The following is a 72,089-nucleotide window of genomic DNA, read 5'->3' as shown; positions in this document are numbered from 1 at the left end:
TCCTCTTCGTTGCCTTCCCTCAATATATTTGTGGACGAGAGTTATCATTTCTAACTCTGCAGGTTTGTGAATTGCAGTGCCCCTGAGCTCCATTTTTCAACTCGCTTTCTTCGGAGCTGGCCGCAAAAGCGCAGGATTGCTTCAGGCCCTATTCTGGTTCCGGGCGGCAGGCTGAGCCTGTGGTTAATTCTTCTTCCTGATGGGAAAATAGAGTGACCTGTGCCTGTCCCAACACCTAGAGCTAGTCTCTCATTGGTTCCCCCTCTTCCCGTTCATCCTCAGGACAAATTGCAACCTGTACGGAACAGGAGGTTAAAGGTGTTGATTCTCCACGGAGGGAGATTGCTACTAACGTGGCTGGAATGGCGAACCCAAGCACAAGGAGATGAGAAATGAGGTGCGTTTTAGAAACCTTTCCCGATCACACGGTGTACCATCTTCTGGGTTTCTCATGCATGTTTTCGATGTAGGAAGATGCCCTTGAACCTGGAGATTTGGGACCCATGGGATGGGTACCATGCAGTATTACTTTAAAGGGTCTGTGTTTGCTCACCCAACCTCACCAAACCTCTCAGCCCCAAGAGTGTCCACCCTTATGTCTCAATCAGCTGTGGGTCTAGAGATGGTCAATCCAGGTGGCATCACAGCCCCTGAACGAATTTTGTAAGAATTTCTCTCTCTTTCACTGTCTTTGTTTCACGGGATTTTAAAAGTAATTGATTTTTATAATGGGGTTTAGCTGCTTTTCACTGCTCTGTTTATGCTGCTTTACACCCACTTGACTCATTTACAGAGAGATATCAATACATAGCTTTGAAGATTCTTCCTAGTCAGGTATATTCTTGGGCGGTGAATAGGGGGTGTCGAGTCCAGTTCACTGAGCAAGGAGTAGGTCTTGTCTATTACATATTGGGTTTATTGAACGGTATCTGAGCTAATTTGAATCCCTTGTTTTCTGCCTCACCCGACCTCACCTTTCCCGTTAAGCAGCCATAGTGTGTTTTGTAAACGTGTGTCTCTGTTCTGTTTTGTAATTCAGTTCAAGTGTAGCGGTTTTTACATTCCCTCTATAAGTGATATCTTATGATAAGTGTCGTTTTCTGGTTGACTTATTTCACTTAGAATCGTCGTACCTAAATCCACTCATCATGCTGCTACTAGCCTTATGACGTTGATTTCCTGGCTGAGTGATATTCCATTGTACATAAGGACCACAACTTCTTTATCCATTTTTTTCTTTCCTGGGATATTTAAGGTGTAACGAAGTGGAGGTTCTTGTCAACAGAGCAGCCCTAAACTTTGGGGTGCCTGTGTCTTGCTGATTTTTACTTTTCCCAATTTATACACCCATGAGTGGAAGTGCCCTATGCTCTCTAAGCTGAGTTTTTTAGAGGTTTCAGGACACACCGTACACTTCTCCAGAGTGGCTGTTGGCAATTTACATCACGCCCATCAGCGTAGCAAGGCTCCCGTTTCTCCATGGCCTGTCCTGCATTTCTGGTTTTGACACTTTATTCAGCATGGCCCTTTTGACCGATGGGAAGCGAGACTTCTTTGTAGCGCTGATTTGCCTTTCCAGGTTGCTTGGTTGGCCAAAAAGGGCGTATGCGTTTTTTCCTGAATATATTCAGGAAAAAACGCATACGCCCTTTTTGGCCAAGGGCATCATGGTCGAGGTTTTGCCGCCTTTCCTGTGCTTTAAAGGCGATTCGAATCTACCTCCTGAAATCTGTTTCCTGCAATTCTGCCTTGCTTTCAAATCCTCTTCGTTGCCTTCCCTCAATATATTTGTGGACGAGAGTTATCATTTCTAACTCTGCAGGTTTGTGAATTGCAGTGCCCCTGAGCTCCATTTTTCAACTCGCTTTCTTCGGAGCTGGCCGCAAAAGCGCAGGATTGCTTCAGGCCCTATTCTGGTTCCGGGCGGCAGGCTGAGCCTGTGGTTAATTCTTCTTCCTGATGGGAAAATAGAGTGACCTGTGCCTGTCCCAACACCTAGAGCTAGTCTCTCATTGGTTCCCCCTCTTCCCGTTCATCCTCAGGACAAATTGCAACCTGTACGGAACAGGAGGTTAAAGGTGCTGATTCTCCACGGAGGGAGATTGCTACTAACGCGGCTGGAATGGCGAACCCGAGCACAAGGAGATGAGAAATGAGGTGCGTTTTAGAAACCTTTCCCGATCACACGGTGTACCATCTTCTGGGTTTCTCATGCATGTTTTTGTTATAGGAAGATGCCCTTGAACTTGGAGATTTGGGACCCATGGGATGGGTACCACGCAGTATTACTTTAAAGGGCCTGCGTTTCCTCAACCAACCTGACCAAACCTCTCAGCCACAAGAGTGTCCACCCTTATGTCTCAATCAGCTGTGGGTCTAGAGATGGTCAATCCAGGTGGCATCACAGCCCCTGAACGAATATTGTAAGAATTTCTCTCTCTTTCACTGTCTTTGTTTCACGGGTTTTTAAAAGTAATTGATTTTTATAATGGGATTTAGCTGCTTTTCACTGCTGTTTTTATGCTGCTTTACACCCACTTGACTCACTTACAGAGAGATATCAATACATAGCTTTGAAGATTCTTCCTAGTCAGATATATTCTTGGGCGGTGAATAGGGGGTTTTTGCGTCCAGTTCACTGAGCAAGGAGTAGGACTTGTCTATTACATATTGCGTTTATTGAACGGTATCTGAGCTAATTTGAAACCCTTGTTTTCTGCCTCACCCGACCTCACCTTTCCCGTTAAGCAGCCATAGTGTGTTTTGTAAACGTGTGTCTCTGTTCTGTTTTGTAATTCAGTTCAAGTGTAGCGGTTTTTACATTCCCTCTATAAGTGATATCTTATGATAAGTGTCGTTTTCTGGTTGACTTATTTCACTTAGAATCGTCGTACCTAAATCCACTCATCATGCTGCTACTAGCCTTATGACGTTGATTTCCTGGCTGAGTGATATTCCATTGTACATAAGGACCACAACTTCTTTATCCATTTTTTTCTTTCCTGGGATATTTAAGGTGTAACGAAGTGGAGGTTCTTGTCAACAGAGCAGCCCTAAACTTTGGGGTGCCTGTGTCTTGCTGATTTTTACTTTTCCCAATTTATACACCCATGAGTGGAAGTGCCCTATGCTCTCTAAGCTGAGTTTTTTAGAGGTTTCAGGACACACCGTACACTTCTCCAGAGTGGCTGTTGGCAATTTACATCACGCCCATCAGCGTAGCAAGGCTCCCGTTTCTCCATGGCCTGTCCTGCATTTCTGGTTTTGACACTTTATTCAGCATGGCCCTTTTGACCGATGGGAAGCGAGACTTCTTTCTAGCGCTGATTTGCCTTTCCAGGTTGCTTGGTTGGCCAAAAAGGGCGTATGCGTTTTTTCCTGAATATATTCAGGAAAAAACGCATACGCCCTTTTTGGCCAAGGGCATCATGGTCGAGGTTTTGCCGCCTTTCCTGTGCTTTAAAGGCGATTCGAATCTACCTCCTGAAATCTGTTTCCTGCAATTCTGCCTTGCTTTCAAATCCTCTTCGTTGCCTTCCCTCAATATATTTGTGGACGAGAGTTATCATTTCTAACTCTGCAGGTTTGTGAATTGCAGTGCCCCTGAGCTCCATTTTTCAACTCGCTTTCTTCGGAGCTGGCCGCAAAAGCGCAGGATTGCTTCAGGCCCTATTCTGGTTCCGGGCGGCAGGCTGAGCCTGTGGTTAATTCTTCTTCCTGATGGGAAAATAGAGTGACCTGTGCCTGTCCCAACACCTAGAGCTAGTCTCTCATTGGTTCCCCCTCTTCCCGTTCATCCTCAGGACAAATTGCAACCTGTACGGAACAGGAGGTTAAAGGTGCTGATTCTCCACGGAGGGAGATTGCTACTAACGCGGCTGGAATGGCGAACCCGAGCACAAGGAGATGAGAAATGAGGTGCGTTTTAGAAACCTTTCCCGATCACACGGTGTACCGTCTTCTGGGTTTCTCATGCATGTTTTTGTTATAGGAAGATGCCCTTGAACTTGGAGATTTGGGACCCATGGGATGGGTACCACGCAGTATTACTTTAAAGGGCCTGCGTTTCCTCAACCAACCTGACCAAACCTCTCAGCCACAAGAGTGTCCACCCTTATGTCTCAATCAGCTGTGGGTCTAGAGATGGTCAATCCAGGTGGCATCACAGCCCCTGAACGAATATTGTAAGAATTTCTCTCTCTTTCACTGTCTTTGTTTCACGGGATTTTAAAAGTAATTGATTTTTATAATGGGGTTTAGCTGCTTTTCACTGCTCTGTTTATGCTGCTTTACACCCACTTGACTCATTTACAGAGAGATATCAATACATAGCTTTGAAGATTCTTCCTAGTCAGGTATATTCTTGGGCGGTGAATAGGGGGTTTCGAGTCCAGTTCACTGAGCAAGGAGTAGGTCTTGTCTATTACATATTGGGTTTATTGAACGGTATCTGAGCTAATTTGAAACCCTTGTTTTCTGCCTCACCCGACCTCACCTTTCCCGTTAAGCAGCCATAGTGTGTTTTGTAAACGTGTGTCTCTGTTCTGTTTTGTAATTCAGTTCAAGTGTAGCGGTTTTTACATTCCCTCTATAAGTGATATCTTATGATAAGTGTCGTTTTCTGGTTGACTTATTTCACTTAGAATCGTCGTACCTAAATCCACTCATCATGCTGCTACTAGCCTTATGACGTTGATTTCCTGGCTAAGTGATATTCCATTGTACATAAGGACCACAACTTCTTTATCCATTTTTTTCTTTCCTGGGATATTTAAGGTGTAACGAAGTGGAGGTTCTTGTCAACAGAGCAGCCCTAAACTTTGGGGTGCCTGTGTCTTGCTGATTTTTACTTTTCCCAATTTATACACCCATGAGTGGAAGTGCCCTATGCTCTCTAAGCTGAGTTTTTTAGAGGTTTCAGGACACACCGTACACTTCTCCAGAGTGGCTGTTGGCAATTTACATCACGCCCATCAGCGTAGCAAGGCTCCCATTTCTCCATGGCCTGTCCTGCATTTCTGGTTTTGACACTTTATTCAGCATGGCCCTTTTGACCGATGGGAAGCGAGACTTCTTTGTAGCGCTGATTTGCCTTTCCAGGTTGCTTGGTTGGCCAAAAAGGGCGTATGCGTTTTTTCCTGAATATATTCAGGAAAAAACGCATACGCCCTTTTTGGCCAAGGGCATCATGGTCGAGGTTTTGCCGCCTTTCCTGTGCTTTAAAGGCGATTCGAATCTACCTCCTGAAATCTGTTTCCTGCAATTCTGCCTTGCTTTCAAATCCTCTTCGTTGCCTTCCCTCAATATATTTGTGGACGAGAGTTATCATTTCTAACTCTGCAGGTTTGTGAATTGCAGTGCCCCTGAGCTCCATTTTTCAACTCGCTTTCTTCGGAGCTGGCCGCAAAAGCGCAGGATTGCTTCAGGCCCTATTCTGGTTCCGGGCGGCAGGCTGAGCCTGTGGTTAATTCTTCTTCCTGATGGGAAAATAGAGTGACCTGTGCCTGTCCCAACACCTAGAGCTAGTCTCTCATTGGTTCCCCCTCTTCCCGTTCATCCTCAGGACAAATTGCAACCTGTACGGAACAGGAGGTTAAAGGTGCTGATTCTCCACGGAGGGAGATTGCTACTAACGTGGCTGGAATGGCGAACCCGAGCACAAGGAGATGAGAAATGAGGTGCGTTTTAGAAACCTTTCCCGATCACACGGTGTACCATCTTCTGGGTTTCTCATGCATGTTTTCGATGTAGGAAGATGCCCTTGAACCTGGAGATTTGGGACCCATGGGATGGGTACCATGCAGTATTACTTTAAAGGGTCTGTGTTTGCTCACCCAACCTCACCAAACCTCTCAGCCCCAAGAGTGTCCCCCCTTATGTCTCAATCAGCTGTGGGTCTAGAGATGGTCAATCCAGGTGGCATCACAGCCCCTGAACGAATTTTGTAAGAATTTCTCTCTCTTTCACTGTCTTTGTTTCACGGGATTTTAAAAGTAATTGATTTTTATAATGGGGTTTAGCTGCTTTTCACTGCTCTGTTTATGCTGCTTTACACCCACTTGACTCATTTACAGAGAGATATCAATACATAGCTTTGAAGATTCTTCCTAGTCAGGTATATTCTTGGGCGGTGAATAGGGGGTGTCGAGTCCAGTTCACTGAGCAAGGAGTAGGTCTTGTCTATTACATACTGGGTTTATTGAACGGTATCTGAGCTAATTTGAAACCCTTGTTTTCTGCCTCACCCGACCTCACCTTTCCCGTTAAGCAGCCATAGTGTGTTTTGTAAACGTGTGTCTCTGTTCTGTTTTGTAATTCAGTTCAAGTGTAGCGGTTTTTACATTCCCTCTATAAGTGATATCTTATGATAAGTGTCGTTTTCTGGTTGACTTATTTCACTTAGAATCGTCGTACCTAAATCCACTCATCATGCTGCTACTAGCCTTATGACGTTGATTTCCTGGCTGAGTGATATTCCATTGTACATAAGGACCACAACTTCTTTATCCATTTTTTTCTTTCCTGGGATATTTAAGGTGTAACGAAGTGGAGGTTCTTGTCAACAGAGCAGCCCTAAACTTTGGGGTGCCTGTGTCTTGCTGATTTTTACTTTTCCCAATTTATACACCCATGAGTGGAAGTGCCCTATGCTCTCTAAGCTGAGTTTTTTAGAGGTTTCAGGACACACCGTACACTTCTCCAGAGTGGCTGTTGGCAATTTACATCACGCCCATCAGCGTAGCAAGGCTCCCGTTTCTCCATGGCCTGTCCTGCATTTCTGGTTTTGACACTTTATTCAGCATGGCCCTTTTGACCGATGGGAAGCGAGACTTCTTTGTAGCGCTGATTTGCCTTTCCAGGTTGCTTGGTTGGCCAAAAAGGGCGTATGCGTTTTTTCCTGAATATATTCAGGAAAAAACGCATACGCCCTTTTTGGCCAAGGGCATCATGGTCGAGGTTTTGCCGCCTTTCCTGTGCTTTAAAGGCGATTCGAATCTACCTCCTGAAATCTGTTTCCTGCAATTCTGCCTTGCTTTCAAGTCCTCTTCGTTGCCTTCCCTCAATATATTTGTGGACGAGAGTTATCATTTCTAACTCTGCAGGTTTGTGAATTGCAGTGCCCCTGAGCTCCATTTTTCAACTCGCTTTCTTCGGAGCTGGCCGCAAAAGCGCAGGATTGCTTCAGGCCCTATTCTGGTTCCGGGCGGCAGGCTGAGCCTGTGGTTAATTCTTCTTCCTGATGGGAAAATAGAGTGACCTGTGCCTGTCCCAACACCTAGAGCTAGTCTCTCATTGGTTCCCCCTCTTCCCGTTCATCCTCAGGACAAATTGCAACCTGTACGGAACAGGAGGTTAAAGGTGCTGATTCTCCACGGAGGGAGATTGCTACTAACGTGGCTGGAATGGCGAACCCAAGCACAAGGAGATGAGAAATGAGGTGCGTTTTAGAAACCTTTCCCGATCACACGGTGTACCATCTTCTGGGTTTCTCATGCATGTTTTCGATGTAGGAAGATGCCCTTGAACCTGGAGATTTGGGACCCATGGGATGGGTACCATGCAGTATTACTTTAAAGGGTCTGTGTTTGCTCACCCAACCTCACCAAACCTCTCAGCCCCAAGAGTGTCCACCCTTATGTCTCAATCAGCTGTGGGTCTAGAGATGGTCAATCCAGGTGGCATCACAGCCCCTGAACGAATTTTGTAAGAATTTCTCTCTCTTTCACTGTCTTTGTTTCACGGGATTTTAAAAGTAATTGATTTTTATAATGGGGTTTAGCTGCTTTTCACTGCTCTGTTTATGCTGCTTTACACCCACTTGACTCATTTACAGAGAGATATCAATACATAGCTTTGAAGATTCTTCCTAGTCAGGTATATTCTTGGGCGGTGAATAGGGGGTGTCGAGTCCAGTTCACTGAGCAAGGAGTAGGTCTTGTCTATTACATATTGGGTTTATTGAACGGTATCTGAGCTAATTTGAATCCCTTGTTTTCTGCCTCACCCGACCTCACCTTTCCCGTTAAGCAGCCATAGTGTGTTTTGTAAACGTGTGTCTCTGTTCTGTTTTGTAATTCAGTTCAAGTGTAGCGGTTTTTACATTCCCTCTATAAGTGATATCTTATGATAAGTGTCGTTTTCTGGTTGACTTATTTCACTTAGAATCGTCGTACCTAAATCCACTCATCATGCTGCTACTAGCCTTATGACGTTGATTTCCTGGCTGAGTGATATTCCATTGTACATAAGGACCACAACTTCTTTATCCATTTTTTTCTTTCCTGGGATATTTAAGGTGTAACGAAGTGGAGGTTCTTGTCAACAGAGCAGCCCTAAACTTTGGGGTGCCTGTGTCTTGCTGATTTTTACTTTTCCCAATTTATACACCCATGAGTGGAAGTGCCCTATGCTCTCTAAGCTGAGTTTTTTAGAGGTTTCAGGACACACCGTACACTTCTCCAGAGTGGCTGTTGGCAATTTACATCCCGCCCATCAGCGTAGCAAGGCTCCCGTTTCTCCATGGCCTGTCCTGCATTTCTGGTTTTGACACTTTATTCAGCATGGCCCTTTTGACCGATGGGAAGCGAGACTTCTTTGTAGCGCTGATTTGCCTTTCCAGGTTGCTTGGTTGGCCAAAAAGGGCGTATGCGTTTTTTCCTGAATATATTCAGGAAAAAACGCATACGCCCTTTTTGGCCAAGGGCATCATGGTCGAGGTTTTGCCGCCTTTCCTGTGCTTTAAAGGCGATTCGAATCTACCTCCTGAAATCTGTTTCCTGCAATTCTGCCTTGCTTTCAAATCCTCTTCGTTGCCTTCCCTCAATATATTTGTGGACGAGAGTTATCATTTCTAACTCTGCAGGTTTGTGAATTGCAGTGCCCCTGAGCTCCATTTTTCAACTCGCTTTCTTCGGAGCTGGCCGCAAAAGCGCAGGATTGCTTCAGGCCCTATTCTGGTTCCGGGCGGCAGGCTGAGCCTGTGGTTAATTCTTCTTCCTGATGGGAAAATAGAGTGACCTGTGCCTGTCCCAACACCTAGAGCTAGTCTCTCATTGGTTCCCCCTCTTCCCGTTCATCCTCAGGACAAATTGCAACCTGTACGGAACAGGAGGTTAAAGGTGCTGATTCTCCACGGAGGGAGATTGCTACTAACGCGGCTGGAATGGCGAACCCGAGCACAAGGAGATGAGAAATGAGGTGCGTTTTAGAAACCTTTCCCGATCACACGGTGTACCGTCTTCTGGGTTTCTCATGCATGTTTTCGATGTAGGAAGATGCCCTTGAACTTGGAGATTTGGGACCCATGGGATGGGTACCACGCAGTATTACTTTAAAGGGCCTGCGTTTCCTCAACCAACCTGACCAAACCTCTCAGCCACAAGAGTGTCCACCCTTATGTCTCAATCAGCTGTGGGTCTAGAGATGGTCAATCCAGGTGGCATCACAGCCCCTGAACGAATATTGTAAGAATTTCTCTCTCTTTCACTGTCTTTGTTTCACGGGTTTTTAAAAGTAATTGATTTTTATAATGGGGTTTAGCTGCTTTTCACTGCTGTTTTTATGCTGCTTTACACCCACTTGACTCACTTACAGAGAGATATCAATACATAGCTTTGAAGATTCTTCCTAGTCAGATATATTCTTGGGCGGTGAATAGGGGGTTTTTGCGTCCAGTTCACTGAGCAAGGAGTAGGTCTTGTCTATTACATATTGGGTTTATTGAACGGTATCTGAGCTAATTTGAAACCCTTGTTTTCTGCCTCACCCGACCTCACCTTTCCCGTTAAGCAGCCATAGTGTGTTTTGTAAACGTGTGTCTCTGTTCTGTTTTGTAATTCAGTTCAAGTGTAGCGGTTTTTACATTCCCTCTATAAGTGATATCTTATGATAAGTGTCGTTTTCTGGTTGACTTATTTCACTTAGAATCGTCGTACCTAAATCCACTCATCATGCTGCTACTAGCCTTATGACGTTGATTTCCTGGCTGAGTGATATTCCATTGTACATAAGGACCACAACTTCTTTATCCATTTTTTTCTTTCCTGGGATATTTAAGGTGTAACGAAGTGGAGGTTCTTGTCAACAGAGCAGCCCTAAACTTTGGGGTGCCTGTGTCTTGCTGATTTTTACTTTTCCCAATTTATACACCCATGAGTGGAAGTGCCCTATGCTCTCTAAGCTGAGTTTTTTAGAGGTTTCAGGACACACCGTACACTTCTCCAGAGTGGCTGTTGGCAATTTACATCACGCCCATCAGCGTAGCAAGGCTCCCGTTTCTCCATGGCCTGTCCTGCATTTCTGGTTTTGACACTTTATTCAGCATGGCCCTTTTGACCGATGGGAAGCGAGACTTCTTTGTAGCGCTGATTTGCCTTTCCAGGTTGCTTGGTTGGCCAAAAAGGGCGTATGCGTTTTTTCCTGAATATATTCAGGAAAAAACGCATACGCCCTTTTTGGCCAAGGGCATCATGGTCGAGGTTTTGCCGCCTTTCCTGTGCTTTAAAGGCGATTCGAATCTACCTCCTGAAATCTGTTTCCTGCAATTCTGCCTTGCTTTCAAATCCTCTTCGTTGCCTTCCCTCAATATATTTGTGGACGAGAGTTATCATTTCTAACTCTGCAGGTTTGTGAATTGCAGTGCCCCTGAGCTCCATTTTTCAACTCGCTTTCTTCGGAGCTGGCCGCAAAAGCGCAGGATTGCTTCAGGCCCTATTCTGGTTCCGGGCGGCAGGCTGAGCCTGTGGTTAATTCTTCTTCCTGATGGGAAAATAGAGTGACCTGTGCCTGTCCCAACACCTAGAGCTAGTCTCTCACTGGTTCCCCCTCTTCCCGTTCATCCTCAGGACAATTTGCAACCTGTACGGAACAGGAGGTTGAAGGTGCTGATTCTCGAAGGAGGGAGATTGCTAGTAAAGCGGCTGTAATGGCCAACCCGAGCACAAGGAGATGAGAAATGAGGTGCGTTTTCGAAACCTTTCCCGATCACACGGTGTACCATCTTCTGGGTTTCTCATGCATGTTTTTGTTATAGGAAGATGCCCTTGAACTTGGAGATTTGGGACCCATGGGATGGGTACCACGCAGTATTACTTTAAAGGGCCTGCGTTTCCTCAACCAACCTGACCAAACCTCTCAGCCACAAGAGTGTCCACCCTTATGTCTCAATCAGCTGTGGGTCTAGAGATGGTCAATCCAGGTGGCATCACAGCCCCTGAACGAATATTGTAAGAATTTCTCTCTCTTTCACTGTCTTTGTTTCACGGGTTTTTAAAAGTAATTGATTTTTATAATGGGGTTTAGCTGCTTTTCACTGCTGTTTTTATGCTGCTTTACACCCACTTGACTCACTTACAGAGAGATATCAATACATAGCTTTGAAGATTCTTCCTAGTCAGATATATTCTTGGGCGGTGAATAGGGGGTTTTTGCGTCCAGTTCACTGAGCAAGGAGTAGGTCTTGTCTATTACATATTGGGTTTATTGAACGGTATCTGAGCTAATTTGAAACCCTTGTTTTCTGCCTCACCCGACCTCACCTTTCCCGTTAAGCAGCCATAGTGTGTTTTGTAAACGTGTGTCTCTGTTCTGTTTTGTAATTCAGTTCAAGTGTAGCGGTTTTTACATTCCCTCTATAAGTGATATCTTATGATAAGTGTCGTTTTCTGGTTGACTTATTTCACTTAGAATCGTCGTACCTAAATCCACTCATCATGCTGCTACTAGCCTTATGACGTTGATTTCCTGGCTGAGTGATATTCCATTGTACATAAGGACCACAACTTCTTTATCCATTTTTTTCTTTCCTGGGATATTTAAGGTGTAACGAAGTGGAGGTTCTTGTCAACAGAGCAGCCCTAAACTTTGGGGTGCCTGTGTCTTGCTGATTTTTACTTGTCCCAATTTATACACCCATGAGTGGAAGTGCCCTATGCTCTCTAAGCTGAGTTTTTTAGAGGTTTCAGGACACACCGTACACTTCTCCAGAGTGGCTGTTGGCAATTTACATCGCGCCCATCAGCGTAGCAAGGCTCCCGTTTCTCCATGGCCTGTCCTGCATTTCTGGTTTTGACACTTTATTCAGCATGGCCCTTTTGACCGATGGGAAGCGAGACTTCTTTGTAGCGCTGATTTGCCTTTCCAGGTTGCTTGGTTGGCCAAAAAGGGCGTATGCGTTTTTTCCTGAATATATTCAGGAAAAAACGCATACGCCCTTTTTGGCCAAGGGCATCATGGTCGAGGTTTTGCCGCCTTTCCTGTGCTTTAAAGGCGATTCGAATCTACCTCCTGAAATCTGTTTCCTGCAATTCTGCCTTGCTTTCAAATCCTCTTCGTTGCCTTCCCTCAATATATTTGTGGACGAGAGTTATCATTTCTAACTCTGCAGGTTTGTGAATTGCAGTGCCCCTGAGCTCCATTTTTCAACTCGCTTTCTTCGGAGCTGGCCGCAAAAGCGCAGGATTGCTTCAGGCCCTATTCTGGTTCCGGGCGGCAGGCTGAGCCTGTGGTTAATTCTTCTTCCTGATGGGAAAATAGAGTGACCTGTGCCTGTCCCAACACCTAGAGCTAGTCTCTCATTGGTTCCCCCTCTTCCCGTTCATCCTCAGGACAAATTGCAACCTGTACGGAACAGGAGGTTAAAGGTGCTGATTCTCCACGGAGGGAGATTGCTACTAACGCGGCTGGAATGGCGAACCCGAGCACAAGGAGATGAGAAATGAGGTGCGTTTTAGAAACCTTTCCCGATCACACGGTGTACCATCTTCTGGGTTTCTCATGCATGTTTTCGATGTAGGAAGATGCCCTTGAACTTGGAGATTTGGGACCCATGGGATGGGTACCACGCAGTATTACTTTAAAGGGCCTGCGTTTCCTCAACCAACCTGACCAAACCTCTCAGCCACAAGAGTGTCCACCCTTATGTCTCAATCAGCTGTGGGTCTAGAGATGGTCAATCCAGGTGGCATCACAGCCCCTGAACGAATATTGTAAGAATTTCTCTCTCTTTCACTGTCTTTGTTTCACGGGTTTTTAAAAGTAATTGATTTTTATAATGGGGTTTAGCTGCTTTTCACTGCTGTTTTTATGCTGCTTTACACCCACTTGACTCACTTACAGAGAGATATCAATACATAGCTTTGAAGATTCTTCCTAGTCAGATATATTCTTGGGCGGTGAATAGGGGGTTTTTGCGTCCAGTTCACTGAGCAAGGAGTAGGTCTTGTCTATTACATATTGGGTTTATTGAACGGTATCTGAGCTAATTTGAAACCCTTGTTTTCTGCCTCACCCGACCTCACCTTTCCCGTTAAGCAGCCATAGTGTGTTTTGTAAACGTGTGTCTCTGTTCTGTTTTGTAATTCAGTTCAAGTGTAGCGGTTTTTACATTCCCTCTATAAGTGATATCTTATGATAAGTGTCGTTTTCTGGTTGACTTATTTCACTTAGAATCGTCGTACCTAAATCCACTCATCATGCTGCTACTAGCCTTATGACGTTGATTTCCTGGCTGAGTGATATTCCATTGTACATAAGGACCACAACTTCTTTATCCATTTTTTTCTTTCCTGGGATATTTAAGGTGTAACGAAGTGGAGGTTCTTGTCAACAGAGCAGCCCTAAACTTTGGGGTGCCTGTGTCTTGCTGATTTTTACTTTTCCCAATTTATACACCCATGAGTGGAAGTGCCCTATGCTCTCTAAGCTGAGTTTTTTAGAGGTTTCAGGACACACCGTACACTTCTCCAGAGTGGCTGTTGGCAATTTACATCACGCCCATCAGCGTAGCAAGGCTCCCGTTTCTCCATGGCCTGTCCTGCATTTCTGGTTTTGACACTTTATTCAGCATGGCCCTTTTGACCGATGGGAAGCGAGACTTCTTTGTAGCGCTGATTTGCCTTTCCAGGTTGCTTGGTTGGCCAAAAAGGGCGTATGCGTTTTTTCCTGAATATATTCAGGAAAAAACGCATACGCCCTTTTTGGCCAAGGGCATCATGGTCGAGGTTTTGCCGCCTTTCCTGTGCTTTAAAGGCGATTCGAATCTACCTCCTGAAATCTGTTTCCTGCAATTCTGCCTTGCTTTCAAATCCTCTTCGTTGCCTTCCCTCAATATATTTGTGGACGAGAGTTATCATTTCTAACTCTGCAGGTTTGTGAATTGCAGTGCCCCTGAGCTCCATTTTTCAACTCGCTTTCTTCGGAGCTGGCCGCAAAAGCGCAGGATTGCTTCAGGCCCTATTCTGGTTCCGGGCGGCAGGCTGAGCCTGTGGTTAATTCTTCTTCCTGATGGGAAAATAGAGTGACCTGTGCCTGTCCCAACACCTAGAGCTAGTCTCTCATTGGTTCCCCCTCTTCCCGTTCATCCTCAGGACAAATTGCAACCTGTACGGAACAGGAGGTTAAAGGTGCTGATTCTCCACGGAGGGAGATTGCTACTAACGTGGCTGGAATGGCGAACCCGAGCACAAGGAGATGAGAAATGAGGTGCGTTTTAGAAACCTTTCCCGATCACACGGTGTACCATCTTCTGGGTTTCTCATGCATGTTTTTGTTATAGGAAGATGCCCTTGAACTTGGAGATTTGGGACCCATGGGATGGGTACCACGCAGTATTACTTTAAAGGGCCTGCGTTTCCTCAACCAACCTGACCAAACCTCTCAGCCACAAGAGTGTCCACCCTTATGTCTCAATCAGCTGTGGGTCTAGAGATGGTCAATCCAGGTGGCATCACAGCCCCTGAACGAATATTGTAAGAATTTCTCTCTCTTTCACTGTCTTTGTTTCACGGGTTTTTAAAAGTAATTGATTTTTATAATGGGGTTTAGCTGCTTTTCACTGCTGTTTTTATGCTGCTTTACACCCACTTGACTCACTTACAGAGAGATATCAATACATAGCTTTGAAGATTCTTCCTAGTCAGATATATTCTTGGGCGGTGAATAGGGGGTTTTTGCGTCCAGTTCACTGAGCAAGGAGTAGGACTTGTCTATTACATATTGGGTTTATTGAACGGTATCTGAGCTAATTTGAAACCCTTGTTTTCTGCCTCACCCGACCTCACCTTTCCCGTTAAGCAGCCATAGTGTGTTTTGTAAACGTGTGTCTCTGTTCTGTTTTGTAATTCAGTTCAAGTGTAGCGGTTTTTACATTCCCTCTATAAGTGATATCTTATGATAAGTGTCGTTTTCTGGTTGACTTATTTCACTTAGAATCGTCGTACCTAAATCCACTCATCATGCTGCTACTAGCCTTATGACGTTGATTTCCTGGCTGAGTGATATTCCATTGTACATAAGGACCACAACTTCTTTATCCATTTTTTTCTTTCCTGGGATATTTAAGGTGTAACGAAGTGGAGGTTCTTGTCAACAGAGCAGCCCTAAACTTTGGGGTGCCTGTGTCTTGCTGATTTTTACTTTTCCCAATTTATACACCCATGAGTGGAAGTGCCCTATGCTCTCTAAGCTGAGTTTTTTAGAGGTTTCAGGACACACCGTACACTTCTCCAGAGTGGCTGTTGGCAATTTACATCCCGCCCATCAGCGTAGCAAGGCTCCCGTTTCTCCATGGCCTGTCCTGCATTTCTGGTTTTGACACTTTATTCAGCATGGCCCTTTTGACCGATGGGAAGCGAGACTTCTTTGTAGCGCTGATTTGCCTTTCCAGGTTGCTTGGTTGGCCAAAAAGGGCGTATGCGTTTTTTCCTGAATATATTCAGGAAAAAACGCATACGCCCTTTTTGGCCAAGGGCATCATGGTCGAGGTTTTGCCGCCTTTCCTGTGCTTTAAAGGCGATTCGAATCTACCTCCTGAAATCTGTTTCCTGCAATTCTGCCTTGCTTTCAAATCCTCTTCGTTGCCTTCCCTCAATATATTTGTGGACGAGAGTTATCATTTCTAACTCTGCAGGTTTGTGAATTGCAGTGCCCCTGAGCTCCATTTTTCAACTCGCTTTCTTCGGAGCTGGCCGCAAAAGCGCAGGATTGCTTCAGGCCCTATTCTGGTTCCGGGCGGCAGGCTGAACCTGTGGTTAATTCTTCTTCCTGATGGGAAAATAGAGTGACCTGTGCCTGTCCCAACACCTAGAGCTAGTCTCTCATTGGTTCCCCCTCTTCCCGTTCATCCTCAGGACAAATTGCAACCTGTACGGAACAGGAGGTTAAAGGTGCTGATTCTCCACGGAGGGAGATTGCTACTAACGCGGCTGGAATGGCGAACCCGAGCACAAGGAGATGAGAAATGAGGTGCGTTTTAGAAACCTTTCCCGATCACACGGTGTACCATCTTCTGGGTTTCTCATGCATGTTTTTGTTATAGGAAGATGCCCTTGAACTTGGAGATTTGGGACCCATGGGATGGGTACCACGCAGTATTACTTTAAAGGGCCTGCGTTTCCTCAACCAACCTGACCAAACCTCTCAGCCACAAGAGTGTCCACCCTTATGTCTCAATCAGCTGTGGGTCTAGAGATGGTCAATCCAGGTGGCATCACAGCCCCTGAACGAATATTGTAAGAATTTCTCTCTCTTTCACTGTCTTTGTTTCACGGGTTTTTAAAAGTAATTGATTTTTATAATGGGGTTTAGCTGCTTTTCACTGCTGTTTTTATGCTGCTTTACACCCACTTGACTCACTTACAGAGAGATATCAATACATAGCTTTGAAGATTCTTCCTAGTCAGATATATTCTTGGGCGGTGAATAGGGGGTTTTTGCGTCCAGTTCACTGAGCAAGGAGTAGGACTTGTCTATTACATATTGGGTTTATTGAACGGTATCTGAGCTAATTTGAAACCCTTGTTTTCTGCCTCACCCGACCTCACCTTTCCCGTTAAGCAGCCATAGTGTGTTTTGTAAACGTGTGTCTCTGTTCTGTTTTGTAATTCAGTTCAAGTGTAGCGGTTTTTACATTCCCTCTATAAGTGATATCTTATGATAAGTGTCGTTTTCTGGTTGACTTATTTCACTTAGAATCGTCGTACCTAAATCCACTCATCATGCTGCTACTAGCCTTATGACGTTGATTTCCTGGCTGAGTGATATTCCATTGTACATAAGGACCACAACTTCTTTATCCATTTTTTTCTTTCCTGGGATATTTAAGGTGTAACGAAGTGGAGGTTCTTGTCAACAGAGCAGCCCTAAACTTTGGGGTGCCTGTGTCTTGCTGATTTTTACTTTTCCCAATTTATACACCCATGAGTGGAAGTGCCCTATGCTCTCTAAGCTGAGTTTTTTAGAGGTTTCAGGACACACCGTACACTTCTCCAGAGTGGCTGTTGGCAATTTACATCCCGCCCATCAGCGTAGCAAGGCTCCCGTTTCTCCATGGCCTGTCCTGCATTTCTGGTTTTGACACTTTATTCAGCATGGCCCTTTTGACCGATGGGAAGCGAGACTTCTTTGTAGCGCTGATTTGCCTTTCCAGGTTGCTTGGTTGGCCAAAAAGGGCGTATGCGTTTTTTCCTGAATATATTCAGGAAAAAACGCATACGCCCTTTTTGGCCAAGGGCATCATGGTCGAGGTTTTGCCGCCTTTCCTGTGCTTTAAAGGCGATTCGAATCTACCTCCTGAAATCTGTTTCCTGCAATTCTGCCTTGCTTTCAAATCCTCTTCGTTGCCTTCCCTCAATATATTTGTGGACGAGAGTTATCATTTCTAACTCTGCAGGTTTGTGAATTGCAGTGCCCCTGAGCTCCATTTTTCAACTCGCTTTTTTGGGAGCTGGCTGCAAAAGCGCAGGCCCTATTCTGGTTCCGGGCGGCAGGCTGAGCCTGTGGTTAATTCTTCTTCCTGATGGGAAAATAGAGTGACCTGTGCCTGTCCCAACACCTAGAGCTAGTCTCTCATTGGTTCCCCCTCTTCCCGTTCATCCTCAGGACAAATTGCAACCTGTACGGAACAGGAGGTTAAAGGTGCTGATTCTCCACGGAGGGAGATTGCTACTAACGCGGCTGGAATGGCGAACCCGAGCACAAGGAGATGAGAAATGAGGTGCGTTTTAGAAACCTTTCCCGATCACACGGTGTACCATCTTCTGGGTTTCTCATGCATGTTTTCGATGTAGGAAGATGCCCTTGAACCTGGAGATTTGGGACCCATGGGATGGGTACCACGCAGTGTTACTTTAAAGGGTCTGCGTTTGCTCACCCAACCTCACCAAAACTCTCAGCCCCAAGAGTGTCCACCCTTATGTCTCAATCAGCTGTGGGTCTAGAGATGGTCAATCCAGGTGGCATCACAGCCCCTGAACGAATTTTGTAAGAATTTCTCTCTCTTTCACTGTCTTTGTTTCACGGGATTTTAAAAGTAATTGATTTTTATAATGGGGTTTAGCTGCTTTTCACTGCTCTGTTTATGCTGCTTTACACCCACTTGACTCATTTACAGAGAGATATCAATACATAGCTTTGAAGATTCTTCCTAGTCAGGTATATTCTTGGGCGGTGAATAGGGGGTGTCGAGTCCAGTTCACTGAGCAAGGAGTAGGTCTTGTCTATTACATATTGGGTTTATGGAACGGTATCTGAGCTAATTTGAAACCCTTGTTTTCTCCCTCACCCGACCTCACCTTTCCCGTTAAGCAGCCATAGTGTGTTTTGTAAACGTGTGACGCTGTTCTGTTTTGTAATTCAGTTCAAGTGTAGCGGTTTTTACATTCCCTCTCTAAGTGATATCTTATGATAAGTGTCTTTTTCTGTGTGACTTATTTCACTTAGAATCGTCGTACCTAAATCCTCTCATCATGCTGCTACTAGCCTTATGACGTTAATTTCATGGCTGAGTGATATGCCATTGTACATAAGGACCACAACTTCCTTATCCATTTTTCTCTTTCCTGGGATATTTAAGGTGTAACGAAGTGGAGGTTCTTGTCAACAGAGCAGCCCTAAACTTTGGGGTGCCTGTGTCTTGCTGATTTTTAGTTTTCCCAATTTATACGCCCATGAGTGGAAGTGCCTTATGCTCTCTATGCTGAGTTCTTTAGATGTTTCAGAAAACACCGTACACTTCTCCAGAGTGGCTGTTGGCAATTTACATCCCGCCCATCAGCGTAGTAAGGCTCCCGTTTCTCCATGGCCTGTCCTGCATTTCTGGTTTTGACACTTTATTCAGCATGGCCCTTTTGACCGATGGGAAGCGAGACTTCTTTGTAGCGCTGATTTGCCTTTCCAGGTTGCTTGGTTGGCCAAAAAGGGCGTATGCGTTTTTTCCTGAATATATTCAGGAAAAAACGCATACGCCCTTTTTGGCCAAGGGCATCATGGTCGAGGTTTTGCCGCTTTTCCTGTGCTTTAAAGGCGATTCGACTCTACCTCCTGAAATCTGTTTCCTGCAATTCTGCCTTGCTTTCAAATCCTCCTCGTTGCCTTCCCTCAATATATTTGTGGACGAGAGTTATCATTTATAACTCTGCAGGTTTGTGAATTGCAGTGCCCCTGAGCTCGATTTTTCAACTCGTTTTTTTGGGAGCTGGCCGCAAAAGCACAGGATTGCTTCAGGCCCTGTTCTGCTTCCGGGCGGCAGGCTGAGCCTGTGGTTAATTCTTCTTCCTGATGGGAAAATAGAGTGACCTGTGCCTGTCCCAACACCTAGAGCTAGTCTCTCACTGGTTCCCCCTCTTCCCGTTCATCCTCAGGACAATTTGCAACCTGTACGGAACAGGAGGTTGAAGGTGCTGATTCTCGAAGGAGGGAGATTGCTAGTAAAGCGGCTGTAATGGCCAACCCGAGCACAAGGAGATGAGAAATGAGGTGCGTTTTCGAAACCTTTCCCGATCACACGGTGTACCATCTTCTGGGTTTCTCATGCATGTTTTTGTTATAGGAAGATGCCCTTGAACTTGGAGATTTGGGACCCATGGGATGGGTACCACGCAGTATTACTTTAAAGGGCCTGCGTTTCCTCAACCAACCTGACCAAACCTCTCAGCCACAAGAGTGTCCACCCTTATGTCTCAATCAGCTGTGGGTCTAGAGATGGTCAATCCAGGTGGCATCACAGCCCCTGAACGAATATTGTAAGAATTTCTCTCTCTTTCACTGTCTTTGTTTCACGGGTTTTTAAAAGTAATTGATTTTTATAATGGGGTTTAGCTGCTTTTCACTGCTGTTTTTATGCTGCTTTACACCCACTTGACTCACTTACAGAGAGATATCAATACATAGCTTTGAAGATTCTTCCTAGTCAGATATATTCTTGGGCGGTGAATAGGGGGTTTTTGCGTCCAGTTCACTGAGCAAGGAGTAGGTCTTGTCTATTACATATTGGGTTTATTGAACGGTATCTGAGCTAATTTGAAACCCTTGTTTTCTGCCTCACCCGACCTCACCTTTCCCGTTAAGCAGTCATAGTGTGTTTTGTAAACGTGTGTCTCTGTTCTGTTTTGTAATTCAGTTCAAGTGTAGCGGTTTTTACATTCCCTCTATAAGTGATATCTTATGATAAGTGTCGTTTTCTGGTTGACTTATTTCACTTAGAATCGTCGTACCTAAATCCACTCATCATGCTGCTACTAGCCTTATGACGTTGATTTCCTGGCTGAGTGATATTCCATTGTACATAAGGACCACAACTTCTTTATCCATTTTTTTCTTTCCTGGGATATTTAAGGTGTAACGAAGTGGAGGTTCTTGTCAACAGAGCAGCCCTAAACTTTGGGGTGCCTGTGTCTTGCTGATTTTTACTTTTCCCAATTTATACACCCATGAGTGGAAGTGCCCTATGCTCTCTAAGCTGAGTTTTTTAGAGGTTTCAGGACACACCGTACACTTCTCCAGAGTGGCTGTTGGCAATTTACATCACGCCCATCAGCGTAGCAAGGCTCCCGTTTCTCCATGGCCTGTCCTGCATTTCTGGTTTTGACACTTTATTCAGCATGGCCCTTTTGACCGATGGGAAGCGAGACTTCTTTGTAGCGCTGATTTGCCTTTCCAGGTTGCTTGGTTGGCCAAAAAGGGCGTATGCGTTTTTTCCTGAATATATTCAGGAAAAAACGCATACGCCCTTTTTGGCCAAGGGCATCATGGTCGAGGTTTTGCCGCCTTTCCTGTGCTTTAAAGGCGATTCGAATCTACCTCCTGAAATCTGTTTCCTGCAATTCTGCCTTGCTTTCAAATCCTCTTCGTTGCCTTCCCTCAATATATTTGTGGACGAGAGTTATCATTTCTAACTCTGCAGGTTTGTGAATTGCAGTGCCCCTGAGCTCCATTTTTCAACTCGCTTTCTTCGGAGCTGGCCGCAAAAGCGCAGGATTGCTTCAGGCCCTATTCTGGTTCCGGGCGGCAGGCTGAGCCTGTGGTTAATTCTTCTTCCTGATGGGAAAATAGAGTGACCTGTGCCTGTCCCAACACCTAGAGCTAGTCTCTCACTGGTTCCCCCTCTTCCCGTTCATCCTCAGGACAATTTGCAACCTGTACGGAACAGGAGGTTGAAGGTGCTGATTCTCCACGGAGGGAGATTGCTACTAACGCGGCTGGAATGGCGAACCCGAGCACAAGGAGATGAGAAATGAGGTGCGTTTTAGAAACCTTTCCCGATCACACGGTGTACCATCTTCTGGGTTTCTCATGCATGTTTTTGTTATAGGAAGATGCCCTTGAACTTGGAGATTTGGGACCCATGGGATGGGTACCACGCAGTATTACTTTAAAGGGCCTGCGTTTCCTCAACCAACCTGACCAAACCTCTCAGCCACAAGAGTGTCCACCCTTATGTCTCAATCAGCTGTGGGTCTAGAGATGGTCAATCCAGGTGGCATCACAGCCCCTGAACGAATATTGTAAGAATTTCTCTCTCTTTCACTGTCTTTGTTTCACGGGTTTTTAAAAGTAATTGATTTTTATAATGGGGTTTAGCTGCTTTTCACTGCTGTTTTTATGCTGCTTTACACCCACTTGACTCACTTACAGAGAGATATCAATACATAGCTTTGAAGATTCTTCCTAGTCAGATATATTCTTGGGCGGTGAATAGGGGGTTTTTGCGTCCAGTTCACTGAGCAAGGAGTAGGACTTGTCTATTACATATTGGGTTTATTGAACGGTATCTGAGCTAATTTGAAACCCTTGTTTTCTGCCTCACCCGACCTCACCTTTCCCGTTAAGCAGCCATAGTGTGTTTTGTAAACGTGTGTCTCTGTTCTGTTTTGTAATTCAGTTCAAGTGTAGCGGTTTTTACATTCCCTCTATAAGTGATATCTTATGATAAGTGTCGTTTTCTGTGTGACTTATTTCACTTAGAATCGTCGTACCTAAATCCACTCATCATGCTGCTACTAGCCTTATGACGTTGATTTCCTGGCTGAGTGATATTCCATTGTACATAAGGACCACAACTTCTTTATCCATTTTTTTCTTTCCTGGGATATTTAAGGTGTAACGAAGTGGAGGTTCTTGTCAACAGAGCAGCCCTAAACTTTGGGGTGCCTGTGTCTTGCTGATTTTTACTTGTCCCAATTTATACACCCATGAGTGGAAGTGCCCTATGCTCTCTAAGCTGAGTTTTTTAGAGGTTTCAGGACACACCGTACACTTCTCCAGAGTGGCTGTTGGCAATTTACATCACGCCCATCAGCGTAGCAAGGCTCCCGTTTCTCCATGGCCTGTCCTGCATTTCTGGTTTTGACACTTTATTCAGCATGGCCCTTTTGACCGATGGGAAGCGAGACTTCTTTGTAGCGCTGATTTGCCTTTCCAGGTTGCTTGGTTGGCCAAAAAGGGCGTATGCGTTTTTTCCTGAATATATTCAGGAAAAAACGCATACGCCCTTTTTGGCCAAGGGCATCATGGTCGAGGTTTTGCCGCCTTTCCTGTGCTTTAAAGGCGATTCGAATCTACCTCCTGAAATCTGTTTCCTGCAATTCTGCCTTGCTTTCAAATCCTCTTCGTTGCCTTCCCTCAATATATTTGTGGACGAGAGTTATCATTTCTAACTCTGCAGGTTTGTGAATTGCAGTGCCCCTGAGCTCCATTTTTCAACTCGCTTTCTTCGGAGCTGGCCGCAAAAGCGCAGGATTGCTTCAGGCCCTATTCTGGTTCCGGGCGGCAGGCTGAGCCTGTGGTTAATTCTTCTTCCTGATGGGAAAATAGAGTGACCTGTGCCTGTCCCAACACCTAGAGCTAGTCTCTCACTGGTTCCCCCTCTTCCCGTTCATCCTCAGGACAATTTGCAACCTGTACGGAACAGGAGGTTGAAGGTGCTGATTCTCGAAGGAGGGAGATTGCTAGTAAAGCGGCTGTAATGGCCAACCCGAGCACAAGGAGATGAGAAATGAGGTGCGTTTTCGAAACCTTTCCCGATCACACGGTGTACCATCTTCTGGGTTTCTCATGCATGTTTTTGTTATAGGAAGATGCCCTTGAACTTGGAGATTTGGGACCCATGGGATGGGTACCACGCAGTATTACTTTAAAGGGCCTGCGTTTCCTCAACCAACCTGACCAAACCTCTCAGCCACAAGAGTGTCCACCCTTATGTCTCAATCAGCTGTGGGTCTAGAGATGGTCAATCCAGGTGGCATCACAGCCCCTGAACGAATATTGTAAGAATTTCTCTCTCTTTCACTGTCTTTGTTTCACGGGTTTTTAAAAGTAATTGATTTTTATAATGGGGTTTAGCTGCTTTTCACTGCTGTTTTTATGCTGCTTTACACCCACTTGACTCACTTACAGAGAGATATCAATACATAGCTTTGAAGATTCTTCCTAGTCAGATATATTCTTGGGCGGTGAATAGGGGGTTTTTGCGTCCAGTTCACTGAGCAAGGAGTAGGTCTTGTCTATTACATATTGGGTTTATTGAACGGTATCTGAGCTAATTTGAAACCCTTGTTTTCTGCCTCACCCGACCTCACCTTTCCCGTTAAGCAGTCATAGTGTGTTTTGTAAACGTGTGTCTCTGTTCTGTTTTGTAATTCAGTTCAAGTGTAGCGGTTTTTACATTCCCTCTATAAGTGATATCTTATGATAAGTGTCGTTTTCTGTGTGACTTATTTCACTTAGAATCGTCGTACCTAAATCCACTCATCATGCTGCTACTAGCCTTATGACGTTGATTTCCTGGCTGAGTGATATTCCATTGTACATAAGGACCACAACTTCTTTATCCATTTTTTTCTTTCCTGGGATATTTAAGGTGTAACGAAGTGGAGGTTCTTGTCAACAGAGCAGCCCTAAACTTTGGGGTGCCTGTGTCTTGCTGATTTTTACTTTTCCCAATTTATACACCCATGAGTGGAAGTGCCCTATGCTCTCTAAGCTGAGTTTTTTAGAGGTTTCAGGACACACCGTACACTTCTCCAGAGTGGCTGTTGGCAATTTACATCACGCCCATCAGCGTAGCAAGGCTCCCGTTTCTCCATGGCCTGTCCTGCATTTCTGGTTTTGACACTTTATTCAGCATGGCCCTTTTGACCGATGGGAAGCGAGACTTCTTTGTAGCGCTGATTTGCCTTTCCAGGTTGCTTGGTTGGCCAAAAAGGGCGTATGCATTTTTTCCTGAATATATTCAGGAAAAAACGCATACGCCCTTTTTGGCCAAGGGCATCATGGTCGAGGTTTTGCCGCCTTTCCTGTGCTTTAAAGGCGATTCGAATCTACCTCCTGAAATCTGTTTCCTGCAATTCTGCCTTGCTTTCAAATCCTCTTCGTTGCCTTCCCTCAATATATTTGTGGACGAGAGTTATCATTTCTAACTCTGCAGGTTTGTGAATTGCAGTGCCCCTGAGCTCCATTTTTCAACTCGCTTTCTTCGGAGCTGGCCGCAAAAGCGCAGGATTGCTTCAGGCCCTATTCTGGTTCCGGGCGGCAGGCTGAGCCTGTGGTTAATTCTTCTTCCTGATGGGAAAATAGAGTGACCTGTGCCTGTCCCAACACCTAGAGCTAGTCTCTCACTGGTTCCCCCTCTTCCCGTTCATCCTCAGGACAATTTGCAACCTGTACGGAACAGGAGGTTGAAGGTGCTGATTCTCGAAGGAGGGAGATTGCTAGTAAAGCGGCTGTAATGGCCAACCCGAGCACAAGGAGATGAGAAATGAGGTGCGTTTTCGAAACCTTTCCCGATCACACGGTGTACCATCTTCTGGGTTTCTCATGCATGTTTTTGTTATAGGAAGATGCCCTTGAACTTGGAGATTTGGGACCCATGGGATGGGTACCACGCAGTATTACTTTAAAGGGCCTGCGTTTCCTCAACCAACCTGACCAAACCTCTCAGCCACAAGAGTGTCCACCCTTATGTCTCAATCAGCTGTGGGTCTAGAGATGGTCAATCCAGGTGGCATCACAGCCCCTGAACGAATATTGTAAGAATTTCTCTCTCTTTCACTGTCTTTGTTTCACGGGTTTTTAAAAGTAATTGATTTTTATAATGGGGTTTAGCTGCTTTTCACTGCTGTTTTTATGCTGCTTTACACCCACTTGACTCACTTACAGAGAGATATCAATACATAGCTTTGAAGATTCTTCCTAGTCAGATATATTCTTGGGCGGTGAATAGGGGGTTTTTGCGTCCAGTTCACTGAGCAAGGAGTAGGTCTTGTCTATTACATATTGGGTTTATTGAACGGTATCTGAGCTAATTTGAAACCCTTGTTTTCTGCCTCACCCGACCTCACCTTTCCCGTTAAGCAGTCATAGTGTGTTTTGTAAACGTGTGTCTCTGTTCTGTTTTGTAATTCAGTTCAAGTGTAGCGGTTTTTACATTCCCTCTATAAGTGATATCTTATGATAAGTGTCGTTTTCTGGTTGACTTATTTCACTTAGAATCGTCGTACCTAAATCCACTCATCATGCTGCTACTAGCCTTATGACGTTGATTTCCTGGCTGAGTGATATTCCATTGTACATAAGGACCACAACTTCTTTATCCATTTTTTTCTTTCCTGGGATATTTAAGGTGTAACGAAGTGGAGGTTCTTGTCAACAGAGCAGCCCTAAACTTTGGGGTGCCTGTGTCTTGCTGATTTTTACTTTTCCCAATTTATACACCCATGAGTGGAAGTGCCCTATGCTCTCTAAGCTGAGTTTTTTAGAGGTTTCAGGACACACCGTACACTTCTCCAGAGTGGCTGTTGGCAATTTACATCACGCCCATCAGCGTAGCAAGGCTCCCGTTTCTCCATGGCCTGTCCTGCATTTCTGGTTTTGACACTTTATTCAGCATGGCCCTTTTGACCGATGGGAAGCGAGACTTCTTTGTAGCGCTGATTTGCCTTTCCAGGTTGCTTGGTTGGCCAAAAAGGGCGTATGCATTTTTTCCTGAATATATTCAGGAAAAAACGCATACGCCCTTTTTGGCCAAGGGCATCATGGTCGAGGTTTTGCCGCCTTTCCTGTGCTTTAAAGGCGATTCGAATCTACCTCCTGAAATCTGTTTCCTGCAATTCTGCCTTGCTTTCAAATCCTCTTTGTTGCCTTCCCTCAATATATTTGTGGACGAGAGTTATCATTTCTAACTCTGCAGGTTTGTGAATTGCAGTGCCCCTGAGCTCCATTTTTCAACTCGCTTTCTTCGGAGCTGGCCGCAAAAGCGCAGGATTGCTTCAGGCCCTATTCTGGTTCCGGGCGGCAGGCTGAGCCTGTGGTTAATTCTTCTTCCTGATGGGAAAATAGAGTGACCTGTGCCTGTCCCAACACCTAGAGCTAGTCTCTCACTGGTTCCCCCTCTTCCCGTTCATCCTCAGGACAATTTGCAACCTGTACGGAACAGGAGGTTGAAGGTGCTGATTCTCGAAGGAGGGAGATTGCTAGTAAAGCGGCTGTAATGGCCAACCCGAGCACAAGGAGATGAGAAATGAGGTGCGTTTTCGAAACCTTTCCCGATCACACGGTGTACCATCTTCTGGGTTTCTCATGCATGTTTTTGTTATAGGAAGATGCCCTTGAACTTGGAGATTTGGGACCCATGGGATGGGTACCACGCAGTATTACTTTAAAGGGCCTGCGTTTCCTCAACCAACCTGACCAAACCTCTCAGCCACAAGAGTGTCCACCCTTATGTCTCAATCAGCTGTGGGTCTAGAGATGGTCAATCCAGGTGGCATCACAGCCCCTGAACGAATATTGTAAGAATTTCTCTCTCTTTCACTGTCTTTGTTTCACGGGTTTTTAAAAGTAATTGATTTTTATAATGGGGTTTAGCTGCTTTTCACTGCTGTTTTTATGCTGCTTTACACCCACTTGACTCACTTACAGAGAGATATCAATACATAGCTTTGAAGATTCTTCCTAGTCAGATATATTCTTGGGCGGTGAATAGGGGGTTTTTGCGTCCAGTTCACTGAGCAAGGAGTAGGTCTTGTCTATTACATATTGGGCTTATTGAACGGTATCTGAGCTAATTTGAAACCCTTGTTTTCTGCCTCACCCGACCTCACCTTTCCCGTTAAGCAGTCATAGTGTGTTTTGTAAACGTGTGTCTCTGTTCTGTTTTGTAATTCAGTTCAAGTGTAGCGGTTTTTACATTCCCTCTATAAGTGATATCTTATGATAAGTGTCGTTTTCTGGTTGACTTATTTCACTTAGAATCGTCGTACCTAAATCCACTCATCATGCTGCTACTAGCCTTATGACGTTGATTTCCTGGCTGAGTGATATTCCATTGTACATAAGGACCACAACTTCTTTATCCATTTTTTTCTTTCCTGGGATATTTAAGGTGTAACGAAGTGGAGGTTCTTGTCAACAGAGCAGCCCTAAACTTTGGGGTGCCTGTGTCTTGCTGATTTTTACTTGTCCCAATTTATACACCCATGAGTGGAAGTGCCCTATGCTCTCTAAGCTGAGTTTTTTAGAGGTTTCAGGACACACCGTACACTTCTCCAGAGTGGCTGTTGGCAATTTACATCACGCCCATCAGCGTAGCAAGGCTCCCGTTTCTCCACGGCCTGTCCTGCATTTCTGGTTTTGACACTTTATTCAGCATGGCCCTTTTGACCGATGGGAAGCGAGACTTCTTTGTAGCGCTGATTTGCCTTTCCAGGTTGCTTGGTTGGCCAAAAAGGGCGTATGCGTTTTTTCCTGAATATATTCAGGAAAAAACGCATACGCCCTTTTTGGCCAAGGGCATCATGGTCGAGGTTTTGCCGCCTTTCCTGTGCTTTAAAGGCGATTCGAATCTACCTCCTGAAATCTGTTTCCTGCAATTCTGCCTTGCTTTCAAATCCTCTTTGTTGCCTTCCCTCAATATATTTGTGGACGAGAGTTATCATTTCTAACTCTGCAGGTTTGTGAATTGCAGTGCCCCTGAGCTCCATTTTTCAACTCGCTTTCTTCGGAGCTGGCCGCAAAAGCGCAGGATTGCTTCAGGCCCTATTCTGGTTCCGGGCGGCAGGCTGAGCCTGTGGTTAATTCTTCTTCCTGATGGGAAAATAGAGTGACCTGTGCCTGTCCCAACACCTAGAGCTAGTCTCTCACTGGTTCCCCCTCTTCCCGTTCATCCTCAGGACAATTTGCAACCTGTACGGAACAGGAGGTTGAAGGTGCTGATTCTCGAAGGAGGGAGATTGCTAGTAAAGCGGCTGTAATGGCCAACCCGAGCACAAGGAGATGAGAAATGAGGTGCGTTTTCGAAACCTTTCCCGATCACACGGTGTACCATCTTCTGGGTTTCTCATGCATGTTTTTGTTATAGGAAGATGCCCTTGAACTTGGAGATTTGGGACCCATGGGATGGGTACCACGCAGTATTACTTTAAAGGGCCTGCGTTTCCTCAACCAACCTGACCAAACCTCTCAGCCACAAGAGTGTCCACCCTTATGTCTCAATCAGCTGTGGGTCTAGAGATGGTCAATCCAGGTGGCATCACAGCCCCTGAACGAATATTGTAAGAATTTCTCTCTCTTTCACTGTCTTTGTTTCACGGGTTTTTAAAAGTAATTGATTTTTATAATGGGGTTTAGCTGCTTTTCACTGCTGTTTTTATGCTGCTTTACACCCACTTGACTCACTTACAGAGAGATATCAATACATAGCTTTGAAGATTCTTCCTAGTCAGATATATTCTTGGGCGGTGAATAGGGGGTTTTTGCGTCCAGTTCACTGAGCAAGGAGTAGGTCTTGTCTATTACATATTGGGCTTATTGAACGGTATCTGAGCTAATTTGAAACCCTTGTTTTCTGCCTCACCCGACCTCACCTTTCCCGTTAAGCAGTCATAGTGTGTTTTGTAAACGTGTGTCTCTGTTCTGTTTTGTAATTCAGTTCAAGTGTAGCGGTTTTTACATTCCCTCTATAAGTGATATCTTATGATAAGTGTCGTTTTCTGGTTGACTTATTTCACTTAGAATCGTCGTACCTAAATCCACTCATCATGCTGCTACTAGCCTTATGACGTTGATTTCCTGGCTGAGTGATATTCCATTGTACATAAGGACCACAACTTCTTTATCCATTTTTTTCTTTCCTGGGATATTTAAGGTGTAACGAAGTGGAGGTTCTTGTCAACAGAGCAGCCCTAAACTTTGGGGTGCCTGTGTCTTGCTGATTTTTACTTGTCCCAATTTATACACCCATGAGTGGAAGTGCCCTATGCTCTCTAAGCTGAGTTTTTTAGAGGTTTCAGGACACACCGTACACTTCTCCAGAGTGGCTGTTGGCAATTTACATCACGCCCATCAGCGTAGCAAGGCTCCCGTTTCTCCACGGCCTGTCCTGCATTTCTGGTTTTGACACTTTATTCAGCATGGCCCTTTTGACCGATGGGAAGCGAGACTTCTTTGTAGCGCTGATTTGCCTTTCCAGGTTGCTTGGTTGGCCAAAAAGGGCGTATGCGTTTTTTCCTGAATATATTCAGGAAAAAACGCATACGCCCTTTTTGGCCAAGGGCATCATGGTCGAGGTTTTGCCGCCTTTCCTGTGCTTTAAAGGCGATTCGAATCTACCTCCTGAAATCTGTTTCCTGCAATTCTGCCTTGCTTTCAAATCCTCTTCGTTGCCTTCCCTCAATATATTTGTGGACGAGAGTTATCATTTCTAACTCTGCAGGTTTGTGAATTGCAGTGCCCCTGAGCTCCATTTTTCAACTCGCTTTCTTCGGAGCTGGCCGCAAAAGCGCAGGATTGCTTCAGGCCCTATTCTGGTTCCGGGCGGCAGGCTGAGCCTGTGGTTAATTCTTCTTCCTGATGGGAAAATAGAGTGACCTGTGCCTGTCCCAACACCTAGAGCTAGTCTCTCATTGGTTCCCCCTCTTCCCGTTCATCCTCAGGACAAATTGCAACCTGTACGGAACAGGAGGTTAAAGGTGCTGATTCTCCACGGAGGGAGATTGCTACTAACGCGGCTGGAATGGCGAACCCGAGCACAAGGAGATGAGAAATGAGGTGCGTTTTAGAAACCTTTCCCGATCACACGGTGTACCATCTTCTGGGTTTCTCATGCATGTTTTTGTTATAGGAAGATGCCCTTGAACTTGGAGATTTGGGACCCATGGGATGGGTACCACGCAGTATTACTTTAAAGGGCCTGCGTTTCCTCAACCAACCTGACCAAACCTCTCAGCCACAAGAGTGTCCACCCTTATGTCTCAATCAGCTGTGGGTCTAGAGATGGTCAATCCAGGTGGCATCACAGCCCCTGAACGAATATTGTAAGAATTTCTCTCTCTTTCACTGTCTTTGTTTCACGGGTTTTTAAAAGTAATTGATTTTTATAATGGGGTTTAGCTGCTTTTCACTGCTGTTTTTATGCTGCTTTACACCCACTTGACTCACTTACAGAGAGATATCAATACATAGCTTTGAAGATTCTTCCTAGTCAGATATATTCTTGGGCGGTGAATAGGGGGTTTTTGCGTCCAGTTCACTGAGCAAGGAGTAGGACTTGTCTATTACATATTGGGTTTATTGAACGGTATCTGAGCTAATTTGAAACCCTTGTTTTCTGCCTCACCCGACCTCACCTTTCCCGTTAAGCAGCCATAGTGTGTTTTGTAAACGTGTGTCTCTGTTCTGTTTTGTAATTCAGTTCAAGTGTAGCGGTTTTTACATTCCCTCTCTAAGTGATATCTTATGATAAGTGTCGTTTTCTGGTTGACTTATTTCACTTAGAATCGTCGTACCTAAATCCACTCATCATGCTGCTACTAGCCTTATGACGTTGATTTCCTGGCTGAGTGATATTCCATTGTACATAAGGACCACAACTTCTTTATCCATTTTTTTCTTTCCTGGGATATTTAAGGTGTAACGAAGTGGAGGTTCTTGTCAACAGAGCAGCCCTAAACTTTGGGGTGCCTGTGTCTTGCTGATTTTTACTTTTCCCAATTTATACACCCATGAGTGGAAGTGCCCTATGCTCTCTAAGCTGAGTTTTTTAGAGGTTTCAGGACACACCGTACACTTCTCCAGAGTGGCTGTTGGCAATTTACATCACGCCCATCAGCGTAGCAAGGCTCCCGTTTCTCCATGGCCTGTCCTGCATTTCTGGTTTTGACACTTTATTCAGCATGGCCCTTTTGACCGATGGGAAGCGAGACTTCTTTGTAGCGCTGATTTGCCTTTCCAGGTTGCTTGGTTGGCCAAAAAGGGCGTATGCGTTTTTTCCTGAATATATTCAGGAAAAAACGCATACGCCCTTTTTGGCCAAGGGCATCATGGTCGAGGTTTTGCCGCCTTTCCTGTGCTTTAAAGGCGATTCGAATCTACCTCCTGAAATCTGTTTCCTGCAATTCTGCCTTGCTTTCAAATCCTCTTCGTTGCCTTCCCTCAATATATTTGTGGACGAGAGTTATCATTTCTAACTCTGCAGGTTTGTGAATTGCAGTGCCCCTGAGCTCCATTTTTCAACTCGCTTTCTTCGGAGCTGGCCGCAAAAGCGCAGGATTGCTTCAGGCCCTATTCTGGTTCCGGGCGGCAGGCTGAGCCTGTGGTTAATTCTTCTTCCTGATGGGAAAATAGAGTGACCTGTGCCTGTCCCAACACCTAGAGCTAGTCTCTCATTGGTTCCCCCTCTTCCCGTTCATCCTCAGGACAAATTGCAACCTGTACGGAACAGGAAGTTAAAGGTGCTGATTCTCCACGGAGGGAGATTGCTACTAACGCGGCTGGAATGGCGAACCCGAGCACAAGGAGATGAGAAATGAGGTGCGTTTTAGAAACCTTTCCCGATCACACGGTGTACCATCTTCTGGGTTTCTCATGCATGTTTTCGATGTAGGAAGATGCCCTTGAACCTGGAGATTTGGGACCCATGGGATGGGTACCATGCAGTATTACTTTAAAGGGTCTGCGTTTGCTCACCCAACCTCACCAAACCTCTCAGCCCCAAGAGTGTCCACCCTTATGTCTCAATCAGCTGTGGGTCTAGAGATGGTCAATAAAGGTGGCATCACAGCCCCTGAACGAATATTGTAAGAATTTCTCTCTCTTTCACTGTCTTTGTTTCACGGGTTTTTAAAAGTAATTGATTTTTATAATGGGGTTTAGCTGCTTTTCACTGCTGTTTTTATGCTGCTTTACACCCACTTGACTCACTTACAGAGAGATATCAATACATAGCTTTGAAGATTCTTCCTAGTCAGATATATTCTTGGGCGGTGAATAGGGGGTTTTTGCGTCCAGTTCACTGAGCAAGGAGTAGGACTTGTCTATTACATATTGGGTTTATTGAACGGTATCTGAGCTAATTTGAAACCCTTGTTTTCTGCCTCACCCGACCTCACCTTTCCCGTTAAGCAGCCATAGTGTGTTTTGTAAACGTGTGTCTCTGTTCTGTTTTGTAATTCAGTTCAAGTGTAGCGGTTTTTACATTCCCTCTATAAGTGATATCTTATGATAAGTGTCGTTTTCTGGTTGACTTATTTCACTTAGAATCGTCGTACCTAAATCCACTCATCATGCTGCTACTAGCCTTATGACGTTGATTTCCTGGCTGAGTGATATTCCATTGTACATAAGGACCACAACTTCTTTATCCATTTTTTTCTTTCCTGGGATATTTAAGGTGTAACGAAGTGGAGGTTCTTGTCAACAGAGCAGCCCTAAACTTTGGGGTGCCTGTGTCTTGCTGATTTTTACTTTTCCCAATTTATACACCCATGAGTGGAAGTGCCCTATGCTCTCTAAGCTGAGTTTTTTAGAGGTTTCAGGACACACCGTACACTTCTCCAGAGTGGCTGTTGGCAATTTACATCACGCCCATCAGCGTAGCAAGGCTCCCGTTTCTCCATGGCCTGTCCTGCATTTCTGGTTTTGACACTTTATTCAGCATGGCCCTTTTGACCGATGGGAAGCGAGACTTCTTTGTAGCGCTGATTTGCCTTTCCAGGTTGCTTGGTTGGCCAAAAAGGGCGTATGCGTTTTTTCCTGAATATATTCAGGAAAAAACGCATACGCCCTTTTTGGCCAAGGGCATCATGGTCGAGGTTTTGCCGCCTTTCCTGTGCTTTAAAGGCGATTCGAATCTACCTCCTGAAATCTGTTTCCTGCAATTCTGCCTTGCTTTCAAATCCTCTTCGTTGCCTTCCCTCAATATATTTGTGGACGAGAGTTATCATTTCTAACTCTGCAGGTTTGTGAATTGCAGTGCCCCTGAGCTCCATTTTTCAACTCGCTTTCTTCGGAGCTGGCCGCAAAAGCGCAGGATTGCTTCAGGCCCTATTCTGGTTCCGGGCGGCAGGCTGAACCTGTGGTTAATTCTTCTTCCTGATGGGAAAATAGAGTGACCTGTGCCTGTCCCAACACCTAGAGCTAGTCTCTCATTGGTTCCCCCTCTTCCCGTTCATCCTCAGGACAAATTGCAACCTGTACGGAACAGGAGGTTAAAGGTGCTGATTCTCCACGGAGGGAGATTGCTACTAACGCGGCTGGAATGGCGAACCCGAGCACAAGGAGATGAGAAATGAGGTGCGTTTTAGAAACCTTTCCCGATCACACGGTGTACCATCTTCTGGGTTTCTCATGCATGTTTTTGTTATAGGAAGATGCCCTTGAACTTGGAGATTTGGGACCCATGGGATGGGTACCACGCAGTATTACTTTAAAGGGCCTGCGTTTCCTCAACCAACCTGACCAAACCTCTCAGCCACAAGAGTGTCCACCCTTATGTCTCAATCAGCTGTGGGTCTAGAGATGGTCAATCCAGGTGGCATCACAGCCCCTGAACGAATATTGTAAGAATTTCTCTCTCTTTCACTGTCTTTGTTTCACGGGTTTTTAAAAGTAATTGATTTTTATAATGGGGTTTAGCTGCTTTTCACTGCTGTTTTTATGCTGCTTTACACCCACTTGACTCACTTACAGAGAGATATCAATACATAGCTTTGAAGATTCTTCCTAGTCAGATATATTCTTGGGCGGTGAATAGGGGGTTTTTGCGTCCAGTTCACTGAGCAAGGAGTAGGACTTGTCTATTACATATTGGGTTTATTGAACGGTATCTGAGCTAATTTGAAACCCTTGTTTTCTGCCTCACCCGACCTCACCTTTCCCGTTAAGCAGCCATAGTGTGTTTTGTAAACGTGTGTCTCTGTTCTGTTTTGTAATTCAGTTCAAGTGTAGCGGTTTTTACATTCCCTCTATAAGTGATATCTTATGATAAGTGTCATTTTCTGGTTGACTTATTTCACTTAGAATCGTCGTACCTAAATCCACTCATCATGCTGCTACTAGCCTTATGACGTTGATTTCCTGGCTGAGTGATATTCCATTGTACATAAGGACCACAACTTCTTTATCCATTTTTCTCTTTCCTGGGATATTTAAGGTGTAACGAAGTGGAGGTTCTTGTCAACAGAGCAGCCCTAAACTTTGGGGTGCCTGTGTCTTGCTGATTTTTACTTTTCCCAATTTATACACCCATGAGTGGAAGTGCCCTATGCTCTCTAAGCTGAGTTTTTTAGAGGTTTCAGGACACACCGTACACTTCTCCAGAGTGGCTGTTGGCAATTTACATCACGCCCATCAGCGTAGCAAGGCTCCCGTTTCTCCATGGCCTGTCCTGCATTTCTGGTTTTGACACTTTATTCAGCATGGCCCTTTTGACCGATGGGAAGCGAGACTTCTTTGTAGCGCTGATTTGCCTTTCCAGGTTGCTTGGTTGGCCAAAAAGGGCGTATGCGTTTTTTCCTGAATATATTCAGGAAAAAACGCATACGCCCTTTTTGGCCAAGGGCATCATGGTCGAGGTTTTGCCGCCTTTCCTGTGCTTTAAAGGCGATTCGAATCTACCTCCTGAAATCTGTTTCCTGCAATTCTGCCTTGCTTTCAAATCCTCTTCGTTGCCTTCCCTCAATATATTTGTGGACGAGAGTTATCATTTCTAACTCTGCAGGTTTGTGAATTGCAGTGCCCCTGAGCTCCATTTTTCAACTCGCTTTCTTCGGAGCTGGCCGCAAAAGCGCAGGATTGCTTCAGGCCCTATTCTGGTTCCGGGCGGCAGGCTGAGCCTGTGGTTAATTCTTCTTCCTGATGGGAAAATAGAGTGACCTGTGCCTGTCCCAACACCTAGAGCTAGTCTCTCATTGGTTCCCCCTCTTCCCGTTCATCCTCAGGACAAATTGCAACCTGTACGGAACAGGAGGTTAAAGGTGCTGATTCTCCACGGAGGGAGATTGCTACTAACGCGGCTGGAATGGCGAACCCGAGCACAAGGAGATGAGAAATGAGGTGCGTTTTAGAAACCTTTCCCGATCACACGGTGTACCATCTTCTGGGTTTCTCATGCATGTTTTTGTTATAGGAAGATGCCCTTGAACTTGGAGATTTGGGACCCATGGGATGGGTACCACGCAGTATTACTTTAAAGGGCCTGCGTTTCCTCAACCAACCTGACCAAACCTCTCAGCCACAAGAGTGTCCACCCTTATGTCTCAATCAGCTGTGGGTCTAGAGATGGTCAATCCAGGTGGCATCACAGCCCCTGAACGAATATTGTAAGAATTTCTCTCTCTTTCACTGTCTTTGTTTCACGGGTTTTTAAAAGTAATTGATTTTTATAATGGGGTTTAGCTGCTTTTCACTGCTGTTTTTATGCTGCTTTACACCCACTTGACTCACTTACAGAGAGATATCAATACATAGCTTTGAAGATTCTTCCTAGTCAGATATATTCTTGGGCGGTGAATAGGGGGTTTTTGCGTCCAGTTCACTGAGCAAGGAGTAGGACTTGTCTATTACATATTGGGTTTATTGAACGGTATCTGAGCTAATTTGAAACCCTTGTTTTCTGCCTCACCCGACCTCACCTTTCCCGTTAAGCAGCCATAGTGTGTTTTGTAAACGTGTGTCTCTGTTCTGTTTTGTAATTCAGTTCAAGTGTAGCGGTTTTTCCATTCCCTCTATAAGTGATATCTTATGATAAGTGTCGTTTTCTGGTTGACTTATTTCACTTAGAATCGTCGTACCTAAATCCACTCATCATGCTGCTACTAGCCTTATGACGTTGATTTCCTGGCTGAGTGATATTCCATTGTACATAAGGACCACAACTTCTTTATCCATTTTTTTCTTTCCTGGGATATTTAAGGTGTAACGAAGTGGAGGTTCTTGTCAACAGAGCAGCCCTAAACTTTGGGGTGCCTGTGTCTTGCTGATTTTTACTTTTCCCAATTTATACACCCATGAGTGGAAGTGCCCTATGCTCTCTAAGCTGAGTTTTTTAGAGGTTTCAGGACACACCGTACACTTCTCCAGAGTGGCTGTTGGCAATTTACATCACGCCCATCAGCGTAGCAAGGCTCCCGTTTCTCCATGGCCTGTCCTGCATTTCTGGTTTTGACACTTTATTCAGCATGGCCCTTTTGACCGATGGGAAGCGAGACTTCTTTGTAGCGCTGATTTGCCTTTCCAGGTTGCTTGGTTGGCCAAAAAGGGCGTATGCGTTTTTTCCTGAATATATTCAGGAAAAAACGCATACGCCCTTTTTGGCCAAGGGCATCATGGTCGAGGTTTTGCCGCCTTTCCTGTGCTTTAAAGGCGATTCGAATCTACCTCCTGAAATCTGTTTCCTGCAATTCTGCCTTGCTTTCAAATCCTCTTCGTTGCCTTCCCTCAATATATTTGTGGACGAGAGTTATAATTTCTAACTCTGCAGGTTTGTGAATTGCAGTGCCCCTGAGCTCCATTTTTCAACTCGCTTTCTTCGGAGCTGGCCGCAAAAGCGCAGGATTGCTTCAGGCCCTATTCTGGTTCCGGGCGGCAGGCTGAGCCTGTGGTTAATTCTTCTTCCTGATGGGAAAATAGAGTGACCTGTGCCTGTCCCAACACCTAGAGCTAGTCTCTCATTGGTTCCCCCTCTTCCCGTTCATCCTCAGGACAAATTGCAACCTGTACGGAACAGGAGGTTAAAGGTGCTGATTCTCCACGGAGGGAGATTGCTACTAACGCGGCTGGAATGGCAAACCCGAGCACAAGGAGATGAGAAATGAGGTGCGTTTTAGAAACCTTTCCCGATCACACGGTGTACCATCTTCTGGGTTTCTCATGCATGTTTTCGATGTAGGAAGATGCCCTTGAACCTGGAGATTTGGGACCCATGGGATGGGTACCATGCAGTATTACTTTAAAGGGTCTGCGTTTGCTCACCCAACCTCACCAAACCTCTCAGCCCCAAGAGTGTCCACCCTTATGTCTCAATCAGCTGTGGGTCTAGAGATGGTCAATCCAGGTGGCATCACAGCCCCTGAACGAATTTTGTAAGAATTTCTCTCTCTTTCACTGTCTTTGTTTCACGGGATTTTAAAAGTAATTGATTTTTATAATGGGGTTTAGCTGCTTTTCACTGCTCTGTTTATGCTGCTTTACACCCACTTGACTCATTTACAGAGAGATATCAATACATAGCTTTGAAGATTCTTCCTAGTCAGGTATATTCTTGGGCGGTGAATAGGGGGTGTCGAGTCCAGTTCACTGAGCAAGGAGTAGGTCTTGTCTATTACATATTGGGTTTATTGAACGGTATCTGAGCTAATTTGAAACCCTTGTTTTCTGCCTCACCTGACCTCACCTTTCCCGTTAAGCAGCCATAGTGTGTTTTGTAAACGTGTGTCTCTGTTCTGTTTTGTAATTCAGTTCAAGTGTAGCGGTTTTTACATTCCCTCTCTAAGTGATATCTTATGATAAGTGTCGTTTTCTGGTTGACTTATTTCACTTAGAATCGTCGTACCTAAATCCACTCATCATGCTGCTACTAGCCTTATGACGTTGATTTCCTGGCTGAGTGATATTCCATTGTACATAAGGACCACAACTTCTTTATCCATTTTTTTCTTTCCTGGGATATTTAAGGTGTAACGAAGTGGAGGTTCTTGTCAACAGAGCAGCCCTAAACTTTGGGGTGCCTGTGTCTTGCTGATTTTTACTTGTCCCAATTTATACACCCATGAGTGGAAGTGCCCTATGCTCTCTAAGCTGAGTTTTTTAGAGGTTTCAGGACACACCGTACACTTCTCCAGAGTGGCTGTTGGCAATTTACATCACGCCCATCAGCGTAGCAAGGCTCCCGTTTCTCCATGGCCTGTCCTGCATTTCTGGTTTTGACACTTTATTCAGCATGGCCCTTTTGACCGATGGGAAGCGAGACTTCTTTGTAGCGCTGATTTGCCTTTCCAGGTTGCTTGGTTGGCCAAAAAGGGCGTATGCGTTTTTTCCTGAATATATTCAGGAAAAAACGCATACGCCCTTTTTGGCCAAGGGCATCATGGTCGAGGTTTTGCCGCCTTTCCTGTGCTTTAAAGGCGATTCGAATCTACCTCCTGAAATCTGTTTCCTGCAATTCTGCCTTGCTTTCAAATCCTCTTCGTTGCCTTCCCTCAATATATTTGTGGACGAGAGTTATCATTTCTAACTCTGCAGGTTTGTGAATTGCAGTGCCCCTGAGCTCCATTTTTCAACTCGCTTTCTTCGGAGCTGGCCGCAAAAGCGCAGGATTGCTTCAGGCCCTATTCTGGTTCCGGGCGGCAGGCTGAGCCTGTGGTTAATTCTTCTTCCTGATGGGAAAATAGAGTGACCTGTGCCTGTCCCAACACCTAGAGCTAGTCTCTCATTGGTTCCCCCTCTTCCCGTTCATCCTCAGGACAAATTGCAACCTGTACGGAACAGGAGGTTAAAGGTGCTGATTCTCCACGGAGGGAGATTGCTACTAACGCGGCTGGAATGGCGAACCCGAGCACAAGGAGATGAGAAATGAGGTGCGTTTTCGAAACCTTTCCCGATCACACGGTGTACCATCTTCTGGGTTTCTCATGCATGTTTTCGATGTAGGAAGATGCCCTTGAACCTGGAGATTTGGGACCCATGGGATGGGTACCACGCAGTGTTACTTTAAAGGGTCTGCGTTTGCTCACCCAACCTCACCAAAACTCTCAGCCCCAAGAGTGTCCACCCTTATGTCTCAATCAGCTGTGGGTCTAGAGATGGTCAATCCAGGTGGCATCACAGCCCCTGAACGAATTTTGTAAGAATTTCTCTCTCTTTCACTGTCTTTGTTTCACGGGATTTTAAAAGTAATTGATTTTTATAATGGGGTTTAGCTGCTTTTCACTGCTCTGTTTATGCTGCTTTACACCCACTTGACTCATTTACAGAGAGATATCAATACATAGCTTTGAAGATTCTTCCTAGTCAGGTATATTCTTGGGCGGTGAATAGGGGGTGTCGAGTCCAGTTCACTGAGCAAGGAGTAGGTCTTGTCTATTACATATTGGGTTTATGGAACGGTATCTGAGCTAATTTGAAACCCTTGTTTTCTCCCTCACCCGACCTCACCTTTCCCGTTAAGCAGCCATAGTGTGTTTTGTAAACGTGTGACGCTGTTCTGTTTTGTAATTCAGTTCAAGTGTAGCGGTTTTTACATTCCCTCTCTAAGTGATATCTTATGATAAGTGTCTTTTTCTGTGTGACTTATTTCACTTAGAATCGTCGTACCTAAATCCTCTCATCATGCTGCTACTAGCCTTATGACGTTAATTTCATGGCTGAGTGATATGCCATTGTACATAAGGACCACAACTTCCTTATCCATTTTTCTCTTTCCTGGGATATTTAAGGTGTAACGAAGTGGAGGTTCTTGTCAACAGAGCAGCCCTAAACTTTGGGGTGCCTGTGTCTTGCTGATTTTTAGTTTTCCCAATTTATACGCCCATGAGTGGAAGTGCCTTATGCTCTCTATGCTGAGTTCTTTAGATGTTTCAGGAAACACCGTACACTTCTCCAGAGTGGCTGTTGGCAATTTACATCCCGCCCATCAGCGTAGTAAGGCTCCCGTTTCTCCATGGCCTGTCCTGCATTTCTGGTTTTGACACTTTATTCAGCATGGCCCTTTTGACCGATGGGAAGCGAGACTTCTTTGTAGCGCTGATTTGCCTTTCCAGGTTGCTTGGTTGGCCAAAAAGGGCGTATGCGTTTTTTCCTGAATATATTCAGGAAAAAACGCATACGCCCTTTTTGGCCAAGGGCATCATGGTCGAGGTTTTGCCGCTTTTCCTGTGCTTTAAAGGCGATTCGACTCTACCTCCTGAAATCTGTTTCCTGCAATTCTGCCTTGCTTTCAAATCCTCCTCGTTGCCTTCCCTCAATATATTTGTGGACGAGAGTTATCATTTATAACTCTGCAGGTTTGTGAATTGCAGTGCCCCTGAGCTCGATTTTTCAACTCGTTTTTTTGGGAGCTGGCCGCAAAAGCACAGGATTGCTTCAGGCCCTGTTCTGCTTCCGGGCGGCAGGCTGAGCCTGTGGTTAATTCTTCTTCCTGATGGGAAAATAGAGTGACCTGTGCCTGTCCCAACACCTAGAGCTAGTCTCTCACTGGTTCCCCCTCTTCCCGTTCATCCTCAGGACAATTTGCAACCTGTACGGAACAGGAGGTTGAAGGTGCTGATTCTCGAAGGAGGGAGATTGCTAGTAAAGCGGCTGTAATGGCCAACCCGAGCACAAGGAGATGAGAAATGAGGTGCGTTTTCGAAACCTTTCCCGATCACACGGTGTACCATCTTCTGGGTTTCTCATGCATGTTTTTGTTATAGGAAGATGCCCTTGAACTTGGAGATTTGGGACCCATGGGATGGGTACCACGCAGTATTACTTTAAAGGGCCTGCGTTTCCTCAACCAACCTGACCAAACCTCTCAGCCACAAGAGTGTCCACCCTTATGTCTCAATCAGCTGTGGGTCTAGAGATGGTCAATCCAGGTGGCATCACAGCCCCTGAACGAATATTGTAAGAATTTCTCTCTCTTTCACTGTCTTTGTTTCACGGGTTTTTAAAAGTAATTGATTTTTATAATGGGGTTTAGCTGCTTTTCACTGCTGTTTTTATGCTGCTTTACACCCACTTGACTCACTTACAGAGAGATATCAATACATAGCTTTGAAGATTCTTCCTAGTCAGATATATTCTTGGGCGGTGAATAGGGGGTTTTTGCGTCCAGTTCACTGAGCAAGGAGTAGGTCTTGTCTATTACATATTGGGTTTATTGAACGGTATCTGAGCTAATTTGAAACCCTTGTTTTCTGCCTCACCCGACCTCACCTTTCCCGTTAAGCAGCCATAGTGTGTTTTGTAAACGTGTGTCTCTGTTCTGTTTTGTAATTCAGTTCAAGTGTAGCGGTTTTTACATTCCCTCTATAAGTGATATCTTATGATAAGTGTCGTTTTCTGGTTGACTTATTTCACTTAGAATCGTCGTACCTAAATCCACTCATCATGCTGCTACTAGCCTTATGACGTTGATTTCCTGGCTGAGTGATATTCCATTGTACATAAGGACCACAACTTCTTTATCCATTTTTTTCTTTCCTGGGATATTTAAGGTGTAACGAAGTGGAGGTTCTTGTCAACAGAGCAGCCCTAAACTTTGGGGTGCCTGTGTCTTGCTGATTTTTACTTTTCCCAATTTATACACCCATGAGTGGAAGTGCCCTATGCTCTCTAAGCTGAGTTTTTTAGAGGTTTCAGGACACACCGTACACTTCTCCAGAGTGGCTGTTGGCAATTTACATCACGCCCATCAGCGTAGCAAGGCTCCCGTTTCTCCATGGCCTGTCCTGCATTTCTGGTTTTGACACTTTATTCAGCATGGCCCTTTTGACCGATGGGAAGCAAGACTTCTTTGTAGCGCTGATTTGCCTTTCCAGGTTGCTTGGTTGGCCAAAAAGGGCGTATGCGTTTTTTCCTGAATATATTCAGGAAAAAACGCATACGCCCTTTTTGGCCAAGGGCATCATGGTCGAGGTTTTGCCGCCTTTCCTGTGCTTTAAAGGCGATTCGAATCTACCTCCTGAAATCTGTTTCCTGCAATTCTGCCTTGCTTTCAAATCCTCTTCGTTGCCTTCCCTCAATATATTTGTGGACGAGAGTTATCATTTCTAACTCTGCAGGTTTGTGAATTGCAGTGCCCCTGAGCTCCATTTTTCAACTCGCTTTCTTCGGAGCTGGCCGCAAAAGCGCAGGATTGCTTCAGGCCCTATTCTGGTTCCGGGCGGCAGGCTGAGCCTGTGGTTAATTCTTCTTCCTGATGGGAAAATAGAGTGACCTGTGCCTGTCCCAACACCTAGAGCTAGTCTCTCATTGGTTCCCCCTCTTCCCGTTCATCCTCAGGACAAATTGCAACCTGTACGGAACAGGAGGTTAAAGGTGCTGATTCTCCACGGAGGGAGATTGCTACTAACGTGGCTGGAATGGCGAACCCGAGCACAAGGAGATGAGAAATGAGGTGTGTTTTGGAAACCTTTCCCGATCACACGGTGTACCATCTTCTGGGTTTCTCATGCATGTTTTCGATGTAGGAAGATGCCCTTGAACCTGGAGATTTGGGACCCATGGGATGGATACCATGCAGTATTACTTTAAAGGGTCTGCGTTTGCTCACCCAACCTCACCAAACCTCTCAGCCCCAAGAGTGTCCACCCTTATGTCTCAATCAGCTGTGGGTCTAGAGATGGTCAATCCAGGTGGCATCACAGCCCCTGAACGAATTTTGTAAGAATTTCTCTCTCTTTCACTGTCTTTGTTTCACGGGATTTTAAAAGTAATTGATTTTTATAATGGGGTTTAGCTGCTTTTCACTGCTCTGTTTATGCTGCTTTACACCCACTTGACTCATTTACAGAGAGATATCAATACATAGCTTTGAAGATTCTTCCTAGTCAGGTATATTCTTGGGCGGTGAATAGGGGGTGTCGAGTCCAGTTCACTGAGCAAGGAGTAGGTCTTGTCTATTACATATTGGGTTTATTGAACGGTATCTGAGCTAATTTGAAACCCTTGTTTTCTGCCTCACCCGACCTCACCTTTCCCGTTAAGCAGCCATAGTGTGTTTTGTAAACGTGTGTCTCTGTTCTGTTTTGTAATTCAGTTCAAGTGTAGCGGTTTTTACATTCCCTCTATAAGTGATATCTTATGATAAGTGTCGTTTTCTGGTTGACTTATTTCACTTAGAATCGTCGTACCTAAATCCACTCATCATGCTGCTACTAGCCTTATGACGTTGATTTCCTGGCTGAGTGATATTCCATTGTACATAAGGACCACAACTTCTTTATCCATTTTTTTCTTTCCTGGGATATTTAAGGTGTAACGAAGTGGAGGTTCTTGTCAACAGAGCAGCCCTAAACTTTGGGGTGCCTGTGTCTTGCTGATTTTTACTTTTCCCAATTTATACACCCATGAGTGGAAGTGCCCTATGCTCTCTAAGCTGAGTTTTTTAGAGGTTTCAGGACACACCGTACACTTCTCCAGAGTGGCTGTTGGCAATTTACATCACGCCCATCAGCGTAGCAAGGCTCCCGTTTCTCCATGGCCTGTCCTGCATTTCTGGTTTTGACACTTTATTCAGCATGGCCCTTTTGACCGATGGGAAGCGAGACTTCTTTGTAGCGCTGATTTGCCTTTCCAGGTTGCTTGGTTGGCCAAAAAGGGCGTATGCGTTTTTTCCTGAATATATTCAGGAAAAAACGCATACGCCCTTTTTGGCCAAGGGCATCATGGTCGAGGTTTTGCCGCCTTTCCTGTGCTTTAAAGGCGATTCGAATCTACCTCCTGAAATCTGTTTCCTGCAATTCTGCCTTGCTTTCAAATCCTCTTCGTTGCCTTCCCTCAATATATTTGTGGACGAGAGTTATCATTTCTAACTCTGCAGGTTTGTGAATTGCAGTGCCCCTGAGCTCCATTTTTCAACTCGCTTTCTTCGGAGCTGGCCGCAAAAGCGCAGGATTGCTTCAGGCCCTATTCTGGTTCCGGGCGGCAGGCTGAGCCTGTGGTTAATTCTTCTTCCTGATGGGAAAATAGAGTGACCTGTGCCTGTCCCAACACCTAGAGCTAGTCTCTCATTGGTTCCCCCTCTTCCCGTTCATCCTCAGGACAAATTGCAACCTGTACGGAACAGGAAGTTAAAGGTGCTGATTCTCCACGGAGGGAGATTGCTACTAACGCGGCTGGAATGGCGAACCCGAGCACAAGGAGATGAGAAATGAGGTGCGTTTTAGAAACCTTTCCCGATCACACGGTGTACCATCTTCTGGGTTTCTCATGCATGTTTTCGATGTAGGAAGATGCCCTTGAACCTGGAGATTTGGGACCCATGGGATGGGTACCATGCAGTATTACTTTAAAGGGTCTGCGTTTGCTCACCCAACCTCACCAAACCTCTCAGCCCCAAGAGTGTCCACCCTTATGTCTCAATCAGCTGTGGGTCTAGAGATGGTCAATAAAGGTGGCATCACAGCCCCTGAACGAATATTGTAAGAATTTCTCTCTCTTTCACTGTCTTTGTTTCACGGGTTTTTAAAAGTAATTGATTTTTATAATGGGGTTTAGCTGCTTTTCACTGCTGTTTTTATGCTGCTTTACACCCACTTGACTCACTTACAGAGAGATATCAATACATAGCTTTGAAGATTCTTCCTAGTCAGATATATTCTTGGGCGGTGAATAGGGGGTTTTTGCGTCCAGTTCACTGAGCAAGGAGTAGGACTTGTCTATTACATATTGGGTTTATTGAACGGTATCTGAGCTAATTTGAAACCCTTGTTTTCTGCCTCACCCGACCTCACCTTTCCCGTTAAGCAGCCATAGTGTGTTTTGTAAACGTGTGTCTCTGTTCTGTTTTGTAATTCAGTTCAAGTGTAGCGGTTTTTACATTCCCTCTATAAGTGATATCTTATGATAAGTGTCGTTTTCTGGTTGACTTATTTCACTTAGAATCGTCGTACCTAAATCCACTCATCATGCTGCTACTAGCCTTATGACGTTGATTTCCTGGCTGAGTGATATTCCATTGTACATAAGGACCACAACTTCTTTATCCATTTTTTTCTTTCCTGGGATATTTAAGGTGTAACGAAGTGGAGGTTCTTGTCAACAGAGCAGCCCTAAACTTTGGGGTGCCTGTGTCTTGCTGATTTTTACTTTTCCCAATTTATACACCCATGAGTGGAAGTGCCCTATGCTCTCTAAGCTGAGTTTTTTAGAGGTTTCAGGACACACCGTACACTTCTCCAGAGTGGCTGTTGGCAATTTACATCACGCCCATCAGCGTAGCAAGGCTCCCGTTTCTCCATGGCCTGTCCTGCATTTCTGGTTTTGACACTTTATTCAGCATGGCCCTTTTGACCGATGGGAAGCGAGACTTCTTTGTAGCGCTGATTTGCCTTTCCAGGTTGCTTGGTTGGCCAAAAAGGGCGTATGCGTTTTTTCCTGAATATATTCAGGAAAAAACGCATACGCCCTTTTTGGCCAAGGGCATCATGGTCGAGGTTTTGCCGCCTTTCCTGTGCTTTAAAGGCGATTCGAATCTACCTCCTGAAATCTGTTTCCTGCAATTCTGCCTTGCTTTCAAATCCTCTTCGTTGCCTTCCCTCAATATATTTGTGGACGAGAGTTATCATTTCTAACTCTGCAGGTTTGTGAATTGCAGTGCCCCTGAGCTCCATTTTTCAACTCGCTTTCTTCGGAGCTGGCCGCAAAAGCGCAGGATTGCTTCAGGCCCTATTCTGGTTCCGGGCGGCAGGCTGAACCTGTGGTTAATTCTTCTTCCTGATGGGAAAATAGAGTGACCTGTGCCTGTCCCAACACCTAGAGCTAGTCTCTCATTGGTTCCCCCTCTTCCCGTTCATCCTCAGGACAAATTGCAACCTGTACGGAACAGGAGGTTAAAGGTGCTGATTCTCCACGGAGGGAGATTGCTACTAACGCGGCTGGAATGGCGAACCCGAGCACAAGGAGATGAGAAATGAGGTGCGTTTTAGAAACCTTTCCCGATCACACGGTGTACCATCTTCTGGGTTTCTCATGCATGTTTTTGTTATAGGAAGATGCCCTTGAACTTGGAGATTTGGGACCCATGGGATGGGTACCACGCAGTATTACTTTAAAGGGCCTGCGTTTCCTCAACCAACCTGACCAAACCTCTCAGCCACAAGAGTGTCCACCCTTATGTCTCAATCAGCTGTGGGTCTAGAGATGGTCAATCCAGGTGGCATCACAGCCCCTGAACGAATATTGTAAGAATTTCTCTCTCTTTCACTGTCTTTGTTTCACGGGTTTTTAAAAGTAATTGATTTTTATAATGGGGTTTAGCTGCTTTTCACTGCTGTTTTTATGCTGCTTTACACCCACTTGACTCACTTACAGAGAGATATCAATACATAGCTTTGAAGATTCTTCCTAGTCAGATATATTCTTGGGCGGTGAATAGGGGGTTTTTGCGTCCAGTTCACTGAGCAAGGAGTAGGACTTGTCTATTACATATTGGGTTTATTGAACGGTATCTGAGCTAATTTGAAACCCTTGTTTTCTGCCTCACCCGACCTCACCTTTCCCGTTAAGCAGCCATAGTGTGTTTTGTAAACGTGTGTCTCTGTTCTGTTTTGTAATTCAGTTCAAGTGTAGCGGTTTTTACATTCCCTCTATAAGTGATATCTTATGATAAGTGTCATTTTCTGGTTGACTTATTTCACTTAGAATCGTCGTACCTAAATCCACTCATCATGCTGCTACTAGCCTTATGACGTTGATTTCCTGGCTGAGTGATATTCCATTGTACATAAGGACCACAACTTCTTTATCCATTTTTCTCTTTCCTGGGATATTTAAGGTGTAACGAAGTGGAGGTTCTTGTCAACAGAGCAGCCCTAAACTTTGGGGTGCCTGTGTCTTGCTGATTTTTACTTTTCCCAATTTATACACCCATGAGTGGAAGTGCCCTATGCTCTCTAAGCTGAGTTTTTTAGAGGTTTCAGGACACACCGTACACTTCTCCAGAGTGGCTGTTGGCAATTTACATCACGCCCATCAGCGTAGCAAGGCTCCCGTTTCTCCATGGCCTGTCCTGCATTTCTGGTTTTGACACTTTATTCAGCATGGCCCTTTTGACCGATGGGAAGCGAGACTTCTTTGTAGCGCTGATTTGCCTTTCCAGGTTGCTTGGTTGGCCAAAAAGGGCGTATGCGTTTTTTCCTGAATATATTCAGGAAAAAACGCATACGCCCTTTTTGGCCAAGGGCATCATGGTCGAGGTTTTGCCGCCTTTCCTGTGCTTTAAAGGCGATTCGAATCTACCTCCTGAAATCTGTTTCCTGCAATTCTGCCTTGCTTTCAAATCCTCTTCGTTGCCTTCCCTCAATATATTTGTGGACGAGAGTTATCATTTCTAACTCTGCAGGTTTGTGAATTGCAGTGCCCCTGAGCTCCATTTTTCAACTCGCTTTCTTCGGAGCTGGCCGCAAAAGCGCAGGATTGCTTCAGGCCCTATTCTGGTTCCGGGCGGCAGGCTGAGCCTGTGGTTAATTCTTCTTCCTGATGGGAAAATAGAGTGACCTGTGCCTGTCCCAACACCTAGAGCTAGTCTCTCATTGGTTCCCCCTCTTCCCGTTCATCCTCAGGACAAATTGCAACCTGTACGGAACAGGAGGTTAAAGGTGCTGATTCTCCACGGAGGGAGATTGCTACTAACGCGGCTGGAATGGCGAACCCGAGCACAAGGAGATGAGAAATGAGGTGCGTTTTAGAAACCTTTCCCGATCACACGGTGTACCATCTTCTGGGTTTCTCATGCATGTTTTTGTTATAGGAAGATGCCCTTGAACTTGGAGATTTGGGACCCATGGGATGGGTACCACGCAGTATTACTTTAAAGGGCCTGCGTTTCCTCAACCAACCTGACCAAACCTCTCAGCCACAAGAGTGTCCACCCTTATGTCTCAATCAGCTGTGGGTCTAGAGATGGTCAATCCAGGTGGCATCACAGCCCCTGAACGAATATTGTAAGAATTTCTCTCTCTTTCACTGTCTTTGTTTCACGGGTTTTTAAAAGTAATTGATTTTTATAATGGGGTTTAGCTGCTTTTCACTGCTGTTTTTATGCTGCTTTACACCCACTTGACTCACTTACAGAGAGATATCAATACATAGCTTTGAAGATTCTTCCTAGTCAGATATATTCTTGGGCGGTGAATAGGGGGTTTTTGCGTCCAGTTCACTGAGCAAGGAGTAGGACTTGTCTATTACATATTGGGTTTATTGAACGGTATCTGAGCTAATTTGAAACCCTTGTTTTCTGCCTCACCCGACCTCACCTTTCCCGTTAAGCAGCCATAGTGTGTTTTGTAAACGTGTGTCTCTGTTCTGTTTTGTAATTCAGTTCAAGTGTAGCGGTTTTTCCATTCCCTCTATAAGTGATATCTTATGATAAGTGTCGTTTTCTGGTTGACTTATTTCACTTAGAATCGTCGTACCTAAATCCACTCATCATGCTGCTACTAGCCTTATGACGTTGATTTCCTGGCTGAGTGATATTCCATTGTACATAAGGACCACAACTTCTTTATCCATTTTTTTCTTTCCTGGGATATTTAAGGTGTAACGAAGTGGAGGTTCTTGTCAACAGAGCAGCCCTAAACTTTGGGGTGCCTGTGTCTTGCTGATTTTTACTTTTCCCAATTTATACACCCATGAGTGGAAGTGCCCTATGCTCTCTAAGCTGAGTTTTTTAGAGGTTTCAGGACACACCGTACACTTCTCCAGAGTGGCTGTTGGCAATTTACATCACGCCCATCAGCGTAGCAAGGCTCCCGTTTCTCCATGGCCTGTCCTGCATTTCTGGTTTTGACACTTTATTCAGCATGGCCCTTTTGACCGATGGGAAGCGAGACTTCTTTGTAGCGCTGATTTGCCTTTCCAGGTTGCTTGGTTGGCCAAAAAGGGCGTATGCGTTTTTTCCTGAATATATTCAGGAAAAAACGCATACGCCCTTTTTGGCCAAGGGCATCATGGTCGAGGTTTTGCCGCCTTTCCTGTGCTTTAAAGGCGATTCGAATCTACCTCCTGAAATCTGTTTCCTGCAATTCTGCCTTGCTTTCAAATCCTCTTCGTTGCCTTCCCTCAATATATTTGTGGACGAGAGTTATAATTTCTAACTCTGCAGGTTTGTGAATTGCAGTGCCCCTGAGCTCCATTTTTCAACTCGCTTTCTTCGGAGCTGGCCGCAAAAGCGCAGGATTGCTTCAGGCCCTATTCTGGTTCCGGGCGGCAGGCTGAGCCTGTGGTTAATTCTTCTTCCTGATGGGAAAATAGAGTGACCTGTGCCTGTCCCAACACCTAGAGCTAGTCTCTCATTGGTTCCCCCTCTTCCCGTTCATCCTCAGGACAAATTGCAACCTGTACGGAACAGGAGGTTAAAGGTGCTGATTCTCCACGGAGGGAGATTGCTACTAACGCGGCTGGAATGGCAAACCCGAGCACAAGGAGATGAGAAATGAGGTGCGTTTTAGAAACCTTTCCCGATCACACGGTGTACCATCTTCTGGGTTTCTCATGCATGTTTTCGATGTAGGAAGATGCCCTTGAACCTGGAGATTTGGGACCCATGGGATGGGTACCATGCAGTATTACTTTAAAGGGTCTGCGTTTGCTCACCCAACCTCACCAAACCTCTCAGCCCCAAGAGTGTCCACCCTTATGTCTCAATCAGCTGTGGGTCTAGAGATGGTCAATCCAGGTGGCATCACAGCCCCTGAACGAATTTTGTAAGAATTTCTCTCTCTTTCACTGTCTTTGTTTCACGGGATTTTAAAAGTAATTGATTTTTATAATGGGGTTTAGCTGCTTTTCACTGCTCTGTTTATGCTGCTTTACACCCACTTGACTCATTTACAGAGAGATATCAATACATAGCTTTGAAGATTCTTCCTAGTCAGGTATATTCTTGGGCGGTGAATAGGGGGTGTCGAGTCCAGTTCACTGAGCAAGGAGTAGGTCTTGTCTATTACATATTGGGTTTATTGAACGGTATCTGAGCTAATTTGAAACCCTTGTTTTCTGCCTCACCTGACCTCACCTTTCCCGTTAAGCAGCCATAGTGTGTTTTGTAAACGTGTGTCTCTGTTCTGTTTTGTAATTCAGTTCAAGTGTAGCGGTTTTTACATTCCCTCTCTAAGTGATATCTTATGATAAGTGTCGTTTTCTGGTTGACTTATTTCACTTAGAATCGTCGTACCTAAATCCACTCATCATGCTGCTACTAGCCTTATGACGTTGATTTCCTGGCTGAGTGATATTCCATTGTACATAAGGACCACAACTTCTTTATCCATTTTTTTCTTTCCTGGGATATTTAAGGTGTAACGAAGTGGAGGTTCTTGTCAACAGAGCAGCCCTAAACTTTGGGGTGCCTGTGTCTTGCTGATTTTTACTTGTCCCAATTTATACACCCATGAGTGGAAGTGCCCTATGCTCTCTAAGCTGAGTTTTTTAGAGGTTTCAGGACACACCGTACACTTCTCCAGAGTGGCTGTTGGCAATTTACATCACGCCCATCAGCGTAGCAAGGCTCCCGTTTCTCCATGGCCTGTCCTGCATTTCTGGTTTTGACACTTTATTCAGCATGGCCCTTTTGACCGATGGGAAGCGAGACTTCTTTGTAGCGCTGATTTGCCTTTCCAGGTTGCTTGGTTGGCCAAAAAGGGCGTATGCGTTTTTTCCTGAATATATTCAGGAAAAAACGCATACGCCCTTTTTGGCCAAGGGCATCATGGTCGAGGTTTTGCCGCCTTTCCTGTGCTTTAAAGGCGATTCGAATCTACCTCCTGAAATCTGTTTCCTGCAATTCTGCCTTGCTTTCAAATCCTCTTCGTTGCCTTCCCTCAATATATTTGTGGACGAGAGTTATCATTTCTAACTCTGCAGGTTTGTGAATTGCAGTGCCCCTGAGCTCCATTTTTCAACTCGCTTTCTTCGGAGCTGGCCGCAAAAGCGCAGGATTGCTTCAGGCCCTATTCTGGTTCCGGGCGGCAGGCTGAGCCTGTGGTTAATTCTTCTTCCTGATGGGAAAATAGAGTGACCTGTGCCTGTCCCAACACCTAGAGCTAGTCTCTCATTGGTTCCCCCTCTTCCCGTTCATCCTCAGGACAAATTGCAACCTGTACGGAACAGGAGGTTAAAGGTGCTGATTCTCCACGGAGGGAGATTGCTACTAACGCGGCTGGAATGGCGAACCCGAGCACAAGGAGATGAGAAATGAGGTGCGTTTTCGAAACCTTTCCCGATCACACGGTGTACCATCTTCTGGGTTTCTCATGCATGTTTTCGATGTAGGAAGATGCCCTTGAACCTGGAGATTTGGGACCCATGGGATGGGTACCACGCAGTGTTACTTTAAAGGGTCTGCGTTTGCTCACCCAACCTCACCAAAACTCTCAGCCCCAAGAGTGTCCACCCTTATGTCTCAATCAGCTGTGGGTCTAGAGATGGTCAATCCAGGTGGCATCACAGCCCCTGAACGAATTTTGTAAGAATTTCTCTCTCTTTCACTGTCTTTGTTTCACGGGATTTTAAAAGTAATTGATTTTTATAATGGGGTTTAGCTGCTTTTCACTGCTCTGTTTATGCTGCTTTACACCCACTTGACTCATTTACAGAGAGATATCAATACATAGCTTTGAAGATTCTTCCTAGTCAGGTATATTCTTGGGCGGTGAATAGGGGGTGTCGAGTCCAGTTCACTGAGCAAGGAGTAGGTCTTGTCTATTACATATTGGGTTTATGGAACGGTATCTGAGCTAATTTGAAACCCTTGTTTTCTCCCTCACCCGACCTCACCTTTCCCGTTAAGCAGCCATAGTGTGTTTTGTAAACGTGTGACGCTGTTCTGTTTTGTAATTCAGTTCAAGTGTAGCGGTTTTTACATTCCCTCTCTAAGTGATATCTTATGATAAGTGTCTTTTTCTGTGTGACTTATTTCACTTAGAATCGTCGTACCTAAATCCTCTCATCATGCTGCTACTAGCCTTATGACGTTAATTTCATGGCTGAGTGATATGCCATTGTACATAAGGACCACAACTTCCTTATCCATTTTTCTCTTTCCTGGGATATTTAAGGTGTAACGAAGTGGAGGTTCTTGTCAACAGAGCAGCCCTAAACTTTGGGGTGCCTGTGTCTTGCTGATTTTTAGTTTTCCCAATTTATACGCCCATGAGTGGAAGTGCCTTATGCTCTCTATGCTGAGTTCTTTAGATGTTTCAGGAAACACCGTACACTTCTCCAGAGTGGCTGTTGGCAATTTACATCCCGCCCATCAGCGTAGTAAGGCTCCCGTTTCTCCATGGCCTGTCCTGCATTTCTGGTTTTGACACTTTATTCAGCATGGCCCTTTTGACCGATGGGAAGCGAGACTTCTTTGTAGCGCTGATTTGCCTTTCCAGGTTGCTTGGTTGGCCAAAAAGGGCGTATGCGTTTTTTCCTGAATATATTCAGGAAAAAACGCATACGCCCTTTTTGGCCAAGGGCATCATGGTCGAGGTTTTGCCGCTTTTCCTGTGCTTTAAAGGCGATTCGACTCTACCTCCTGAAATCTGTTTCCTGCAATTCTGCCTTGCTTTCAAATCCTCCTCGTTGCCTTCCCTCAATATATTTGTGGACGAGAGTTATCATTTATAACTCTGCAGGTTTGTGAATTGCAGTGCCCCTGAGCTCGATTTTTCAACTCGTTTTTTTGGGAGCTGGCCGCAAAAGCACAGGATTGCTTCAGGCCCTGTTCTGCTTCCGGGCGGCAGGCTGAGCCTGTGGTTAATTCTTCTTCCTGATGGGAAAATAGAGTGACCTGTGCCTGTCCCAACACCTAGAGCTAGTCTCTCACTGGTTCCCCCTCTTCCCGTTCATCCTCAGGACAATTTGCAACCTGTACGGAACAGGAGGTTGAAGGTGCTGATTCTCGAAGGAGGGAGATTGCTAGTAAAGCGGCTGTAATGGCCAACCCGAGCACAAGGAGATGAGAAATGAGGTGCGTTTTCGAAACCTTTCCCGATCACACGGTGTACCATCTTCTGGGTTTCTCATGCATGTTTTTGTTATAGGAAGATGCCCTTGAACTTGGAGATTTGGGACCCATGGGATGGGTACCACGCAGTATTACTTTAAAGGGCCTGCGTTTCCTCAACCAACCTGACCAAACCTCTCAGCCACAAGAGTGTCCACCCTTATGTCTCAATCAGCTGTGGGTCTAGAGATGGTCAATCCAGGTGGCATCACAGCCCCTGAACGAATATTGTAAGAATTTCTCTCTCTTTCACTGTCTTTGTTTCACGGGTTTTTAAAAGTAATTGATTTTTATAATGGGGTTTAGCTGCTTTTCACTGCTGTTTTTATGCTGCTTTACACCCACTTGACTCACTTACAGAGAGATATCAATACATAGCTTTGAAGATTCTTCCTAGTCAGATATATTCTTGGGCGGTGAATAGGGGGTTTTTGCGTCCAGTTCACTGAGCAAGGAGTAGGTCTTGTCTATTACATATTGGGTTTATTGAACGGTATCTGAGCTAATTTGAAACCCTTGTTTTCTGCCTCACCCGACCTCACCTTTCCCGTTAAGCAGCCATAGTGTGTTTTGTAAACGTGTGTCTCTGTTCTGTTTTGTAATTCAGTTCAAGTGTAGCGGTTTTTCCATTCCCTCTATAAGTGATATCTTATGATAAGTGTCGTTTTCTGGTTGACTTATTTCACTTAGAATCGTCGTACCTAAATCCACTCATCATGCTGCTACTAGCCTTATGACGTTGATTTCCTGGCTGAGTGATATTCCATTGTACATAAGGACCACAACTTCTTTATCCATTTTTTTCTTTCCTGGGATATTTAAGGTGTAACGAAGTGGAGGTTCTTGTCAACAGAGCAGCCCTAAACTTTGGGGTGCCTGTGTCTTGCTGATTTTTACTTTTCCCAATTTATACACCCATGAGTGGAAGTGCCCTATGCTCTCTAAGCTGAGTTTTTTAGAGGTTTCAGGACACACCGTACACTTCTCCAGAGTGGCTGTTGGCAATTTACATCACGCCCATCAGCGTAGCAAGGCTCCCGTTTCTCCATGGCCTGTCCTGCATTTCTGGTTTTGACACTTTATTCAGCATGGCCCTTTTGACCGATGGGAAGCGAGACTTCTTTGTAGCGCTGATTTGCCTTTCCAGGTTGCTTGGTTGGCCAAAAAGGGCGTATGCGTTTTTTCCTGAATATATTCAGGAAAAAACGCATACGCCCTTTTTGGCCAAGGGCATCATGGTCGAGGTTTTGCCGCCTTTCCTGTGCTTTAAAGGCGATTCGAATCTACCTCCTGAAATCTGTTTCCTGCAATTCTGCCTTGCTTTCAAATCCTCTTCGTTGCCTTCCCTCAATATATTTGTGGACGAGAGTTATCATTTCTAACTCTGCAGGTTTGTGAATTGCAGTGCCCCTGAGCTCCATTTTTCAACTCGCTTTCTTCGGAGCTGGCCGCAAAAGCGCAGGATTGCTTCAGGCCCTATTCTGGTTCCGGGCGGCAGGCTGAGCCTGTGGTTAATTCTTCTTCCTGATGGGAAAATAGAGTGACCTGTGCCTGTCCCAACACCTAGAGCTAGTCTCTCATTGGTTCCCCCTCTTCCCGTTCATCCTCAGGACAAATTGCAACCTGTACGGAACAGGAGGTTAAAGGTGCTGATTCTCCACGGAGGGAGATTGCTACTAACGTGGCTGGAATGGCGAACCCGAGCACAAGGAGATGAGAAATGAGGTGTGTTTTGGAAACCTTTCCCGATCACACGGTGTACCATCTTCTGGGTTTCTCATGCATGTTTTCGATGTAGGAAGATGCCCTTGAACCTGGAGATTTGGGACCCATGGGATGGATACCATGCAGTATTACTTTAAAGGGTCTGCGTTTGCTCACCCAACCTCACCAAACCTCTCAGCCCCAAGAGTGTCCACCCTTATGTCTCAATCAGCTGTGGGTCTAGAGATGGTCAATCCAGGTGGCATCACAGCCCCTGAACGAATTTTGTAAGAATTTCTCTCTCTTTCACTGTCTTTGTTTCACGGGATTTTAAAAGTAATTGATTTTTATAATGGGGTTTAGCTGCTTTTCACTGCTCTGTTTATGCTGCTTTACACCCACTTGACTCATTTACAGAGAGATATCAATACATAGCTTTGAAGATTCTTCCTAGTCAGGTATATTCTTGGGCGGTGAATAGGGGGTGTCGAGTCCAGTTCACTGAGCAAGGAGTAGGTCTTGTCTATTACATATTGGGTTTATTGAACGGTATCTGAGCTAATTTGAAACCCTTGTTTTCTGCCTCACCCGACCTCACCTTTCCCGTTAAGCAGCCATAGTGTGTTTTGTAAACGTGTGTCTCTGTTCTGTTTTGTAATTCAGTTCAAGTGTAGCGGTTTTTACATTCCCTCTATAAGTGATATCTTATGATAAGTGTCGTTTTCTGGTTGACTTATTTCACTTAGATTCGTCGTACCTAAATCCACTCATCATGCTGCTACTAGCCTTATGACGTTGATTTCCTGGCTGAGTGATATTCCATTGTACATAAGGACCACAACTTCTTTATCCATTTTTTTCTTTCCTGGGATATTTAAGGTGTAACGAAGTGGAGGTTCTTGTCAACAGAGCAGCCCTAAACTTTGGGGTGCCTGTGTCTTGCTGATTTTTACTTTTCCCAATTTATACACCCATGAGTGGAAGTGCCCTATGCTCTCTAAGCTGAGTTTTTTAGAGGTTTCAGGACACACCGTACACTTCTCCAGAGTGGCTGTTGGCAATTTACATCACGCCCATCAGCGTAGCAAGGCTCCCGTTTCTCCATGGCCTGTCCTGCATTTCTGGTTTTGACACTTTATTCAGCATGGCCCTTTTGACCGATGGGAAGCGAGACTTCTTTTAGCGCTGATTTGCCTTTCCAGGTTGCTTGGTTGGCCAAAAAGGGCGTATGCGTTTTTTCCTGAATATATTCAGGAAAAAACGCATACGCCCTTTTTGGCCAAGGGCATCATGGTCGAGGTTTTGCCGCCTTTCCTGTGCTTTAAAGGCGATTCGAATCTACCTCCTGAAATCTGTTTCCTGCAATTCTGCCTTGCTTTCAAATCCTCTTCGTTGCCTTCCCTCAATATATTTGTGGACGAGAGTTATCATTTCTAACTCTGCAGGTTTGTGAATTGCAGTGCCCCTGAGCTCCATTTTTCAACTCGCTTTCTTCGGAGCTGGCCGCAAAAGCGCAGGATTGCTTCAGGCCCTATTCTGGTTCCGGGCGGCAGGCTGAGCCTGTGGTTAATTCTTCTTCCTGATGGGAAAATAGAGTGACCTGTGCCTGTCCCAACACCTAGAGCTAGTCTCTCATTGGTTCCCCCTCTTCCCGTTCATCCTCAGGACAAATTGCAACCTGTACGGAACAGGAGGTTAAAGGTGCTGATTCTCCACGGAGGGAGATTGCTACTAACGCGGCTGGAATGGCAAACCCGAGCACAAGGAGATGAGAAATGAGGTGCGTTTTCGAAACCTTTCCCGATCACACGGTGTACCATCTTCTGGGTTTCTCATGCATGTTTTCGATGTAGGAAGATGCCCTTGAACCTGGAGATTTGGGACCCATGGGATGGGTACCATGCAGTATTACTTTAAAGGGTCTGCGTTTGCTCACCCAACCTCACCAAACCTCTCAGCCCCAAGAGTGTCCACCCTTATGTCTCAATCAGCTGTGGGTCTAGAGATGGTCAATCCAGGTGGCATCACAGCCCCTGAACGAATTTTGTAAGAATTTCTCTCTCTTTCACTGTCTTTGTTTCACGGGATTTTAAAAGTAATTGATTTTTATAATGGGGTTTAGCTGCTTTTCACTGCTCTGTTTATGCTGCTTTACACCCACTTGACTCATTTACAGAGAGATATCAATACATAGCTTTGAAGATTCTTCCTAGTCAGGTATATTCTTGGGCGGTGAATAGGGGGTGTCGAGTCCAGTTCACTGAGCAAGGAGTAGGTCTTGTCTATTACATATTGGGTTTATTGAACGGTATCTGAGCTAATTTGAAACCCTTGTTTTCTGCCTCACCTGACCTCACCTTTCCCGTTAACCAGCCATAGTGTGTTTTGTAAACGTGTGTCTCTGTTCTGTTTTGTAATTCAGTTCAAGTGTAGCGGTTTTTACATTCCCTCTCTAAGTGATATCTTATGATAAGTGTCGTTTTCTGGTTGACTTATTTCACTTAGAATCGTCGTACCTAAATCCACTCATCATGCTGCTACTAGCCTTATGACGTTGATTTCCTGGCTGAGTGATATTCCATTGTACATAAGGACCACAACTTCTTTATCCATTTTTTTCTTTCCTGGGATATTTAAGGTGTAACGAAGTGGAGGTTCTTGTCAACAGAGCAGCCCTAAACTTTGGGGTGCCTGTGTCTTGCTGATTTTTACTTGTCCCAATTTATACACCCATGAGTGGAAGTGCCCTATGCTCTCTAAGCTGAGTTTTTTAGAGGTTTCAGGACACACCGTACACTTCTCCAGAGTGGCTGTTGGCAATTTACATCACGCCCATCAGCGTAGCAAGGCTCCCGTTTCTCCATGGCCTGTCCTGCATTTCTGGTTTTGACACTTTATTCAGCATGGCCCTTTTGACCGATGGGAAGCGAGACTTCTTTGTAGCGCTGATTTGCCTTTCCAGGTTGCTTGGTTGGCCAAAAAGGGCGTATGCGTTTTTTCCTGAATATATTCAGGAAAAAACGCATACGCCCTTTTTGGCCAAGGGCATCATGGTCGAGGTTTTGCCGCCTTTCCTGTGCTTTAAAGGCGATTCGAATCTACCTCCTGAAATCTGTTTCCTGCAATTCTGCCTTGCTTTCAAATCCTCTTCGTTGCCTTCCCTCAATATATTTGTGGACGAGAGTTATCATTTCTAACTCTGCAGGTTTGTGAATTGCAGTGCCCCTGAGCTCCATTTTTCAACTCGCTTTCTTCGGAGCTGGCCGCAAAAGCGCAGGATTGCTTCAGGCCCTATTCTGGTTCCGGGCGGCAGGCTGAGCCTGTGGTTAATTCTTCTTCCTGATGGGAAAATAGAGTGACCTGTGCCTGTCCCAACACCTAGAGCTAGTCTCTCATTGGTTCCCCCTCTTCCCGTTCATCCTCAGGACAAATTGCAACCTGTACGGAACAGGAGGTTAAAGGTGCTGATTCTCCACGGAGGGAGATTGCTACTAACGCGGCTGGAATGGCGAACCCGAGCACAAGGAGATGAGAAATGAGGTGCGTTTTCGAAACCTTTCCCGATCACACGGTGTACCATCTTCTGGGTTTCTCATGCATGTTTTCGATGTAGGAAGATGCCCTTGAACCTGGAGATTTGGGACCCATGGGATGGGTACCACGCAGTGTTACTTTAAAGGGTCTGCGTTTGCTCACCCAACCTCACCAAAACTCTCAGCCCCAAGAGTGTCCACCCTTATGTCTCAATCAGCTGTGGGTCTAGAGATGGTCAATCCAGGTGGCATCACAGCCCCTGAACGAATTTTGTAAGAATTTCTCTCTCTTTCACTGTCTTTGTTTCACGGGATTTTAAAAGTAATTGATTTTTATAATGGGGTTTAGCTGCTTTTCACTGCTCTGTTTATGCTGCTTTACACCCACTTGACTCATTTACAGAGAGATATCAATACATAGCTTTGAAGATTCTTCCTAGTCAGGTATATTCTTGGGCGGTGAATAGGGGGTGTCGAGTCCAGTTCACTGAGCAAGGAGTAGGTCTTGTCTATTACATATTGGGTTTATGGAACGGTATCTGAGCTAATTTGAAACCCTTGTTTTCTCCCTCACCCGACCTCACCTTTCCCGTTAAGCAGCCATAGTGTGTTTTGTAAACGTGTGACGCTGTTCTGTTTTGTAATTCAGTTCAAGTGTAGCGGTTTTTACATTCCCTCTCTAAGTGATATCTTATGATAAGTGTCTTTTTCTGTGTGACTTATTTCACTTAGAATCGTCGTACCTAAATCCTCTCATCATGCTGCTACTAGCCTTATGACGTTAATTTCATGGCTGAGTGATATGCCATTGTACATAAGGACCACAACTTCCTTATCCATTTTTCTCTTTCCTGGGATATTTAAGGTGTAACGAAGTGGAGGTTCTTGTCAACAGAGCAGCCCTAAACTTTGGGGTGCCTGTGTCTTGCTGATTTTTAGTTTTCCCAATTTATACGCCCATGAGTGGAAGTGCCTTATGCTCTCTATGCTGAGTTCTTTAGATGTTTCAGGAAACACCGTACACTTCTCCAGAGTGGCTGTTGGCAATTTACATCCCGCCCATCAGCGTAGTAAGGCTCCCGTTTCTCCATGGCCTGTCCTGCATTTCTGGTTTTGACACTTTATTCAGCATGGCCCTTTTGACCGATGGGAAGCGAGACTTCTTTGTAGCGCTGATTTGCCTTTCCAGGTTGCTTGGTTGGCCAAAAAGGGCGTATGCGTTTTTTCCTGAATATATTCAGGAAAAAACGCATACGCCCTTTTTGGCCAAGGGCATCATGGTCGAGGTTTTGCCGCTTTTCCTGTGCTTTAAAGGCGATTCGACTCTACCTCCTGAAATCTGTTTCCTGCAATTCTGCCTTGCTTTCAAATCCTCCTCGTTGCCTTCCCTCAATATATTTGTGGACGAGAGTTATCATTTATAACTCTGCAGGTTTGTGAATTGCAGTGCCCCTGAGCTCGATTTTTCAACTCGTTTTTTTGGGAGCTGGCCGCAAAAGCACAGGATTGCTTCAGGCCCTGTTCTGGTTCCGGGCGGCAGGCTGAGCCTGTGGTTAATTCTTCTTCCTGATGGGAAAATAGAGTGACCTGTGCCTGTCCCAACACCTAGAGCTAGTCTCTCACTGGTTCCCCCTCTTCCCGTTCATCCTCAGGACAATTTGCAACCTGTACGGAACAGGAGGTTGAAGGTGCTGATTCTCGAAGGAGGGAGATTGCTAGTAAAGCGGCTGTAATGGCCAACCCGAGCACAAGGAGATGAGAAATGAGGTGCGTTTTCGAAACCTTTCCCGATCACACGGTGTACCATCTTCTGGGTTTCTCATGCATGTTTTTGTTATAGGAAGATGCCCTTGAACTTGGAGATTTGGGACCCATGGGATGGGTACCACGCAGTATTACTTTAAAGGGCCTGCGTTTCCTCAACCAACCTGACCAAACCTCTCAGCCACAAGAGTGTCCACCCTTATGTCTCAATCAGCTGTGGGTCTAGAGATGGTCAATCCAGGTGGCATCACAGCCCCTGAACGAATATTGTAAGAATTTCTCTCTCTTTCACTGTCTTTGTTTCACGGGTTTTTAAAAGTAATTGATTTTTATAATGGGGTTTAGCTGCTTTTCACTGCTGTTTTTATGCTGCTTTACACCCACTTGACTCACTTACAGAGAGATATCAATACATAGCTTTGAAGATTCTTCCTAGTCAGATATATTCTTGGGCGGTGAATAGGGGGTTTTTGCGTCCAGTTCACTGAGCAAGGAGTAGGTCTTGTCTATTACATATTGGGTTTATTGAACGGTATCTGAGCTAATTTGAAACCCTTGTTTTCTGCCTCACCCGACCTCACCTTTCCCGTTAAGCAGCCATAGTGTGTTTTGTAAACGTGTGTCTCTGTTCTGTTTTGTAATTCAGTTCAAGTGTAGCGGTTTTTACATTCCCTCTATAAGTGATATCTTATGATAAGTGTCGTTTTCTGGTTGACTTATTTCACTTAGAATCGTCGTACCTAAATCCACTCATCATGCTGCTACTAGCCTTATGACGTTGATTTCCTGGCTGAGTGATATTCCATTGTACATAAGGACCACAACTTCTTTATCCATTTTTTTCTTTCCTGGGATATTTAAGGTGTAACGAAGTGGAGGTTCTTGTCAACAGAGCAGCCCTAAACTTTGGGGTGCCTGTGTCTTGCTGATTTTTACTTTTCCCAATTTATACACCCATGAGTGGAAGTGCCCTATGCTCTCTAAGCTGAGTTTTTTAGAGGTTTCAGGACACACCGTACACTTCTCCAGAGTGGCTGTTGGCAATTTACATCACGCCCATCAGCGTAGCAAGGCTCCCGTTTCTCCATGGCCTGTCCTGCATTTCTGGTTTTGACACTTTATTCAGCATGGCCCTTTTGACCGATGGGAAGCAAGACTTCTTTGTAGCGCTGATTTGCCTTTCCAGGTTGCTTGGTTGGCCAAAAAGGGCGTATGCGTTTTTTCCTGAATATATTCAGGAAAAAACGCATACGCCCTTTTTGGCCAAGGGCATCATGGTCGAGGTTTTGCCGCCTTTCCTGTGCTTTAAAGGCGATTCGAATCTACCTCCTGAAATCTGTTTCCTGCAATTCTGCCTTGCTTTCAAATCCTCTTCGTTGCCTTCCCTCAATATATTTGTGGACGAGAGTTATCATTTCTAACTCTGCAGGTTTGTGAATTGCAGTGCCCCTGAGCTCCATTTTTCAACTCGCTTTCTTCGGAGCTGGCCGCAAAAGCGCAGGATTGCTTCAGGCCCTATTCTGGTTCCGGGCGGCAGGCTGAGCCTGTGGTTAATTCTTCTTCCTGATGGGAAAATAGAGTGACCTGTGCCTGTCCCAACACCTAGAGCTAGTCTCTCATTGGTTCCCCCTCTTCCCGTTCATCCTCAGGACAAATTGCAACCTGTACGGAACAGGAGGTTAAAGGTGCTGATTCTCCACGGAGGGAGATTGCTACTAACGTGGCTGGAATGGCGAACCCGAGCACAAGGAGATGAGAAATGAGGTGTGTTTTGGAAACCTTTCCCGATCACACGGTGTACCATCTTCTGGGTTTCTCATGCATGTTTTCGATGTAGGAAGATGCCCTTGAACCTGGAGATTTGGGACCCATGGGATGGATACCATGCAGTATTACTTTAAAGGGTCTGCGTTTGCTCACCCAACCTCACCAAACCTCTCAGCCCCAAGAGTGTCCACCCTTATGTCTCAATCAGCTGTGGGTCTAGAGATGGTCAATCCAGGTGGCATCACAGCCCCTGAACGAATTTTGTAAGAATTTCTCTCTCTTTCACTGTCTTTGTTTCACGGGATTTTAAAAGTAATTGATTTTTATAATGGGGTTTAGCTGCTTTTCACTGCTCTGTTTATGCTGCTTTACACCCACTTGACTCATTTACAGAGAGATATCAATACATAGCTTTGAAGATTCTTCCTAGTCAGGTATATTCTTGGGCGGTGAATAGGGGGTGTCGAGTCCAGTTCACTGAGCAAGGAGTAGGTCTTGTCTATTACATATTGGGTTTATTGAACGGTATCTGAGCTAATTTGAAACCCTTGTTTTCTGCCTCACCCGACCTCACCTTTCCCGTTAAGCAGCCATAGTGTGTTTTGTAAACGTGTGTCTCTGTTCTGTTTTGTAATTCAGTTCAAGTGTAGCGGTTTTTACATTCCCTCTATAAGTGATATCTTATGATAAGTGTCGTTTTCTGGTTGACTTATTTCACTTAGAATCGTCGTACCTAAATCCACTCATCATGCTGCTACTAGCCTTATGACGTTGATTTACTGGCTGAGTGATATTCCATTGTACATAAGGACCACAACTTCTTTATCCATTTTTTTCTTTCCTGGGATATTTAAGGTGTAACGAAGTGGAGGTTCTTGTCAACAGAGCAGCCCTAAACTTTGGGGTGCCTGTGTCTTGCTGATTTTTACTTTTCCCAATTTATACACCCATGAGTGGAAGTGCCCTATGCTCTCTAAGCTGAGTTTTTTAGAGGTTTCAGGACACACCGTACACTTCTCCAGAGTGGCTGTTGGCAATTTACATCACGCCCATCAGCGTAGCAAGGCTCCCGTTTCTCCATGGCCTGTCCTGCATTTCTGGTTTTGACACTTTATTCAGCATGGCCCTTTTGACCGATGGGAAGCGAGACTTCTTTTAGCGCTGATTTGCCTTTCCAGGTTGCTTGGTTGGCCAAAAAGGGCGTATGCGTTTTTTCCTGAATATATTCAGGAAAAAACGCATACGCCCTTTTTGGCCAAGGGCATCATGGTCGAGGTTTTGCCACCTTTCCTGTGCTTTAAAGGCGATTCGAATCTACCTCCTGAAATCTGTTTCCTGCAATTCTGCCTTGCTTTCAAATCCTCTTCGTTGCCTTCCCTCAATATATTTGTGGACAAGAGTTATCATTTCTAACTCTGCAGGTTTGTGAATTGCAGTGCCCCTGAGCTCCATTTTTCAACTCGCTTTCTTCGGAGCTGGCCGCAAAAGCGCAGGATTGCTTCAGGCCCTATTCTGGTTCCAGGCGGCAGGCTGAGCCTGTGGTTAATTCTTCTTCCTGATGGGAAAATAGAGTGACCTGTGCCTGTCCCAACACCTAGAGCTAGTCTCTCATTGGTTCCCCCTCTTCCCGTTCATCCTCAGGACAAATTGCAACCTGTACGGAACAGGAGGTTAAAGGTGCTGATTCTCCACGGAGGGAGATTGCTACTAACGCGGCTGGAATGGCGAACCCGAGCACAAGGAGATGAGAAATGAGGTGCGTTTTAGAAACCTTTCCCGATCACACGGTGTACCATCTTCTGGGTTTCTCATGCATGTTTTCGATGTAGGAAGATGCCCTTGAACCTGGAGATTTGGGACCCATGGGATGGGTACCACGCAGTGTTACTTTAAAGGGTCTGCGTTTGCTCACCCAACCTCACCAAAACTCTCAGCCCCAAGAGTGTCCACCCTTATGTCTCAATCAGCTGTGGGTCTAGAGATGGTCAATCCAGGTGGCATCACAGCCCCTGAACGAATTTTGTAAGAATTTCTCTCTCTTTCACTGTCTTTGTTTCACGGGATTTTAAAAGTAATTGATTTTTATAATGGGGTTTAGCTGCTTTTCACTGCTGTGTTTATGCCGCTTTACACCCACTTGACTCATTTACAGAGAGATATCAATACATAGCTTTGAAGATTCTTCCTAGTCAGGTATATTCTTGGGCGGTGAATAGGGGGTGTCGAGTCCAGTTCACTGAGCAAGGAGTAGGTCTTGTCTATTACATATTGGGTTTATGGAACGGTATCTGAGCTAATTTGAAACCCTTGTTTTCTCCCTCACCCGACCTCACCTTTCCCGTTAAGCAGCCATAGTGTGTTTTGTAAACGTGTGACGCTGTTCTGTTTTGTAATTCAGTTCAAGTGTAGCGGTTTTTACATTCCCTCTCTAAGTGATATCTTATGATAAGTGTCTTTTTCTGTGTGACTTATTTCACTTAGAATCGTCGTACCTAAATCCTCTCATCATGCTGCTACTAGCCTTATGACGTTAATTTCATGGCTGAGTGATATGCCATTGTACATAAGGACCACAACTTTCTTATCCATTTTTCTCTTTCCTGGGATATTTAAGGTGTAACGAAGTGGAGGTTCTTGTCAACAGAGCAGCCCTAAACTTTGGGGTGCCTGTGTCTTGCTGATTTTTAGTTTTCCCAATTTATACGCCCATGAGTGGAAGTGCCTTATGCTCTCTATGCTGAGTTCTTTAGATGTTTCAGGAAACACCGTACACTTCTCCAGAGTGGCTGTTGGCAATTTACATCCCGCCCATCAGCGTAGTAAGGCTCCCGTTTCTCCATGGCCTGTCCTGCATTTCTGGTTTTGGCACTTTATTCAGCATGGCCCTTTTGACCGATGGGAAGCGAGACTTCTTTGTAGCGCTGATTTGCCTTTCCAGGTTGCTTGGTTGGCCAAAAAGGGCGTATGCGTTTTTTCCTGAATATATTCAGGAAAAAACGCATACGCCCTTTTTGGCCAAGGGCATCATGGTCGAGGTTTTGCCGCTTTTCCTGTGCTTTAAAGGCGATTCGACTCTACCTCCTGAAATCTGTTTCCTGCAATTCTGCCTTGCTTTCAAATCCTCCTCGTTGCCTTCCCTCAATATATTTGTGGACGAGAGTTATCATTTATAACTCTGCAGGTTTGTGAATTGCAGTGCCCCTGAGCTCGATTTTTCAACTCGTTTTTTTGGGAGCTGGCCGCAAAAGCACAGGATTGCTTCAGGCCCTGTTCTGCTTCCGGGCGGCAGGCTGAGCCTGTGGTTAATTCTTCTTCCTGATGGGAAAATAGAGTGACCTGTGCCTGTCCCAACACCTAGAGCTAGTCTCTCACTGGTTCCCCCTCTTCCCGTTCATCCTCAGGACAATTTGCAACCTGTACGGAACAGGAGGTTGAAGGTGCTGATTCTCGAAGGAGGGAGATTGCTAGTAAAGCGGCTGTAATGGCCAACCCGAGCACAAGGAGATGAGAAATGAGGTGCGTTTTCGAAACCTTTCCCGATCACACGGTGTACCATCTTCTGGGTTTCTCATGCATGTTTTTGTTATAGGAAGATGCCCTTGAACTTGGAGATTTGGGACCCATGGGATGGGTACCACGCAGTATTACTTTAAAGGGCCTGCGTTTCCTCAACCAACCTGACCAAACCTCTCAGCCACAAGAGTGTCCACCCTTATGTCTCAATCAGCTGTGGGTCTAGAGATGGTCAATCCAGGTGGCATCACAGCCCCTGAACGAATATTGTAAGAATTTCTCCTTCTTTCACTGTCTTTGTTTCACGGGTTTTTAAAAGTAATTGATTTTTATAATGGGGTTTAGCTGCTTTTCACTGCTGTTTTTATGCTGCTTTACACCCACTTGACTCACTTACAGAGAGATATCAATACATAGCTTTGAAGATTCTTCCTAGTCAGATATATTCTTGGGCGGTGAATAGGGGGTTTTTGCGTCCAGTTCACTGAGCAAGGAGTAGGTCTTGTCTATTACATATTGGGTTTATTGAACGGTATCTGAGCTAATTTGAAACCCTTGTTTTCTGCCTCACCCGACCTCACCTTTCCCGTTAAGCAGCCATAGTGTGTTTTGTAAACGTGTGTCTCTGTTCTGTTTTGTAATTCAGTTCAAGTGTAGCGGTTTTTACATTCCCTCTCTAAGTGATATCTTATGATAAGTGTCGTTTTCTGGTTGACTTATTTCACTTAGAATCGTCGTACCTAAATCCACTCATCATGCTGCTACTAGCCTTATGACGTTGATTTCCTGGCTGAGTGATATTCCATTGTACATAAGGACCACAACTTCTTTATCCATTTTTTTCTTTCCTGGGATATTTAAGGTGTAACGAAGTGGAGGTTCTTGTCAACAGAGCAGCCCTAAACTTTGGGGTGCCTGTGTCTTGCTGATTTTTACTTGTCCCAATTTATACACCCATGAGTGGAAGTGCCCTATGCTCTCTAAGCTGAGTTTTTTAGAGGTTTCAGGACACACCGTACACTTCTCCAGAGTGGCTGTTGGCAATTTACATCGCGCCCATCAGCGTAGCAAGGCTCCCGTTTCTCCATGGCCTGTCCTGCATTTCTGGTTTTGACACTTTATTCAGCATGGCCCTTTTGACCGATGGGAAGCGAGACTTCTTTGTAGCGCTGATTTGCCTTTCCAGGTTGCTTGGTTGGCCAAAAAGGGCGTATGCGTTTTTTCCTGAATATATTCAGGAAAAAACGCATACGCCCTTTTTGGCCAAGGGCATCATGGTCGAGGTTTTGCCGCCTTTCCTGTGCTTTAAAGGCGATTCGAATCTACCTCCTGAAATCTGTTTCCTGCAATTCTGCCTTGCTTTCAAATCCTCTTCGTTGCCTTCCCTCAATATATTTGTGGACGAGAGTTATCATTTCTAACTCTGCAGGTTTGTGAATTGCAGTGCCCCTGAGCTCCATTTTTCAACTCGCTTTCTTCGGAGCTGGCCGCAAAAGCGCAGGATTGCTTCAGGCCCTATTCTGGTTCCGGGCGGCAGGCTGAGCCTGTGGTTAATTCTTCTTCCTGATGGGAAAATAGAGTGACCTGTGCCTGTCCCAACACCTAGAGCTAGTCTCTCATTGGTTCCCCCTCTTCCCGTTCATCCTCAGGACAAATTGCAACCTGTACGGAACAGGAGGTTAAAGGTGCTGATTCTCCACGGAGGGAGATTGCTACTAACGCGGCTGGAATGGCGAACCCGAGCACAAGGAGATGAGAAATGAGGTGCGTTTTAGAAACCTTTCCCGATCACACGGTGTACCATCTTCTGGGTTTCTCATGCATGTTTTCGATGTAGGAAGATGCCCTTGAACTTGGAGATTTGGGACCCATGGGATGGGTACCACGCAGTATTACTTTAAAGGGCCTGCGTTTCCTCAACCAACCTGACCAAACCTCTCAGCCACAAGAGTGTCCACCCTTATGTCTCAATCAGCTGTGGGTCTAGAGATGGTCAATCCAGGTGGCATCACAGCCCCTGAACGAATATTGTAAGAATTTCTCCTTCTTTCACTGTCTTTGTTTCACGGGTTTTTAAAAGTAATTGATTTTTATAATGGGGTTTAGCTGCTTTTCACTGCTGTTTTTATGCTGCTTTACACCCACTTGACTCACTTACAGAGAGATATCAATACATAGCTTTGAAGATTCTTCCTAGTCAGATATATTCTTGGGCGGTGAATAGGGGGTTTTTGCGTCCAGTTCACTGAGCAAGGAGTAGGTCTTGTCTATTACATACTGGGTTTATTGAACGGTATCTGAGCTAATTTGAAACCCTTGTTTTCTGCCTCACCCGACCTCACCTTTCCCGTTAAGCAGCCATAGTGTGTTTTGTAAACGTGTGTCTCTGTTCTGTTTTGTAATTCAGTTCAAGTGTAGCGGTTTTTACATTCCCTCTATAAGTGATATCTTATGATAAGTGTCGTTTTCTGGTTGACTTATTTCACTTAGAATCGTCGTACCTAAATCCACTCATCATGCTGCTACTAGCCTTATGACGTTGATTTCCTGGCTGAGTGATATTCCATTGTACATAAGGACCACAACTTCTTTATCCATTTTTTTCTTTCCTGGGATATTTAAGGTGTAACGAAGTGGAGGTTCTTGTCAACAGAGCAGCCCTAAACTTTGGGGTGCCTGTGTCTTGCTGATTTTTACTTGTCCCAATTTATACACCCATGAGTGGAAGTGCCCTATGCTCTCTAAGCTGAGTTTTTTAGAGGTTTCAGGACACACCGTACACTTCTCCAGAGTGGCTGTTGGCAATTTACATCGCGCCCATCAGCGTAGCAAGGCTCCCGTTTCTCCATGGCCTGTCCTGCATTTCTGGTTTTGACACTTTATTCAGCATGGCCCTTTTGACCGATGGGAAGCGAGACTTCTTTGTAGCGCTGATTTGCCTTTCCAGGTTGCTTGGTTGGCCAAAAAGGGCGTATGCGTTTTTTCCTGAATAGATTCAGGAAAAAACGCATACGCCCTTTTTGGCCAAGGGCATCATGGTCGAGGTTTTGCCGCCTTTCCTGTGCTTTAAAGGCGATTCGAATCTACCTCCTGAAATCTGTTTCCTGCAATTCTGCCTTGCTTTCAAATCCTCTTCGTTGCCTTCCCTCAATATATTTGTGGACGAGAGTTATCATTTCTAACTCTGCAGGTTTGTGAATTGCAGTGCCCCTGAGCTCCATTTTTCAACTCGCTTTCTTCGGAGCTGGCCGCAAAAGCGCAGGATTGCTTCAGGCCCTATTCTGGTTCCGGGCGGCAGGCTGAGCCTGTGGTTAATTCTTCTTCCTGATGGGAAAATAGAGTGACCTGTGCCTGTCCCAACACCTAGAGCTAGTCTCTCATTGGTTCCCCCTCTTCCCGTTCATCCTCAGGACAAATTGCAACCTGTACGGAACAGGAGGTTAAAGGTGCTGATTCTCCACGGAGGGAGATTGCTACTAACGTGGCTGGAATGGCGAACCCGAGCACAAGGAGATGAGAAATGAGGTGCGTTTTAGAAACCTTTCCCGATCACACGGTGTACCATCTTCTGGGTTTCTCATGCATGTTTTCGATGTAGGAAGATGCCCTTGAACCTGGAGATTTGGGACCCATGGGATGGGTACCATGCAGTATTACTTTAAAGGGTCTGCGTTTGCTCACCCAACCTCACCAAACCTCTCAGCCCCAAGAGTGTCCACCCTTATGTCTCAATCAGCTGTGGGTCTAGAGATGGTCAATCCAGGTGGCATCACAGCCCCTGAACGAATTTTGTAAGAATTTCTCTCTCTTTCACTGTCTTTGTTTCACGGGATTTTAAAAGTAATTGATTTTTATAATGGGGTTTAGCTGCTTTTCACTGCTCTGTTTATGCTGCTTTACACCCACTTGACTCATTTACAGAGAGATATCAATACATAGCTTTGAAGATTCTTCCTAGTCAGGTATATTCTTGGGCGGTGAATAGGGGGTGTCGAGTCCAGTTCACTGAGCAAGGAGTAGGTCTTGTCTATTACATATTGGGTTTATTGAACGGTATCTGAGCTAATTTGAAACCCTTGTTTTCTGCCTCACCTGACCTCACCTTTCCCGTTAAGCAGCCATAGTGTGTTTTGTAAACGTGTGTCTCTGTTCTGTTTTGTAATTCAGTTCAAGTGTAGCGGTTTTTACATTCCCTCTCTAAGTGATATCTTATGATAAGTGTCGTTTTCTGGTTGACTTATTTCACTTAGAATCGTCGTACCTAAATCCACTCATCATGCTGCTACTAGCCTTATGACGTTGATTTCCTGGCTGAGTGATATTCCATTGTACATAAGGACCACAACTTCTTTATCCATTTTTTTCTTTCCTGGGATATTTAAGGTGTAACGAAGTGGAGGTTCTTGTCAACAGAGCAGCCCTAAACTTTGGGGTGCCTGTGTCTTGCTGATTTTTACTTGTCCCAATTTATACACCCATGAGTGGAAGTGCCCTATGCTCTCTAAGCTGAGTTTTTTAGAGGTTTCAGGACACACCGTACACTTCTCCAGAGTGGCTGTTGGCAATTTACATCACGCCCATCAGCGTAGCAAGGCTCCCGTTTCTCCATGGCCTGTCCTGCATTTCTGGTTTTGACACTTTATTCAGCATGGCCCTTTTGACCGATGGGAAGCGAGACTTCTTTGTAGCGCTGATTTGCCTTTCCAGGTTGCTTGGTTGGCCAAAAAGGGCGTATGCGTTTTTTCCTGAATATATTCAGGAAAAAACGCATACGCCCTTTTTGGCCAAGGGCATCATGGTCGAGGTTTTGCCGCCTTTCCTGTGCTTTAAAGGCGATTCGAATCTACCTCCTGAAATCTGTTTCCTGCAATTCTGCCTTGCTTTCAAATCCTCTTCGTTGCCTTCCCTCAATATATTTGTGGACGAGAGTTATCATTTCTAACTCTGCAGGTTTGTGAATTGCAGTGCCCCTGAGCTCCATTTTTCAACTCGCTTTCTTCGGAGCTGGCCGCAAAAGCGCAGGATTGCTTCAGGCCCTATTCTGGTTCCGGGCGGCAGGCTGAGCCTGTGGTTAATTCTTCTTCCTGATGGGAAAATAGAGTGACCTGTGCCTGTCCCAACACCTAGAGCTAGTCTCTCATTGGTTCCCCCTCTTCCCGTTCATCCTCAGGACAAATTGCAACCTGTACGGAACAGGAGGTTAAAGGTGCTGATTCTCCACGGAGGGAGATTGCTACTAACGCGGCTGGAATGGCGAACCCGAGCACAAGGAGATGAGAAATGAGGTGCGTTTTAGAAACCTTTCCCGATCACACGGTGTACCATCTTCTGGGTTTCTCATGCATGTTTTCGATGTAGGAAGATGCCCTTGAACCTGGAGATTTGGGACCCATGGGATGGGTACCACGCAGTGTTACTTTAAAGGGTCTGCGTTTGCTCACCCAACCTCACCAAAACTCTCAGCCCCAAGAGTGTCCACCCTTATGTCTCAATCAGCTGTGGGTCTAGAGATGGTCAATCCAGGTGGCATCACAGCCCCTGAACGAATTTTGTAAGAATTTCTCTCTCTTTCACTGTCTTTGTTTCACGGGATTTTAAAAGTAATTGATTTTTATAATGGGGTTTAGCTGCTTTTCACTGCTCTGTTTATGCTGCTTTACACCCACTTGACTCATTTACAGAGAGATATCAATACATAGCTTTGAAGATTCTTCCTAGTCAGGTATATTCTTGGGCGGTGAATAGGGGGTGTCGAGTCCAGTTCACTGAGCAAGGAGTAGGTCTTGTCTATTACATATTGGGTTTATGGAACGGTATCTGAGCTAATTTGAAACCCTTGTTTTCTCCCTCACCCGACCTCACCTTTCCCGTTAAGCAGCCATAGTGTGTTTTGTAAACGTGTGACGCTGTTCTGTTTTGTAATTCAGTTCAAGTGTAGCGGTTTTTACATTCCCTCTCTAAGTGATATCTTATGATAAGTGTCTTTTTCTGTGTGACTTATTTCACTTAGAATCGTCGTACCTAAATCCTCTCATCATGCTGCTACTAGCCTTATGACGTTAATTTCATGGCTGAGTGATATGCCATTGTACATAAGGACCACAACTTCCTTATCCATTTTTCTCTTTCCTGGGATATTTAAGGTGTAACGAAGTGGAGGTTCTTGTCAACAGAGCAGCCCTAAACTTTGGGGTGCCTGTGTCTTGCTGATTTTTAGTTTTCCCAATTTATACGCCCATGAGTGGAAGTGCCTTATGCTCTCTATGCTGAGTTCTTTAGATGTTTCAGGAAACACCGTACACTTCTCCAGAGTGGCTGTTGGCAATTTACATCCCGCCCATCAGCGTAGTAAGGCTCCCGTTTCTCCATGGCCTGTCCTGCATTTCTGGTTTTGACACTTTATTCAGCATGGCCCTTTTGACCGATGGGAAGCGAGACTTCTTTGTAGCGCTGATTTGCCTTTCCAGGTTGCTTGGTTGGCCAAAAAGGGCGTATGCGTTTTTTCCTGAATATATTCAGGAAAAAACGCATACGCCCTTTTTGGCCAAGGGCATCATGGTCGAGGT

Source organism: Balaenoptera borealis (assembly GCF_965194805.1).
Source record: "Balaenoptera borealis genome assembly, chromosome: 6".
NCBI classification, from domain to species: domain Eukaryota; kingdom Metazoa; phylum Chordata; class Mammalia; order Artiodactyla; family Balaenopteridae; genus Balaenoptera; species Balaenoptera borealis.
This window is presented reverse-complemented; position numbering follows the sequence as displayed.